This window comes from Eutrema salsugineum, unplaced genomic scaffold, assembly GCF_000478725.1.
Source record: "Eutrema salsugineum unplaced genomic scaffold, Eutsalg1_0 scaffold_6, whole genome shotgun sequence".
NCBI classification, from domain to species: domain Eukaryota; kingdom Viridiplantae; phylum Streptophyta; class Magnoliopsida; order Brassicales; family Brassicaceae; genus Eutrema; species Eutrema salsugineum.
Window position 1 is genome coordinate 6,005,123 of NW_006256547.1, and position 61,704 is coordinate 6,066,826.

At 36.9% G+C, this 61,704-nt stretch overlaps 17 protein-coding genes across 28 annotated transcripts; 8 read left to right on the plus strand and 9 right to left on the minus strand.

Moving 5' to 3' along the window:
- Positions 1 to 2,094: 2,094 nt before the first annotated feature.
- LOC18013066 (cytochrome P450 709B3) lies at positions 2,095 to 4,551 on the minus strand. The gene is made up of 5 exons (XM_006395372.2): positions 4,032 to 4,551; positions 3,717 to 3,940; positions 3,378 to 3,628; positions 2,908 to 3,274; positions 2,095 to 2,819 (listed from the first exon to the last, which is right to left on the minus strand). The coding sequence occupies exons 1-5, from the start codon at positions 4,312 to 4,314 to the stop codon at positions 2,376 to 2,378; spliced, it is 1,569 nt and encodes a 522-aa protein (XP_006395434.1). The 5' UTR covers positions 4,315 to 4,551; the 3' UTR covers positions 2,095 to 2,375.
- Positions 4,552 to 4,809: 258 nt separating this feature from the next.
- LOC18013067 lies at positions 4,810 to 6,995 on the plus strand. Its single transcript, XM_006395373.2, has one exon. The coding sequence runs from the start codon at positions 4,810 to 4,812 to the stop codon at positions 6,895 to 6,897; it is 2,088 nt and encodes a 695-aa protein (XP_006395435.1). The 3' UTR covers positions 6,898 to 6,995.
- A 678-nt stretch (positions 6,996 to 7,673) lies between these two features.
- On the minus strand, positions 7,674 to 11,183 carry LOC18013041. Of its 3 annotated transcripts, none has more exons than XM_024151215.1 (15): positions 11,052 to 11,183; positions 10,317 to 10,451; positions 10,039 to 10,150; positions 9,753 to 9,917; positions 9,573 to 9,677; positions 9,411 to 9,494; positions 9,224 to 9,339; positions 9,038 to 9,139; positions 8,853 to 8,966; positions 8,689 to 8,745; positions 8,502 to 8,571; positions 8,357 to 8,410; positions 8,171 to 8,245; positions 7,932 to 7,967; positions 7,674 to 7,797 (listed from the first exon to the last, which is right to left on the minus strand). In XM_024151215.1, the coding sequence occupies exons 3-15, from the start codon at positions 10,141 to 10,143 to the stop codon at positions 7,681 to 7,683; spliced, it is 1,200 nt and encodes a 399-aa protein (XP_024006983.1). In that variant the 5' UTR covers positions 10,144 to 10,150; positions 10,317 to 10,451; positions 11,052 to 11,183; the 3' UTR covers positions 7,674 to 7,680. The 3 variants fall into 3 exon arrangements, with proteins under 3 accessions (XP_024006983.1, XP_006395436.1, XP_024006982.1); XM_006395374.2 differs by having other exon boundaries at positions 8,502 to 8,568; positions 10,924 to 11,183; XM_024151214.1 differs by having other exon boundaries at positions 10,924 to 11,183.
- Positions 11,184 to 11,892: 709 nt separating this feature from the next.
- Positions 11,893 to 14,852, plus strand: LOC18013042. 3 transcript variants are annotated; one of them, XM_024151311.1, is made up of 9 exons: positions 11,893 to 12,213; positions 13,037 to 13,130; positions 13,309 to 13,385; positions 13,565 to 13,680; positions 13,758 to 13,843; positions 14,003 to 14,056; positions 14,141 to 14,294; positions 14,408 to 14,421; positions 14,532 to 14,852. In XM_024151311.1, exons 1-9 carry the CDS (start codon positions 12,093 to 12,095, stop codon positions 14,632 to 14,634), a joined length of 819 nt encoding a protein of 272 aa, XP_024007079.1. In that variant the 5' UTR covers positions 11,893 to 12,092; the 3' UTR covers positions 14,635 to 14,852. The 3 variants fall into 3 exon arrangements, with proteins under 3 accessions (XP_024007079.1, XP_024007080.1, XP_024007081.1); XM_024151312.1 differs by having other exon boundaries at positions 13,571 to 13,680; XM_024151313.1 differs by having other exon boundaries at positions 13,574 to 13,680.
- A 7,175-nt stretch (positions 14,853 to 22,027) lies between these two features.
- On the plus strand, positions 22,028 to 24,233 carry LOC18013166 (eukaryotic translation initiation factor 3 subunit I). The gene is made up of 9 exons (XM_006395377.2): positions 22,028 to 22,173; positions 22,267 to 22,467; positions 22,684 to 22,899; positions 22,996 to 23,129; positions 23,224 to 23,343; positions 23,442 to 23,531; positions 23,624 to 23,710; positions 23,805 to 23,884; positions 23,985 to 24,233. Exons 2-9 carry the CDS (start codon positions 22,284 to 22,286, stop codon positions 24,058 to 24,060), a joined length of 987 nt encoding a protein of 328 aa, XP_006395439.1. The 5' UTR covers positions 22,028 to 22,173; positions 22,267 to 22,283; the 3' UTR covers positions 24,061 to 24,233.
- Positions 24,234 to 25,743: 1,510 nt separating this feature from the next.
- LOC18013259 (40S ribosomal protein S21-2) lies at positions 25,744 to 26,708 on the plus strand. Its single transcript, XM_006395379.2, has 4 exons — positions 25,744 to 25,841; positions 26,062 to 26,142; positions 26,233 to 26,365; positions 26,485 to 26,708. The coding sequence occupies exons 2-4, from the start codon at positions 26,093 to 26,095 to the stop codon at positions 26,548 to 26,550; spliced, it is 249 nt and encodes an 82-aa protein (XP_006395441.1). The 5' UTR covers positions 25,744 to 25,841; positions 26,062 to 26,092; the 3' UTR covers positions 26,551 to 26,708.
- A 239-nt stretch (positions 26,709 to 26,947) lies between these two features.
- LOC18013345 (uridine kinase-like protein 5) lies at positions 26,948 to 29,443 on the minus strand. Of its 2 annotated transcripts, none has more exons than XM_006395378.2 (13): positions 29,347 to 29,443; positions 29,157 to 29,248; positions 29,002 to 29,071; positions 28,809 to 28,924; positions 28,623 to 28,719; positions 28,445 to 28,524; positions 28,080 to 28,358; positions 27,922 to 27,982; positions 27,796 to 27,856; positions 27,617 to 27,710; positions 27,469 to 27,541; positions 27,296 to 27,378; positions 26,948 to 27,197 (listed from the first exon to the last, which is right to left on the minus strand). In XM_006395378.2, the coding sequence occupies exons 1-13, from the start codon at positions 29,441 to 29,443 to the stop codon at positions 27,003 to 27,005; spliced, it is 1,398 nt and encodes a 465-aa protein (XP_006395440.1). In that variant the 3' UTR covers positions 26,948 to 27,002. The 2 variants fall into 2 exon arrangements, with proteins under 2 accessions (XP_006395440.1, XP_024007052.1); XM_024151284.1 differs by having other exon boundaries at positions 27,469 to 27,526; positions 29,347 to 29,432.
- A 363-nt stretch (positions 29,444 to 29,806) lies between these two features.
- Positions 29,807 to 32,652, minus strand: LOC18013277 (proteasome subunit beta type-7-B). 2 transcript variants are annotated; one of them, XM_006395380.2, is made up of 9 exons: positions 32,543 to 32,652; positions 32,049 to 32,210; positions 31,358 to 31,499; positions 31,132 to 31,228; positions 30,987 to 31,056; positions 30,779 to 30,883; positions 30,594 to 30,692; positions 30,360 to 30,447; positions 29,807 to 30,114 (listed from the first exon to the last, which is right to left on the minus strand). In XM_006395380.2, the coding sequence occupies exons 2-9, from the start codon at positions 32,190 to 32,192 to the stop codon at positions 30,035 to 30,037; spliced, it is 825 nt and encodes a 274-aa protein (XP_006395442.1). In that variant the 5' UTR covers positions 32,193 to 32,210; positions 32,543 to 32,652; the 3' UTR covers positions 29,807 to 30,034. The 2 variants fall into 2 exon arrangements, with proteins under 2 accessions (XP_006395442.1, XP_024007053.1); XM_024151285.1 differs by having other exon boundaries at positions 32,455 to 32,606.
- Positions 32,653 to 33,001: 349 nt separating this feature from the next.
- Positions 33,002 to 35,110, minus strand: LOC18013431. Of its 2 annotated transcripts, none has more exons than XM_006395381.2 (7): positions 34,996 to 35,110; positions 34,255 to 34,528; positions 34,050 to 34,166; positions 33,837 to 33,920; positions 33,624 to 33,682; positions 33,343 to 33,496; positions 33,002 to 33,251 (listed from the first exon to the last, which is right to left on the minus strand). In XM_006395381.2, the coding sequence occupies exons 2-7, from the start codon at positions 34,507 to 34,509 to the stop codon at positions 33,180 to 33,182; spliced, it is 741 nt and encodes a 246-aa protein (XP_006395443.1). In that variant the 5' UTR covers positions 34,510 to 34,528; positions 34,996 to 35,110; the 3' UTR covers positions 33,002 to 33,179. The 2 variants fall into 2 exon arrangements, with proteins under 2 accessions (XP_006395443.1, XP_006395444.1); XM_006395382.2 differs by having other exon boundaries at positions 33,002 to 33,254.
- Positions 35,111 to 36,071: 961 nt separating this feature from the next.
- Positions 36,072 to 36,780, minus strand: LOC18013432. The gene has a single exon (XM_006395383.2). It carries the CDS (start codon positions 36,655 to 36,657, stop codon positions 36,088 to 36,090), a length of 570 nt encoding a protein of 189 aa, XP_006395445.1. The 5' UTR covers positions 36,658 to 36,780; the 3' UTR covers positions 36,072 to 36,087.
- A 1,735-nt stretch (positions 36,781 to 38,515) lies between these two features.
- Positions 38,516 to 38,990, plus strand: LOC18013426. Its single transcript, XM_006395384.2, has one exon. The coding sequence runs from the start codon at positions 38,529 to 38,531 to the stop codon at positions 38,910 to 38,912; it is 384 nt and encodes a 127-aa protein (XP_006395446.1). The 5' UTR covers positions 38,516 to 38,528; the 3' UTR covers positions 38,913 to 38,990.
- A 1,226-nt stretch (positions 38,991 to 40,216) lies between these two features.
- On the minus strand, positions 40,217 to 43,350 carry LOC112083533 (putative pectate lyase 11). Its single transcript, XM_024151665.1, has 5 exons — positions 43,169 to 43,350; positions 41,927 to 42,369; positions 41,527 to 41,827; positions 40,831 to 40,969; positions 40,217 to 40,629 (listed from the first exon to the last, which is right to left on the minus strand). Exons 1-5 carry the CDS (start codon positions 43,300 to 43,302, stop codon positions 40,408 to 40,410), a joined length of 1,239 nt encoding a protein of 412 aa, XP_024007433.1. The 5' UTR covers positions 43,303 to 43,350; the 3' UTR covers positions 40,217 to 40,407.
- Positions 43,351 to 45,324: 1,974 nt separating this feature from the next.
- On the plus strand, positions 45,325 to 48,876 carry LOC18013416 (uncharacterized membrane protein At3g27390). 5 transcript variants are annotated; one of them, XM_024151661.1, is made up of 8 exons: positions 45,325 to 45,422; positions 45,874 to 46,087; positions 46,576 to 46,684; positions 46,765 to 47,091; positions 47,165 to 47,696; positions 47,797 to 47,992; positions 48,116 to 48,365; positions 48,462 to 48,876. In XM_024151661.1, exons 2-8 carry the CDS (start codon positions 45,994 to 45,996, stop codon positions 48,727 to 48,729), a joined length of 1,776 nt encoding a protein of 591 aa, XP_024007429.1. In that variant the 5' UTR covers positions 45,325 to 45,422; positions 45,874 to 45,993; the 3' UTR covers positions 48,730 to 48,876. The 5 variants fall into 5 exon arrangements, with proteins under 5 accessions (XP_024007429.1, XP_024007432.1, XP_024007428.1 ...); XM_024151664.1 differs by having other exon boundaries at positions 45,377 to 45,422; positions 45,919 to 46,087; XM_024151660.1 differs by having other exon boundaries at positions 45,390 to 45,543.
- A 358-nt stretch (positions 48,877 to 49,234) lies between these two features.
- On the plus strand, positions 49,235 to 50,775 carry LOC18013417 (succinate dehydrogenase [ubiquinone] iron-sulfur subunit 1, mitochondrial). Its single transcript, XM_006395386.2, has 2 exons — positions 49,235 to 50,004; positions 50,369 to 50,775. Exons 1-2 carry the CDS (start codon positions 49,331 to 49,333, stop codon positions 50,532 to 50,534), a joined length of 840 nt encoding a protein of 279 aa, XP_006395448.1. The 5' UTR covers positions 49,235 to 49,330; the 3' UTR covers positions 50,535 to 50,775.
- A 1,352-nt stretch (positions 50,776 to 52,127) lies between these two features.
- Positions 52,128 to 52,804, plus strand: LOC112083544. The gene has a single exon (XM_024151742.1). It carries the CDS (start codon positions 52,281 to 52,283, stop codon positions 52,761 to 52,763), a length of 483 nt encoding a protein of 160 aa, XP_024007510.1. The 5' UTR covers positions 52,128 to 52,280; the 3' UTR covers positions 52,764 to 52,804.
- A 121-nt stretch (positions 52,805 to 52,925) lies between these two features.
- On the minus strand, positions 52,926 to 55,114 carry LOC18013390 (DNA ligase 1). The gene is made up of 5 exons (XM_006395387.2): positions 54,720 to 55,114; positions 53,716 to 54,326; positions 53,552 to 53,629; positions 53,406 to 53,457; positions 52,926 to 53,320 (listed from the first exon to the last, which is right to left on the minus strand). The coding sequence occupies exons 1-5, from the start codon at positions 54,789 to 54,791 to the stop codon at positions 53,240 to 53,242; spliced, it is 894 nt and encodes a 297-aa protein (XP_006395449.1). The 5' UTR covers positions 54,792 to 55,114; the 3' UTR covers positions 52,926 to 53,239.
- Positions 55,115 to 58,004: 2,890 nt separating this feature from the next.
- Positions 58,005 to 59,936, minus strand: LOC18013391. The gene is made up of 4 exons (XM_024151569.1): positions 59,724 to 59,936; positions 59,421 to 59,528; positions 58,462 to 58,526; positions 58,005 to 58,337 (listed from the first exon to the last, which is right to left on the minus strand). Exons 1-4 carry the CDS (start codon positions 59,859 to 59,861, stop codon positions 58,178 to 58,180), a joined length of 471 nt encoding a protein of 156 aa, XP_024007337.1. The 5' UTR covers positions 59,862 to 59,936; the 3' UTR covers positions 58,005 to 58,177.
- Between the last annotated feature and the right edge of the window lie 1,768 nt (positions 59,937 to 61,704).

Genomic DNA, 61,704 nt, shown 5'->3' on the forward strand with positions numbered 1-61,704 from the left:
GGTGATGGAAAACTAAATATTCATGATACCATAGAAGATGAATTAGAAATTCCAGCGGATTTGCTGATAAGCGGAGAAGGTGATCCTGTTAAGAGAATAGTCTCGGAGATTTATGGTCAATCTTACACAACCACTCGTGAACCAGTTTTTTTTCAGAAAAGGGCAATACTCAGTCCACGGAATCAGGATGTCGACGTTATTAATGAATTCATGCTATCAGAACTCAAAGGTCTTCGTTATATGATTTATCACAATTCCTTTTAATACGTATTTTTATATTATAATTAAAATATATCAGTACTAACATAGTTTGAATTGTTTTTATTAGGTGAGGAACATGAATACCTTAGTGCTGATAGCATTGATACTTCAGACACAAGCAAAATAGACGAAGTCGTCTATACACAGGAGTATCTTAATAGTATAAAGGTATCAGGGCTGCCAAATCATTCTCTCAAGTTAAAGATAGGAGCTCCAATAATGTTGCTTAGAAATATTGATCCTAAGGGTGGTTTGTGTAATGGTACGATGTTGCTTATTATTCGGTTAGCTAGGCATGTAATCGAGGCAAGCCATATAACCGGAAAGAAAATAGGAAAAAAGGTTATCATACCTAGAATGTTTGTGTCACCACCAGAAGCAAGGTTTCCTTTTAGAATGCGCCGGAGGCAGTTTCCTATTACCATAGCTTTTGCTATGACTATAAACAAAAGTCAGGGTCAGACTCTACAAAAGGTGGGATTATATTTGCCAAAGCCAGTGTTCTCGCATGGTCAACTTTATGTCGCCGTGTCTAGAGTTACATCACGCCAAGGGTTGAAGATTCTTATTACATATATGAATGGCAAAGCACAAAAGAAGACAATGAATGTTGTTTACAAAGACGTGTTTGAAAACATTTATAGAAATTCGCGGTTGGTTTGAATAGATTGTTTTGTTTGCTACTAAAAGTATGTTTAGATTACATTGGATATTAGTTATATTATTTTGGTGGTCATTGGTATTTTTAAACTGTTTTATCTTTTAAATTTTATTATATTTAACTGATTTATCTTTTGGATCTTCTTATATTATGAATTAGTGTTCAATATGATAATGTTTTGAATAGTTCTGTTTGTTTGAATTAAAAAATTATTAAATGATCAGTTGTTATAATATGTTTTTTTAAGTATATATATTAAACATTATACAAATCAATTTATAAGCTTCCAATTATAGTTTGAATATTACATTTTTTACTCAACAAGCTTTCGAAATATGAATCGAATATTAAATTTAAAACACAAAAAACTATTTATGTACTACATTCAAAATTAATTACATTCAAAATTAACAAAATTTTTGAAGAGCATCAGCAGGACGTGGGCCAGCCACCTAGTTAACCTTTATTAGTTTTTTTTGTTGCCATCTAAACCACAATGAAAGGTTTAATGATAAGACACACCAGATAGCGCCTAGGAAAACAAAAATCACGTACAATATTGATCAATCTGGAAGCTGAGCTGTCATGACTTTCGCTTCTATCCTCCGTCTTCTGATTTGGTAATGACTTTTTTCAGTTATTTAATTTGAAAGAATTAAAAATGGGGAAAACTTGCCTCTCGGAGAGTTGGAACTTGGAAGAGCAAAAAGATAAGAGTAAACTCACATGCCTGCAGACAACATCTGAGCGGGACAGGATCCTCCTAATACGATACTAATTAATGTCATTTTGGTTAAAGATACTAATTAATGTTCAAATAAAACAAAGTTCTTCTAGAATCAATTTCGAACCATCTGCTAGAGGTTGTAACAATCCGAACAATCCCATAAGTCCTCAATCCACGTGTGGTGTGATCACTGGTTGATAACGTAGGGTTTTAAACCCCCCCCCCCCAAAAAAAAAAAACGTAGGGTTTCATCATGATAATTGAACTCCGTTATCTGGTTTCGATCCAAATTATTCTATATATATGAGGGATCATGGATCGATAAAGCAAAAGATTTTGCTCATCCATCGGATAAATTGGGGTTCATCATCGATGTAAATAACAAAAAAAAAGAAGAAGAACAAAAGTCCACAATTATCCAAACATTAATAATTCGCATTCTACGCACTTCTAACACACGCAACAACCATGACTACGGTGGCTTTAGAAGGGCACGAGTATCGTTTATACCACGTTATTCTCATCCAATAGCCATGAAGACTTAACTAAATAATTTTCTAGCATAGTTCTTTGTTTATCTAAAGAAAAATCATATAATTTGAATTACCCGTTTTATGTAAGTGTATATATCATCTTAACTTTTATTATTTTTGATGAAGTCTAATTATAGAACATATAATTAACTTGACCAAATCCGTTGAGAATTTTCTTAGTTTGTTCTCTTCCTCACCGTCGAGCACTAGTATCGAGAGGCTGAAGCATTACGGGTAGGCCGTATTGCGGATAGAGATTGAAGTTATCAACCGGCGTGTGCTTATACTCGGGTGAGAGGCTAACCCTAAACCGCTGAAGGATCAAAGTGAGCACAGTCTTGGTCTGGATCATGACTAAGTTTTGGGCAATGCAAGCTCTTGGTCCGATCGAGAAAGGAAGTAGAGCGTTTGGGTTGTTGGCTGCTTGAGAAACGCCGTTTTGGAACCGCAATGGATTGAATTGATGGGCGTCTTCTCCCCATATGGCCTTGTCGGTGTGCAGCTTCAGAAACGGGACGACTATGCTCGTGCCCTTGGGGATCTCCAAGTGTCCTATCTTCATATCTTGTGTTGCTTCTCTGACCATTTTAATCACGGGTCCGTACAGACGCAGCGACTCCATCAACACCATGTTCATCTGCAAGATAGTTCAAAATAGGTTTCTTCAGCCACAAGAAACCCCGTTTTCATTTCTTCAAACGCAAGAAACCGTTTTTGAAAATTACCAGTTTGAGTTTGGAGATGGTGTCTGAATCAGGGATCTTATCTTGACCACATTCAATGAAAACCTCTTCTCTGAGTTTCTCTTGCCAGTCTTGGTGCAAGCACAGCAACATCGTAGTCCATGTCAACAGAAGAGAACTATTTCCTTGCCCTGAGATGTAGAAAGTCTTGCATTCTTCTATGATCTCATCCATACTCATCTTTTTCTCAGCGTCTTCAGATCTTGTAGCTTTCAACATGATCCCAAGAAGATCGTCTCCATAGTTGTTGGAATTCGATTTTAGCCTTGCAGCTATAATTCTTTTGATTGAGTCCCTCACTTTCTTATCGAGCTTCCTTAGTTGAAGGTTGGTCGGCGTTGGAAGGTATCTTATAAGAAAAAAAAAAAAAAAAAAACCTTCAAATCTCAAGAACATATGTTATTGCAAGTTACTTTTGTCTGAAGGAAATTAACTAGACTACTACGACTTACTGTGTTCCGGGGATGAAGACGTTAGTGAGTGAAGTAACATAATATTCCCCAAGCTCAGCCTGTGCTCTAAACAATTCGATTCCTTCCGCGTAACTGCTTCCAAACGCAGTGGTCGCTATAAAATCGCCGGTTAATCTATGGAACTCTTTCTTAATCTCCATCTTCATCACAACTTCTTCTTCACCATTCCTCTGTTTTCTCCACTCCTCCAACATCCTCAAGGTACAACCCACTACCAGTTTCGTCATGACCTGACAAATGTTTTAGCAAATAAAGCGTTCTGATCAGATGGAGCTTATCACAAGTACTAAATATATAAGAATTGTAAATATAGAAGACCTTGAGCCGGTCCATGGAGTAAGCAGGGTTCAAGATTCGTCTATGGCGAATCCAGTCATCACCCTCTATAAAAGGGAGTCCTTTACCGAAAACTATGAAGACCTCGGGTCTTGTCTTTGCTATTACAGCGAAACCAAACTTGCTCGACAAGATCTGTTTCCCTAGCTCAGGATCTGAGATGAATATTGTCGCTTTTGTTCCATTCCAGTATAGAAACGTTTCTCCTGTTATATATATATTATCATCATAGATACAGCTTGTGTGTTAGGACACATAAAGAGATGAGAACAATTTCGAGATGGACAGAAACGGCACCGTATTGAGATATCCATTGGTGATAATGTGGATACACATGAGGGAAGATATTGTTGTTGTTTGGATCGAGAACTCGAAGATTAGCTTCTTTCTTCATCTTCTTCATCTCCTGGAGGTTCCCGTACAAGAATCTGTACTTTGGGCCTGTGATTCCTTGTTTCTTGAACTTTCTTGATAGCATCAATGGCCGCAAAACGATGATCCAACAAGCTTCCCATATCTTGGGAACAACAAAGGGCAGAAGAACAAGTGCTAAGAGATTTATCGTGCTCAGGAGTTCCATTCAAAGACCACAACTAGTTAGTGACTTATCTTCCCGATATGAATAATTTAGAGCACATCTATAAAAGTAACTATGGACTTGTGGTGAGAATATGTTACCAATAATATATGAGATGGACTATCAAAAGAATTAACAAGGGGGAAATCTTGTCTGTTGAGGATTAGAAGAGCAAAGAATAGAAAGTAAAGAAGTTGAAGAAAACTCACATGGCAGACAAAATCAGAGAGGATAACCTAGGTTAGCGTTTCAACTAACAATAACAAAGACTATTTTAAGAAAAATACTAAAAAAAAAATACTAATAAAGACTCAATAGTAAATACGTGCCCACTAGCTCTATTATTGGTAGATTTGTCAACGTAAATATTTAATGCGTACATATAAATATGACAAGTGACAATTGATTAAAGTATAGGTAGATGAACAGCAATCCATTATTACACGAAACTAAAAGTCCATCTACCCAAACATTGATTTGCATAAGCACAAAATAGCCATGAATAAGATGGTACCTTTGCAAGGACACGAGCATCCTTTGTCCATCCTTAGCGATCGTGACGGTTTGCAATGCGATGCTTGCGACGGGTCCTATCGCGACGGCTACTTTTGCGATGAATGCAAGTTTACTGTTCACAAGAAATGTGCCTTTGTGTTTAACACACAAGAGACATTGTTCGAGCACCCTCTTCATGTTGGACATGGTCTCAAGCTTCTCACAACAGGGGCTCCTGGTAACACCGATCCGAAATGCCATATCTGCGGTAAAAACACCAAATGCCTTCTTTTTCATTGTTCCGTATGTAATCTCAATTTGGACATTGAGTGCATGGTTGATGCCATGTGTGCACGAGCAAATGTGGAGATGGCATGGCACAATCATCCTCTGCTCTTGGTCAACCTTAATGGTTGTCTCCAATGCGATTTTTGTGGTCTTAGATTCCGCAATGGCTACTTCTGCCCTCTTTGTAGGTTGACGGTTCATGAGAGATGTGTCTCTGTATTTGAATCACCGGAGATCACTCACAATTGTCATGCCAAACACTCTCTTAAGCTTCTCACTGAAGGAGCTCCCGACTACACTGATCTAAAATGTCATCTGTGTGGAGTTAACACTGGGAACTTACTTTATCATTGTGATATTTGTAAGTTCAACTTGGATCCTGATTGTGCGATCAAAAGACCACCACCAGTTTCTCTCTCAAATCTGAAGATCCATGAGCCAACGCTTAAACTTATGCCAAGATTAGTCTCATTCGTTTGTGATGCTTGTGGGGAGAAAGGCGACCGTGCTCCTTATGTCTGTCTTGAATGCGATTTCATGATCCATGGACATTGTGCTGATTTACCACGTGTCATTCACATTAATCGCCATGAGCACCGAGTTTATTACACGTATCCTCTTGGTCCGGGAGAATGGAAATGTGGAGTTTGTTGGGAAGGCATTGATTGGTCCTGTGGGGCTTATTCTTGTTTAACCTGTCCTAATAATTATGCTGTTCATTCAAGATGTGCAATAAGAGATGACGTGTGGGATGGGGAAGAGCTTGATGGGGTACCTGAACAAGTTGAAGATATCGAGCCATTCAAGACGAATGATGACAACACGATCACTCATTTCGCTCATAGTGAACATAACCTGAGCCTCAACAAAGATGGTATAGCTTTGGAGGAAAGCATCTTGTGTGATGCATGTGTTCGTCCCATTGGCTCTAACACGTTCTACTGCTGCTCAGATTGCAGTTTCATTCTACATGAAACATGTGCTAATCTTCCGAAGAAGAAACGACATTTTCTAAGCACAAAACCTCTTACTCTCACCAACATGAACACGGTAGCGATCGAGTATAATAAGTGCTCTGCTTGTTTGCAACACTGTGGCAGAGGATTCATGTATAGAGAGCATTATTCAAAGAAATTCGACTTACTATGCAGTACGATTACGGAGCCGTTTATCCATGGAAGTCATTCTCATCCTTTACTCTTCATCAACAACGTAGAGCGTGATGATGAGATTATCAAGACATGCCGGGGTTGCGGCAAACGTATAGAAGGAATGGTCTTAGGTTGCACCAAATGCAGCTTCTACTTGGACTTTCGTTGTGCCACTCTACCATTAACGGTAAGGCTTGACAGGTATGATGATCATCCACTCACTCTTTGTTACGGTGATGAAAAGGCAAGCGGAAAGTATTGGTGCGATGTTTGCGAAAGAGAAACAGATCCAGAGACTTGGTTCTACACTTGTGAACATTGCGGGGTTACTTTGCATGTTTTCTGTGTGCTTGGGGATTTCAAGTGCGTCAAATCAGGAGTTCCGTTCAACAACGAGATTGAATTGTTGTCTAACAGTAGCTCTTCACGGCCAACTTGCAGCAACTGTCATTGCCACTGCCCAGGACCTTTCACGCTTCATGAATATTGGCATTACGACAGGTTCTACTGTTCTTTATATTGTCTCATTCGTTTCAAAGAATCATGGAAGAGTTTCAACATGAAGTTCAGGATCCCTCCGTGGATCAATGAACCAAGACATGAAGATGCGGTCAAGTTAATTTTGAACTGTTCTCCACTGCCACGATTTTGAATTGAAAGTTAATGTGAACCGATTGGTAATCATCTACCAACATTTTATATTACCTGAAAACTATAACATGCGACTGTGCGACTGTCCTTGTACCTCATGTGGCTTAGTTTGTGAGGCTTTTGGATTTCTCAAATTTCAAAGTATTGCTTTCTCTGTCTCCCTCTTTTTAAAGTTTGGGGTTTTCCAGTATTCGGACTCATTTTTTGAGCCTCCTCTCCTTCAGCTTCAAGGTACTCATTGGTATCCTTCAGCCTTTGTAATTTGTCATTCATATTAAATACGAAACAAGCTTTTAAAACTTAGTAGTAAAACATAATGAAAAATCATGTTCATGCATATACGTTAAGTGGGGTGTTTTTTTTTGGTAGTTATTAGATACGTGGAGCAAATAGACTCTCATAAATAAAGTTAAGCACGACATAAGACGCATTGAGCTAATTAGCTTCCCATTTTTTAACATCTCACTGTAACTTTGCACCACACTAAATTTATATCTAAAATTCGTACCAGAAGTTAAAATCTTTATATTTGATTAGAATTTAAAATACCTCACTGTAACATCTGATACAAGTGAATAGCGGAAAATGTTTATCTATATTCTCCTCTGTGAATCTCATAGCAATGATGTGATCTAACACAGAACCAAAAAAAACAAAGAAAAACTAAAAGAGAGAAGCAGACGAAGAGGTTAATGAATATGCTTGGGATTTTCTCGTTGGCAGATAGGAAAATGAAAGCAAAGAGAGTGTAAGTTAGAGTCAGAGGCTTTTATTTTCTTTTTTTTCACCGGTGAAGCCGTGAAGAAGCATTGTTGTGAGCAGATGCTTCAAGATAAGCTTTCTCTGCATTATCCAATCTGTCTTGAAACATCGTCCACTCTCTCCTGCACCTTTCACGCACCTACGATAGTAGATAAAATCAGATAAGAGTTTGTGTTAGTATCTTAGATGACAAAGGTGAGAGAATCTTAATGTATAACCGAAAAAAAAAAAGACTTCAGGGATTAGTTGGTTTGTTCTTGTAATGATATTTACCCCTTCCCATGGTTGTTTCCCTTGCTCTGGTTGTCCCTGTCAGATTTTAGATACACAAAAGAAAAAAAAGAGGAGACTAATTAACTATTGTGTTCAATGTAGTATAGATATAATTACTAGATACTTCTACTGAATGATGGGAATCAGTCAAACGCTAAATGGAGAGTTGTGATACATAAAATCCAAAATCTTAGCTTAGTAGCCTAGAAAATAAAGCACACAGGGATTTGAGGGCGTACTTGATTCCCGAGTGATGGAACACCCTGATGAATAATCCATTGAGCATCTACAACTCCAATTTTCTCGTGCGCGTTCTATTAGTTGCAAGATTAATTAACTTTTAATAACGTGTAGGTAAAGAACCCCTGACACAGATATCTCTAAACGTGGATCTAAGTGTGTCCAAAGGAAGTGGAGTATCAGACCTGAACACATTTTCGAACCGCAAAGTCCAGACCCCACCCATGGACTAAATCGTTCTGCAGATACAAAGGTATACAATTGAAATCTTTTTTTTTTTTTTTGAGTCCCTTAAACAAAGAGGACTCGGAATTCGGTTCTTTTGCATACCTGAATCATATGCCACACACAGCGCCATGCTTTACGGGAGAAAACAGGAGCCATAATCTCGACGAATCTGCTTGTTGTTTACATAAGCATGAATGATGAAAATAGTCACCCTCCACCCAAATCAAGAGCTAATAATTTATGAAACACAAAAGGAAGTATATACTGATAGGTAAGTAAAGTAGCATACGCTGCACAAGGGGGTAAATTTGGATCATTGCACCAGCCATTCCTCTCCTCAGCATGCCTGCAAAAAAAAAAAAAAATATGAATGGAAATATAGAGTAAGTGCAAGCTGTTGAATATGATCAGGGGGATGGTAATAAAAGAACTAAGAAACTTTATTATCCTAACTTGTGGACTTCAGTGTCGTCTCTTTTCTTTGTCATCTCCCATGTGAGCCCTTCATATGGCTCTAACCCAGGCTGTGAGATTTCCAAACCATGTTTCTTTACCACCGCCAGATATCTGTCAAAGAAATTTAAATCTTCATAACCTGAAATGGTCATTTTAAGGAAGTCAAAGCTTCAAAAACATACTTTTCCGAATTAAAATGTTCCACGCCAAGATCCTCGTCCCATATGAAGATATATTCATAGGGGGCAACTATGTCAGGATGTAGAAATCGCTTGGCGTACCACCTTCAGGGAAAATTCATAATTTTTTTTAGTAAATCTCACAAGAAAGACGATATAAGTTCCTACTAAGGAAATTAAATCTCCTACCATTTTGTTTGTTTCCGAATGCTCACATGAATGGCTCGCTTGGACCATTCAAATTCTTCCCATTCACTGGCCCGGCCATCGTAGTGAAACAGCATTATAGTGAAGTTATCTGAGAACTGAGAAATGCAAAATTTAAGCAATGATAAAAGGAGAAGGAAAGAATAAAGAAGCATGGGAGGCAGGATACCTTCTTCAACGCAGTGTCTACATTTTTCCTCTGATCATAACCAACCGTAAATGTTACTAGATAACGCTGCTTGATTGTTAAATCCTGCATGACATACCAACGAACTGTGTCATGATCTTGAAGCCATAATGATGTAAAGCCAGTAGATTCAAATTTATGAACCTCATTTGGGTCACCCCACAATCGACGGAGGTACAAATCTGATTCAGTTGTGACTATATCTGGGGGTAGCCTCTCAGCACCACGGGGGTTAGTAGGAACCCATATCTGCAATAGCTCGAAAGTTCTATCATCCATTTTTGATGAAAACATATAAAAAACTAACAAGCAGCAAATCCCAACCTTAGTGTCATTATAGTTATAGGGTGGATCAGGGATGTCTTTCTTGATTTTGAGGCCCTTTGTGGAAGACCAAGCACCAAACAGTCTCTGTCTGGATAAGTCTGTGTATTTATCCTCAATGTATGCAAGATCGATGGAAGGGAACAATGTGGATGGAAGATTCATCTAACCATTTCAAAACACGCAGATTAAAACCCATTACCGTGTAAGCAATGACATAATCTCTAAGTTTAAAATGAATGAAAAAAGTTTAGATATGCTGCACCAAGCAAAGAACTATTTTTACCTTAGTTAAGGTTAGGGTTGGAAAAGTAATACCCATAAGGAAACCGACTATAACCCCAAAAAAGGAAGTTATTAGAAGCCTCATCATTTGACTGGGTCTTCTCATTGTTCCACTGTATCTCAAAAGAGAAATGTACGTGATTTGAATATTTAATACAGATAACGATTGAAATAATAATAACTATACTACTAATTCACATAGATACTTAATTAAGTTAGTGTACTGCTTCTATATTGATTAAGACCTGTAAAAAAAAAAGCAAAAGCAAAAGCACCTACCTCAGTAATATACCTACAGGTCGTTATCTGATATCTACTTTCTGTGCAGGCTTAAAGTTGTGCTACAAAGAACTGCACATTTTCATTCCTTCACTTTCGTCCCAAACTCCCAATAGCACTCTTTGATTCCTCTAACTACAAACAATAAGACAACTTCATCAACTTAAAACCAATCCTTTAAGATCTTGAAAGAAACGAGCTTTGCAAAACACTCAATTCTGTGAGCATCACAGAGTGGAAATTCGATATACTTAACCAATCCACAATAGCATCGTCTAAGAATAGCTTTTCCCAAGCAGAATCATAAATCCATTTTTCACCATTTCAATGGATAAATATCAATTGTTCTCAATTCCTCAATAGCATGCGTCTAAATTAATAAAATCTCACCAAGTAACCTAGGATCACACCAAAACAACAATCCATTCCTAAATTAACAAAGTCTTACTTAAACAGGAAACCAAAAAAAGACATTGCTCAGTGGAAATACCAATTCTGCACTCCAAATTTTCTATCTTACGACAACAGTCTATAGCCACAACAAAACACTGCAACGTAATCACCGACAGAAAATAATCCAAAAAGCGAAGAACATGCGATCATATACCGAAAAAGAAAGGATCAAAGGAGACAAGTTTTGGTCCTGTTCTGACTATTGGAGGCAGAGAGAAGAAAACACCAAATTCAGAATCCGACAAACACAGAAGTCATAAAACGTCGATCACAATTCGTAACTGGTTCCGCTTCAACGTTTCGAGATCTTCGTCTTTGAAACCACCAGAAATGGTCCACGCTTTGTCGAAATTATTGCAGGAAACGGCAAAATCGGCAGCTCAAAACTCAAAATTCTGTAACTCCTTGACTAAAATTGTCTCTTGCGAACTTCGGGTTAAGTTAATTTTATCATTCAGACCTTTTTAACTTCGCATCGATTATTTAAGGCCCATCAAGAAGCCTGATTCAATCTAAATTGGGCCTCTCATTCAGTCCCATTTAATTAAGACATGAGATACACGTGGCAAAAGGAATGAGGGAGTTTAGAAGCGGCAAAAACCATTATTAAGCTATTCACGGGTAGCACAAATAAAATTTATCATCACACAGATTAAGACATCAATTAATAGTGATTATGAATATATTAATGTACATATTAATTTTATAAAATCACACATCAAGAGATGATCCACATATGTTCTTTTCTTCTTTTCTTTTTCATTAACAATAGTATAAAGTGTAATAAAATTTTAGTCTAAATTGATCTTAAGCTATCGTTAAATATATTTCTTAATTTCAAAGCTGAAAGTCTTACTACTAGTTTTTTTTTGGGTCTGGTTCAAATAAAACGTTAGGTCCTTTCCAAATCGGAATTTTAGATTTGATCTGACTTGTAACGGTGCATCCAGATTACACCCCTAATGCTCCATTAACTGCAAGTATATATGGAATATACTTGAAAAACTTTCCCTTTCGATAAAACGACGTCGTAACTTCTCTTGAACTGAATCAAAAATCTAACAAAACAAAATAAAATTTCGACTTGGATTTTGAATTTTAAACGAAAAAAAAAAAACTCAGATCTTTTCTTTTCTTCCATCATTTCTGAGATTTTTTTCCTCCTATGTTTCAACATTGAACTCCGGAACGTTGATTATTAATTTTTGTTTGAGTTTCCACAAGAAATTGATGATACTTTGCTGATTGCAATTTTAATCTGCCTGAATTTCTGGGGTTTCTTTTTCGGGCTCGTGTCGTCGATTTTGCAGCAGCCTGAGGACGATGTCTTCATCGCCGGACATTGCCGGAATCTTGGATAACACGAAAGAGCTTGATCGGTTAAGGAAAGAACAAGAGGAAGTGCTTGTGGAGATTAACAAGATGCATAAGAAGCTTCAAGCTAGTAAGTGTTTTCCATTTTTAACAAATTATGGTATTCATTTCCCAAATTTTTGATGATCTGAGACTGGATTCGATCTTCTTCCCTGGACCGTGATTTCAATTGGTACTGATTTTGTTCGATTAGTTCTTATTTTTGATAGTTTGAGGTTTTGGATCTTGAAGTAATTATCTAATGTAATTAATTAGTAATGTTATATGATTCCATAATTGACTACATTCATACAAATTAGATGTTGGTATATTCGAATTTATTAAATACTATTATCTGCCAAGAGACCAAATGAGAGACTTAAATCATTCACGGGACCTTTGTTGTAATGTAGAGAGATTGGTTTAACTTTATGTACATGATTTAGTGTGGAAAGGATTTAGCCAAATTTAATAGTTTTTCCTTTTGACATTTGTTCTTGTGAATCTTCTTGATTAAACCCTGATTTCGTATTTAGAAAGTATCCCCCCACAATGAACTCGATTTCTCGGAGTATCTGTTCTGGCAACAAACTAATGAGAATCTGATGCATTTTTCCCACGAAAGTGCTCTTTTTTAGTACTATCATACATTGTGAAGCTTGCTCAGCCAATTAGCTTAGAGTTATTGTGACTTAATTTTTGCTTTCGATTTGTATATTGTGTGATAAATATCCTCATTTGATGGTATCAGATATATTTAGCCGCCTAATGGTTAAGCTATTGAAGGAGTCATAAACAATCTCTTTCTGTTTATTTATAATGTTTCCATGACCAGTAGCGGTTATATACATCTTTATGGAGGCTCTAATGCTCATCTACTTACTAAATTATCTGGTGATTATGTTCAAATGCAGCGCCTGAGATAGTTGAGAAGCCTGGTGATACTTCATTGTCAAAGCTTAAAAATTTGTACATTCAAGCAAAAGAGCTTTCAGAAAGTGAAGTAACGTAAGCCTGATTCCTCCATCATTTCCTTTTGATTGTTACATCGACGAGCACAAAAGTTTTGAGTGAGATAGAGAGTGATACAACTAAAGGACACCGTTGTTGGTGTACCCAAAAAAAAAGACTGCTTAACTTATTTTGGCTTTAAAACACTAATCTCGATGTTTTGTGTTCAACGCAGTGTTTCAAACATTCTTCTTACTCAGTTGGATTCCCTGCTTCCATCTGGACCAACTGGGCAACAACGGAGAAAACTAGGTATACTTCGACTACCATTAGACCTTTGGTATTGTCCTGTAGTGTTTACTCTTTGGGCTAAATTGCTATTGTGAGAAAGCGCAGACTTGATACTCTTTTGAGTCTCAAACTTCTCCAGTGATTTGATATATATAAGAGGGATTAAGATTTTTCCGATGCTTGTAATGATATCACATAAGTGGCAGAAGGCAACGATCAGAAGAGGAAGAGAATGAAAGTAGATTCAGATGTAACAAGGGTTTCTCCTTCCATGAGAAATCAAATCGAGGCATATGCCAGTCTAAGGGGTGAACAGGTACAACAACAGCTACTTCTTTTCTTTGAGTTGAATCACTTATGGCGAAAATCATTGTGACATCTGCTTTATGTAAGGTTGCTGCAAGAGTCACAGCCGATGACGCCGAGAAGGATGAATGGTTTGTGGTGAAAGTCATTCACTTCGATAGAGAAACTAAAGAGTATGCTTGGACCCTTCTGATAATAAATTTTCTCTGGAAGAGTGATTTTGAAACCTTGCCATGCATCTGATCAAACCAGTATATGATGCAATGATGTATATGTTTCCGTCTACAATGGATTCATAAATGGGTCTAAAAAAGCTCAAACTTTTGTCACAGAGTTGAAGTACTCGATGAAGAACCAGGAGATGACGAGGAAGGAGGTGGCCAGAGGTAAATTAAGGCTCATTGTGAAAAACTCAAAACTTTTGCAATGACTTTGAGTAAATTGCTGACTATTGTCTTGTAAAATTGTAGGACATATAAACTATCAATGTCGTGTATTTTACCGTTTCCAAAACGGAATGATCCATCAAACACACAAGAGTTTTTACCAGGGAAACACGTCTTAGCTGTATATCCAGGAACCACAGCTCTTTACAAGGCGACTGTAATTAGTACCCCACGAAAGGTTAGTTTTCTTTTTTTTTCACACCATTTCAATCTCGTTTCGATAATGTAAAAAAAGAAAAACAAAACTAACCTCTAGATACTCAAACCTGCATGTTGCACATTCGGTTACAGAGGAAGTCTGACGAGTAAGTTCCTCCACACCTTTGGTCATATTTATTAGAAACTAATTAAGCATTTTTGGTCAAGATTTAGGAATCCCAAGTACTGAATTATGATAAATTTCTGATCACACCAGGTACTTGCTAGAATTCGATGACGATGAAGAAGATGGAGCATTACCACAAAGAACAGTGCCTTTCCACAAAGTGGTAGCTTTACCAGAAGGCCATCGCCAGTGATTTCAGATGGGTACATTGAAATATGAGACTCTTCATGTTTGTTTCTTTATGGCCACATCAAAAGTTAAAGGTTGTTACCTTTGGTTGTGTTCAAAGGAGATCTCTTTGAAGAATAAAAAAGTGAGTTTTTTTTTTTGCTTCTCAATATGGGGAAAAGCTACTCTAGTTTAACGTAATATTTGAATGTGTATAAATGTACGGTTATTTACATTATGTTGAGACACAATGTTAGAAACAAAAGAAACTCTGTTTTTTTTTGTTTGTATGAAATTTACATTTACAAGTTTTGGGTTATACAAGAAAAAGTTTAAGAGGGTGAAAAAAAATGAAACCTTTTAAGAAGAGTGAACATGGAGAAACTGCAAACAAGACGAGCATTGATGAATGCTACCTAGCTGTGTAAAACGGTGATAAATTGTATTTAGAGCATCTTTAACTCCACTCCTAATCCCACTACAGTTTTAACGATAGCCAAATTTATCTTTCTATTAAAGTTGGGGAAAAGCTACTCTTGATGGAGTTTAAAACAACATAGAAATGGCGACAAGGAGCTAATTCAGTACATGAAACCAAACATACCAAGTTTGATGGGTTGACGTGATACTTAGAGTAGGGTATTCACTTTGGATAAACTGATTTGCTCCAAAACAAAACCAGAATAATTGATCAGAAAACCGAACCAAAATATGGTTTACATGTTTTCTCCATATCTAGATAACCGTATCTGAATCCGAATCAAAATTTGAACCGAATCAAAAAAGAAAAATCCAATTTCAAATCTAAAGTTTCTTTGCAAAATAAACCAAATCATTCATTAAATTATAATTAGAAAAAATTACTTCATGTTATAACACATATCATATATGGACTCTTATACCGGCCCATTAGGCCCATCAGGGCATTGTACTTAACCTAGATTCCCTATGTACTCTATATATACATTCCAGTGATTAATAAAGTTTCTAAGTTTTTACAACACGTTATCAGCACGATAAGACTCTCTGAGCGAAAAACCCTAATAAATCCGGCCACCACCAAAACCCTAAAAGCAAGTCGAAACTTAAAAGACGCATATCTTCCAAACCGTGAGGAACCAGAAGACGATCTACATATCAAATCGAAGCCCTCGACGAGACGAATCTACTGGTGAAAACCGTTTGTCGATCCAACGTCGGACGCGCTCTCACGCACACTTACAGTACACGACGATCAACCGAAAAAAAAAAAAAAAACCAGATCCGAGTTTTTCCTTCTTCAACCAGCAGCTTCTCCAGTTTTGGTGATCAATCCTTGGAATTTGTAGCGGCTAACTGAGGTCTATTAGCTCCCAGTTTCATTAGCCTGTCAGAAATCCAAAGGTGGAAAAGGTATCTTCTAAAACTGAGAGCCATAGAACCTGTTGTTTAAATACTTCAAAACCCTATTAAAAAAAAAAAAAAAAAAAAAAAAAAAAAATCGATCTCTAATCGATTGAAAGTGTTTGATACTCTGATGATTGATTGATAACTTGTTGATTGATTGTTTAAATTACAAGTTTATGCATGTTCAAAGGTTTTAAACTCGTTTTATAAAACCCTAATCTACAAAAACCTAACAACCGTTTTTGGCCATGTTCATGGCATAAACCTATTCGATTTTCTTCATGTTTAATAAGCTTATTGCAGCTTATTTGATTGTTGATTCTCTTGCTTGAAACACTTGATTGAATAAACTAAGAAAATCAACCCTAAATCCTAAACTTGATTCACGATTTTGTAATCTTCAAAATCGTAAGTCATAATGCTTAAACCCTAGTCCTTTTCACGTGATTTCTTTGTTGTCCTTGTGAAATTATTAAAACCATCGACCACAGATCCTATAGATCTCGAAATCACATCCAAAATATGTTTTCCAAACCGTTAAAACCCTAGATAAAACCCTAATCATATTCGGCTCCCCTAGGGTTCCTCCTAAACCGCCTAAAACCGGTTAAACCTGGTTCTCATTAACCGAAATTATATTCGGCTTTTAACCGATTAAATCACAGCTATTAAACCGACATCATGTTCGGGGTAACTAAAACCATACCCTTTAAATTAACTTTTTCCGAGAAAGTTCCCTCTAATAGAAAGTTTCCTCATATAAAAGCTTTCCTCATATAGAAATTTTCCCGACATAGAAACTTTCCTCATTTAGAAAATTACCCAAATTAGAAACTTTCCATATTTAGAAACTTTCCTAAAATAAAAATATTCTCAAAATAGAAAGTTTCATCATCAGCATTCAAAATTTTCTCAAAACAATCCCTAACAAAATCAATCTCATGTTTCAGATGTCAAACATTCAGAAATGTGAATTCGAGGCCCTTCACGTCTCCGGGGATAACTACCTCGAGTGGGCCCTAGACATGCGCTTGTTCCTTGCATCGAAAGAACTCGATGCGTGTATTACCGACGGTAACACCGCATCCCGTAAGGGACAGTCTCAGGCGATATGTCACATACGCCATCATCTGGCCCCGAGCCTTAAGCAGCAATATCTCACTCTTGAGAATCCACTTGAATTGTGGCAAGCGCTGAAAAAGCGATATGACCATCAGAAAATGGTCCAGTTGCCTCAAGCAGATTTCGACTGGAAGAACCTTCGGTTCCAGGACTACAAATCCGTAGATGATTACAACAACGAACTCTTTCGTATTGTTGCCATCCGGAAACTCTGTGGCGAGGATGTGACAGATAATGATCTCCTCGAGAAAACATTATCCACATTCAGCACAGAGAATGTTGTGCTCCAACAACAATACCGTGCAATGAAACACACATTGTACGAAGACTTGTTGTCCTGTCTTCTCCTCGCTGAGAAGAATAACCAGCAGCTTATGAGGAACAGCGCTATGAGGCCCCCGGGATCGGCTCCTGTCCCAGCTTCTCGTCAAGAGTCCTACCATGTTCAACCCGATAGATTCTCAGATCACCGTCGTGGACGTGGTAATGGACGTGGTAATGGCCGAGGACATGGACGTGGAAGACGTGGACGCGGACATGGTCGTGGCAACCGACCTAACCTCAGTTATGGTCCTGGTCGTGGTCGAGGCATCACCAAGCCGACCCGCTACACCAACCCCGATCACTCTGCTTGTACCAGATGTGGGATGTTCAACCACCCAACAAAGCAATGTCGCACCCCCAAGATCCACTGCGATCTATACCAGAAGTACGGAAAAGCTCCTGCTGAAGCCAACATGACTCAGCCAGTCGATGCTGCTAACCTGGAAGGTGACGACCTCCTTGATGATGAGAACACCACAAACGAGCAGACCGACCCCATGGACTATGAAACAGCTGATCTCCTCGATTAATTCAATCATCTGAAACTCTGATACAATTTGATTTTGTTCTTTATTTTTTTTTCATTTTGGGATTTGTTTCATTTTTTTTTTTCCATTTGCCTTTATTCTCAGACACTGCTTTACTTTATGATTTATCACATTTTCTGAATTCCTCAATACTGAATTCTATCTTCTATTCATAATGAAGCACACCAGCAAATGGAAACCATAGTCGTAGATAGTGGATCCAGCCACACTATCTTAAGAAACAAAAGTTACTTCATAAACCTAACCTATCAAACCGCAAATATTAGCACCATCGCGGGTCCCTCAAACCTTATCGAAGGATATGGCCATGCCTATGTGTTGCTATCAAATGGCACACAACTTGAAATACCAGATGCTCTATATTCTCCTAGTTCGAAGAGAAATCTTCTGAGCTTCAAGGATATAAGACAGAATGGTTTCCACATAGAAACCCAAGGTCAAGGGAACAAAGAATCCCTCCTAGTCACTAAAACCGTAGACGGCCATAAACAAATCCTCGAAACCATACCCGCGCTCTCTACTGGACTTTACCATGCTAAAGTCAGTATGATTGAAGCTAATACCACTCTCAAAGCCCGGTTTACTGATTATACTATTTGGCACGACCGGCTCGGTCATCCCGGTGCAAATATGATGCGTAAACTAATTCAAAACTCTCAAGGGCATACCCTCAAAGAAAACCGAGCTTATCCTCAACACCTCATGTGCACAGCTTGTTCTCAAGGCAAATTGATCACTCGGCCTTCACCAGTTAAAATCTCTAAACAAACACTTCATTTCCTAGAAAGAATCCAGGGCGATATCTGTGGACCTATACATCCATCTTCCGGACCATTCCGGTACCTCATGGTCCTTATAGACGCATCGACCCGTTGGTCATATGTTTGTCTCTTGTCCTCTCGGAACCAAGCCTTCGCTAGGTTCTTGGCCCAAATCATCAAATTGCGGGCCCATTTCCCTGACTTCCCACTAAAGACTATCCGCCTTGACAATGCTGGTGAATTTACCTCACAAGCGTTTAATGACTACTGTATGGCCATGGGGGTAACCGTGGAACATCCTGTAGCACATGTCCATACTCAAAATGGATTGGCTGAATCATTCATTAAACGCATTCAATGGATAGCCCGACCATTACTCATGAGATCAAAGCTCCCGGCCTCAGCATGGGGACATGCAGTATTACATGCTGCTGAACTCATACGCATCCGGCCATCTAGTGAACACAAATATTCCCCATCCCAACTACTCTCGGGTCATGAGCCAGACATCTCCCATCTCAAAACATTTGGGTGTTCAGTATATGTACCCATTGCTCCACCACATCGAACCAAAATGGGACCTCAAAGAAGGATGGGAATATATGTTGGTTTTGACTCTCCCACCATCATAAGATATCTCGAGCCAACCACTGGAGATCTCTTCAAGGCCAGATATGCGGATTGCCAATTCGATGAATCGGTATATCCCTCTTTAGGTGGTGAGACAAACAAGCTGGTCAAAGATCTTTCATGGAATCAAACATCATTAAATTGGCAAGATCCTCGGACTCTAGAATGTGATTCAGAGATCCAAAAGATTATTCATTATCAAAAGCTAGCTAATCAATTGCCAGATTCCTTTGCTGACCCGACCAAAGTAACCAAATCGTACATCCCAGCTTGTAATGCACCAGTACGAATAGCTGTCCCAACGGGACAGACCCAAGTTGCTACAGAGTCTGCACCACGTCTCAAACGGGGCATACCTCTCGGTTCCAAAGATAAGAATCCCCGGAAATCAAAGAAAGGTGCAATAACCGAAACCGGGATTCCTGCAATATCAGACATAGCCGCGACTGAGACTCAATCTAATGAACCCTCAATGGAAGTTCGGGACGCCGAATCTCCAGGTTCAGAAGATAACAATGAGATCTCCATCAATTACAATATGTCCGGAATACAATGGAATCGAAAAGAAGTCGACTTAAATGCACTCTTTGCATACAAAGTAGCACTTGATGTTGCGCTCACGCAAGAGGATCTAGAACCCACGTCAATAACACAGTGTACACATCGAACAGATTGGCTAAAATGGAAAGAAGCCATAAACGTGGAGTTAAAGAGTCTCAAACTCAGAAACGTGTTCGGTCCGATCATCCGGACCCCATCACACATCAAGCCAGTGGGCCACAAATGGGTCTTTGTGCGCAAAAGGAACGAACTCGGTGAAGTCGTTCGATACAAAGCACGGCTTGTAGCACAAGGATTCTCATAGAGACCCGGAATCGATTATGAGGAGACTTATTCTCCAGTGGTGGATGCAACAACATTCCGATTCCTCATAAGTCTGGCCATAAGAGAAAATCTTGATCTGCGGTTAATGGATGTTGTAACCGCATATCTCTATGGGCCCCTGGACAACGAAATATATATGAGACTCCCAGATGGCATTGAACTAAAAGACAAAAATGCATCTTGAGATCAATACTGCATCAGGCTGAACAAATCCTTGTATGGACTGAAACAAAGTGGGCGTATGTGGTACAACCGCCTCAGCGATTACCTCATCAAAGAAGGCTACAAAAATGACCACATCAGTCCATGCATCTTCATCAAGAAGTACTCAAACAAAGGATTTGTAATCATAGCAGTATACGTGGATGATCTAAACATCCTCGGAACATCTGGTGAGATCTCCCAAACAGTCGACTGCTTAAAAGCAGAATTCGAAATGAAAGACCTAGGCAAAACAAAGTACTGTTTGGGATTACAACTTGAGTACATCAAAGGAGGAATCCTTGTGCATCAATCGGCTTATATCGAAAAGGTACTCAAGCGATTTAATATGGACCAAGCTCACCCATTGACCAGCCCAATGGTAGTTAGAAGCTTAAGTGATGACCCTCTTGGTCCCAAAAAGGATGATGAAGAAATCCTTGGTCCTGAAAAGCCATACCTCAGTGCTGTAGGAGCGTTAATGTACCTGGCTAGTCACACTAGACCAGACATATGTTTCGCCGTGAACCTCCTCGCTCGATATAGTTCATCTCCAACTCAGAGGCACTGGAACGGTATAAAACATCTCCTAAGATACCTTCGAGGTACTCAAGACTTAGGACTCTTCTATACTAACCAAAATAAAGATGGGTTAGTCGGCTTCGCCGATGCAGGATATCTATCAGATCCGCACACTGCCAAGTCTCAAACTGGCTACGTTTTTACGCATGGAGGAACAGCCATCTCTTGGAGATCAATGAAGCAGACACTCACTGCCACTTCATCAAACCATGCTGAAATCCTAGCCATTCATGAGGCTAGTAGGGAATGCGTCTGGCTGCGCTCCATGACTCAGCACATCCGCAGAGATTGTGGTATGGACGAAGACACACAGCCCACGGTGATGTATGAAGACAACGCGGCATGCATAGCTCAGCTCAAGGAAGGATATATCAAAGGAGATCGGACGAAGCACATTCTACCGAAGTTCTTCTCAACCTCAGACTGGCAGAAGGACGGCACTCTCAGCGTTCAGCAGGTCCGATCCAGTGAGAATTCAGCTGACCTCTTCACCAAATCATTGCCTACTTCAACACACCGGAAGCTCGTCAAACAGATAGGAATGTATAGACTTAGAGATCTGCAGTGATGCTACAATCAGGGGGAGTAATGCGTGTTGTACTCTTTTTCCTTCACCATGGTTTTGTCCCACTGGGTTTTTCCTGGTAAGGTTTTAATGAGGCAACATTCCCCAGCGCATTATCGAGATCCCGATTGAGTAGCTGGCCCGGTTCACTCGTCCAAAGGGGAGTGTTATAACACATATCATATATGGACTCTTATACCGGCCCATTAGGCCCATCAGGGCATTGTACTTAACCTAGATTCCCTATGTACTCTATATATACATTCCAGTAATTAATAAAGTTTCTAAGTTTTTACAACACTTCATTAGTACCATTCATAAAAAAATAAAACCGGAAAGCCCAAAAAAAAATTGAATCGAAGCTGAACCGAAATTCGGATTAAACTTCTTAGAGACTGGCATTGACGGCATGTCGAGTAAATGAGTAAGACAGGGGTGTATTTGTCCAATAGAGCACAAAATTCAACATTAGGGTTTTATTCCAAAATCTGGTGTATTTCTTCTTCTTCTTCTTCGCTTGCCGTCATCGTCGCCTGCAACTTCTCACCGTGGTTTAACTGGTTAAAAAGAAACTCATATTTCCCAAATCCGCTTACTCTCTTTTGAGTTTTGATAGTTTGTCGTGAATCGATTTCTTCTGTATCTGTTTTCAGATTGAGGTACTGTGAAGATGAGGCCGATATTAATGAAGGGACATGAACGTCCATTGACCTTCCTAAGGTACAATAGAGATGGTGATCTGCTATTCTCCTGCGCGAAAGATCACACTCCCACTCTCTGGTATGCCGATAACGGTGAACGCCACGGAACCTACCGTGGCCACAATGGTGCTGTTTGGTCTTGTGATGTCTCAAGTAAGTCTCGCATCGATTTGGTTGAATTTGATGAAAATATTTGTTTTTTTCATTGCTATGAGTTGATGGATAGATTCAATTTTCCTTAAGTAATTGGGGTTTTTAGGGTTTGGTTGATGTTTGCTGAATAGAAAGGTTATAACAAAACCTTGGGTTTTTGTCTTTAGTCTTACAATTCTTAGCTGAGTTTTTTTGGTGATTTGTTCATGAGTGTAGGAGACTCTTCGAGATTGATAACTGGTAGTGCTGATCAGACTGCAAAGATATGGGAGGTGAAAACTGGAAGACAGTTGTTCTCATTCAAATTTGGTTCTCCGGCTAGGTCTGTGGACTTTTCCGTAGGAGATAAGCTTGCAGTGATTACCACTGATCCATTCATGGAACGTACTTCTGCTATTCATGTGAAACGCATCGCTGAAGATCCCGAAGACCGTAAGTTATAGATTTGTAGGTGGAAAATCGACCTTTTAAGTTTTAGTATGCGTCTTGTATTTATGTAAAAGGAATCTGTTTGATGCAATGGTGCAGAGATTGATGATTCTGTGCTTATCCTTCAAAATCCTGACGGGAAAAAGAGGATAAACAGAGCTGTTTGGGGACCCTTGAACGAAACCATTGTGAGTGGTGGTGAAGATGCTGTAATCAGGGTCTGGGATACCGAGGTAGCTCCATTTTCTTGAGGTGTTTCTGGTGTGTCAATATCAAATTTAAAGTTATTAGCTTTAACGTCTATGGTGCTGCCATTGTTGTTGCTAGACCGGAAAACTGATCAAGGAATCAAATGAGGAAGAGGGTCATAAGAAGACAATTACATCGCTCTGTAAAGCAGCTGATGATTCTCACTTCATTACAGGTTCACTTGACAAAACTGCAAAGGCATGTGTTCTTTTCTTTTTCTTCTATCTGTTGTTTCAAAGTTATACGGTATAGATATACTGATAAGATTATTATTCTTTTATTGTTAATTGTTTCAGCTGTGGGACATGAGAACGTTGACTCTTATTAAGACTTACACAACAGGAGTGCCCGTGAATGCTGTCGCCATGTCTCCACTTCTCAACCATGTATGTAGTAATGCGTCAAGAAATTTGAATTTGATTCCTAAAATCAACAAGTCATGAATATTGTCTTTGTGAATGTTTCTGCTCTCTCTTAGGTTGTGCTTGGAGGTGGTCAAGATGCATCAGCTGTTACAACCACTGATCATCGTGCTGGGAAGTTCGAGGCTAAATTTTATGACAAGGTTAGTGTTGTGATAGAGGCTTTTACTTGGAAATTGTAATCAGAAACATACATGTAACTTTATAACATTGTGTTTGTTATGGATAAATATATAGATTCTGCAAGAGGAAATTGGTGGTGTTAAAGGTCATTTTGGACCTATAAATGCGTTGGCATTCAATCCTGATGGAAAGAGGTAAAGTAACATTATCTGATTGGAACAATTTTCACATGATTAGTTTTAAGTTTTTTCTTTTTGGCTTTGTTGCTGAGTTTGTGATTTTTCTCTTCTTCAGTTTCTCTAGTGGAGGTGAAGATGGATACGTTAGATTGCATCACTTTGACTCTGATTACTTCAACATCAAGATTTAGATCTTTCTGAAACAAATCTCTAGTCCGGATTTTGTTCCATCTTTTCAACATCATACTATTTTAATTTACTACCTATACTTTTATGATGTTTAGCTTTCGAATTTTGGCTCGAATCCTTTTGTTCATTTCAAACTTTATGAATTACAAAGTCATTAACCTGCGCAGCTCCTCTATTTGTGGGCATCCATTCGAATGAGTTAGTATTATCTTCTATTGAATTTTTTGGATGTGGGTATACAGCACTTATTTATTAATAAGTGCTGTATACTATTTATCCGTTATATGACCAATATTGTTAGCATTACAACGACGAGATACAGTCGACATAACCAAAAACCAACCACAGTGCGTTACACAAAAATCTGATGGCCAAATGTATTTAATTACTATTTTCTTTTAAAATCACTTTTACTCATTTATAAATTTTACATATTTAGTCAATAAATATGTAAATAAATCACACATAATATTAACATATCTAAAAATTAATATATATATATATATATATATAAATACAGTAACACTTTTTCTTCCTTATACTTTTATCAATTTATGCAAAATTTACAAGACTTAAACTCTAACTTTTGAAAAAATAGCACAGTAAAATTTATGAAATCATGTTTTCTGTAAAACTAATTATTTGTAAGTTACATGGTAACTATCAAAATAATTGAAAATGCTTTGAAAGTATTTATCATATATACAATACATTGTTTGATGAATGTAGTACTTACTAATCAAAATACAATAAATCAAAAACAAAAATTAATGTGCTTTGTTTGTACATTTTTGTTATTATTGATTTTCCAAAAAATATTTTAGAAACAAAGTGAAAAATATATAATACATTCATCAGTTTAAATACTTTTGTCTTCAATCAAAAAAAAATTTCCTTGCTTAAGATAGAATACAAAGATGCCATGACGGATGAATTATGGCACAAGGTTGAGGATGAGCTTAGATCATTACACTTTGAATAATCATTGTGTTTTCGATCTCCCGTTTTCACTCTTTTATCAGATTTAAAATATGCATAAACTCGAAAACTTGAAATTAGTCAGATGGCCAAGTTTAATAAATTCATAATTAAAAAAATGTTTGTGATTGGTCTTCTCATTTACGATCGACATCTTATGAAGTCCTTTTTGGATGTGCCAGACCTAGAAATTGAATTACAGCAACTAGTCTCGTATTTGTCTGGTTTAATAATATCGCTTATCTTAGTGAATTTTACAGACTTACAGAGTCAGCTTTTCAAGCCTGCATTGAGTGAGCATAAGGGGAAAATGATCTCAGATGGCATCCGGGGGAGAGATTGAGCTTCAAGAAATAGTCGGTTTTAGAACTGCACTCATTAGAACTGAGGATTTAGATTCGAAGATTCGAAGATTACTTGTTTTACTATATGATTTATTATATTTTTTAGAGCCCAAAGAATGCTTGTTTCATGAGGCCACACTTTGGTTGTTTTATGGGGTCACATTTTGAGATTTACAACCCAAAATTGATTCAAACTTACCCAAAAAAAACAAAAAACAAAAAACAAAAATAATCCAGTAATAGCAGTTTTGAGAGCTTGAACTAATAAGTATGAGAACGACTGACGTTATAAAACGCCGTCGTTGGGCTCTATTGGCATATCATGTAAATTAAGTAACATCACAAGGTTAATTTTGTCATAACGGAGCAAAAGTTCAAGGTTAGGGTTTTTGCTTCATATAGACGAGGTGTGGCTTTGTCCAGTCGTCGCCAATTGCTGCTTGCTGCGTCTTCTACATCTGGTAAACAAATTCGTCTTTCTCTTGGGATTCAATCTTATATATGTACAAATAGGATCAAAACGTGTTTATATCTGTTTAAATTTAGTTGGTGGTTTAACTCTGCTTGAGAAATTCTTGTATCCCCAGCCCTGACAATTAGATGCTATAGTTTGAGATCAATTTTGTGTTGTTGTCTGCTTACTGATAAAGATTTTACAATGTCCTTTTTTTTTTTTTGTAGCACTTGAAAAAGCTTTAAAAAATCTCCAAAGATGCAGAACGAAGAAGGTCAAATCACTGAGCTTTACATTCCAAGGAAATGGTAAAGATTCATATAATATCAATTCTGTTTTAAGGAAGTGATTATTATATGAATCTGATAATTTAACCTGTTCGATTTTTATTTTTGCAGTTCAGCGACGAACAGGTTGATCACTTCAAAGGATCATGCTTCCGTGCAGCTCAACATTGGTCATCTAGATGCTGATGGAATCTACACCGGCCAGTTCACTACCTTTGCTCTCTGCGGTTTTGTCCGTGCTCAGGTTTGTCGACTTTCCTGCTGTATCAAATCTTTTTTTATAAAACTCTATTAGCAATAGAATTGGCACTAAATCATTCATCTTATAATTTTCACCAAACTCTGTTTTTGGAAACGATGTAGGGTGATGCTGACAGTGGAGTCGACAGGCTCTGGCAGAAGAAGAAGGTTGAAACTAAGCAGCAGTAAGAGCAATAAAAGCTTGTTTTCTAGATTTTTCAAAACTTTGTTGTTTATCCGGATGTGAACTTATGTTTTCTTTTTCTTCTCCCGCAATGATAATATTGGTTTGAAATACTGAGATGGTTGGTTCTTATTTTCCCGGGAATTATTAGCTCTATCTTGTGTCATTTATACAATTTCAAGTCGTATCGAGCCAAAATAAATCAATGATAGTATAAGAGCATATACAACTATAAGATTTGAGATAGTGAATACCGAAAAAAGAAAGAATGTGTTTGGATATATTGTAATGTGTACTGAAACAGAGAATCTATATCATATATTATTAATAAACGAGAAGAATGAACGAAGATGGAAGAGACTCGGGATAAATCAGGTTTTGTATATGATGATTGATGAATGATGAAGGGATCGCTTGGTTTGGTTACTGAGTGATTAAGGTAGAAGACTGCATCCGGTTAGCTTACTTTGAGATTTGCAGACCAGCTTGATACTTTTGAGTTAATGTAATTGTCTGTACCAAAGTAACGGTCTGCGAATTCTCCCATGCCTGGAATCACACGCGAGTCCTCATTGAGGGAGGCATCGATTTCCGAAGTCACAATCTTTACCATCGGATATTTCTTGCAGAGCGCGTGAATACCTTGAGGTGCCTGCAGATTTTTTGCTTGTGTTAGTAAAACGTTGGTGATCACTTCATTAACCAAGACAGAAATTCAACAATGAGGTTTTGTTTGGTTGGTCTGATTACTGCTATAAGGTTGAGAAAGATGATATGTGATTCTGGAACTCCCTTGCTAATAAGCAAAGATATAGCTTTCACTGCAGAGTTCCCTGTTAACACATTTGAAAGGTCAGACATTTCTTTAACAACTGACTCGAAAGATGTAACCTTTGTTTAGCTTTTTATATCGGTTACTGAACCTGACGCTAGAACAGGGTCAAGGAGGAAGACATGTCGGCTTGAGATATCTTTCGGTAACTTCTCATATATTAACTGCAGGAAACAACATCCGAATGAGAAATCGTTGAGCTGAGATGTTGCACGTATTTACAGACAAGGGAATCAGACCTGACGACCATCGTTATTCTCTCTGTGAATTAAGATTTTACCAATCTTAATTCCGTTGCAGCAAGCTCTTAGAGCATTCTCCATGCTTTCTCCACTGTAGGTACCGAAAACGTAAAGCTACGAAGCAGAAACACACTAACCGGAAAAGAAACGAGACAGGCCAGTAATGTAATAGATACCTTCTGATCACTGAGACGCCACACAATCTCTTGCAGAAATCGACCCCGGTGTACACTGACCCTGATAAGTTTTAAGAGAACGTCGTTAAACTGTTTGGAAGAGAGAGACAGTCGCACAAACATTACCTGTTGGAGTGGTTATCTGTTTCTCTGTGAAAGGAAGATGACCAAGTCCATGTTCCACAACCTGTGACAAACATATAAAACTCCAGTTCTTAATCTTTGATCATTTTATGAAAATCATATATGGTCGGAAATTTGATGTTTTGTTAGGTGGTTTTTACCAGTCGAATCAATCGGTCAGCGTAAAAGACGAAATCGTGTTTTGTTGTGTTGACGTCACGGATAAGAGTATGCATTCCCTTGATCTGGAACGTAGAAGAAATGATGAAGATGTTTGAGTATATCTTACAGAGATTGTGTTGGCACAGCTTTGTACGGATATGCTGCACAATGAGGTCAATAGCAACATCATTGTCTCCTCCTCGTGGGATGATTATATCAGCATACTTCATCGATGGCTGGATGAATTCATCAAAGCTCGGCTTCACAAACTTGGTATACTGTAAGCATAACAAAAATCAACGTTTTGATGATGAAAATCTAGAAAACGACATCAAGACACATTCAGATTCACATTATGATTGACCTGTTCAAGAACGTTTTGGATGTTTCTTCCTCTCTCGACGGTATCACGCTGTATTCTTCTCGAGAGTCGTACGTCAGCATCTGCATATGTAAGAGAACAGTGTCTCAGAGACTCAAGAAAATAATGTGTGAATCATTTGTGGCCTTCTTAAAGATTCAACTAAGCTGAGGATAGAAACCTGTATCAACGAAGATCTTCATGTTCATGAGATTACGAACTTGAGGATCATTAAGAACAAGTATTCCCTCTAAGATGATTACATCAGCGGGATTAACCTGGATTTAGAAAGCGATTATTAGACCTGTGTAATGTTGCTTTGGTGACTGATTGATAAATTTTCTGTATCTTTTTCAAGCAAATGTACCGGACTTGCAGATTCGATGCTCTGGTGGATTTTGAAATCATAACTCGGGATGCTCACTGGTTGGCCAGATCGTAATTTCTCCATACACGAAAGCAAAACCTCAGTATTGAACGCGTCTGTGTACGTAGTTGAATCAAACGTGAGAAAACAGATTCTCGATTTGTGGATACAGAGAGAGGAATCGATATGTTACCAGGATGATCGAAATTATAATCGTGAACCTTCTTCAGTTTTTCCTCACTGAGCGAATGATAAAACGAATCCTGCAAAAATCATTTTGTTTCTTCTCCAATTTTCCCCAGTTCCGTGACCAATAATTACAGATTATTATGAGTGAATGATAATTACTTGATTCACAAGCACGACACGTTGATCGTGTAACTGAGACATTATCATATTGCAGACCGTCGTCTTCCCGGAGGCGGTTCCGCCGGCAACACCTGAATGAGAAGATCGGCGAGATAACTTACACCGAACAGATCGGCAAAATCAATATTGAGAGAGAAAGGAAGAGAGACAAAAAGGAGTTTTATCGTACCGATCACGAAAGGCTGTTTAAGAGGAGCGGGAGCTGAAGGGCAAACATTGTCACTGATCGACAAGTGATCTCTGAAGCCATTAGACAATTTCTCCATATCTTCTTCTTTGATCGTATCACCTAAAGCTTACTCATAAAATTAAGAAGAAAAAAAAAACAAATCGCTCTTTGATAACGTATTCAAATCAATGGATTAATTGAAGAAACAGCACGTATCTCTTTTTTCCTGGGGAAACGGCCTATATATATACCCGAACTATGACAAAATGTGCAAATTAGTACTTAAACTATACAAACGTTCAAAAACATACCTAAACTTATATTTTTTTAATCTTAGTATTTAAGTTTGATAATCAAGATTAAATGAGTCTTTTGTCATTTAATGAATGCTACTTTTTGTAGATTCAGTGCCAAATTTGTGAAGTTTAAGTTTTTAGATCCCTTTGAATTGCACCAACAAAAAAAAAACTGTTTATATTTGAGAATGCAAGATAAGTTTAGATCAAGGGTTTGCTATTTTTTTTGAAAAAAAGGATAATAGATCATAAGCCTTTGTTATCAAATTTTAAAACATTTAAAAAAAAAAAAAACTAAATACTGGACCCAGGCCAGTTGCCCCACTCGCCATAGGTTAGGGCCGGGACAGCTTGGTGGAGATGAACGGCAAGAGCAGAGATTTGAGATTCCTTCATTCCTCCATAGCTTCACCACCAACTTCTGTAATCTCAACTCGCTCCATCAATGGGGTGATTTTGGTGAGAAGAACCTCTGTTTCCGAATAAGCCAAGAAAATGAAGTGAGAAAAAAAAAGAGACTCAACTCATAGAAAGCAGAAGATTGAAACTGGACTCAATCGAAGGTTATGAGTGAGTAGGCAAAGGCTGAGGCTAGCGTTACTAGTTCAGATATACTTGTGCATTTCAGTATCCACAAGCTCAGAGACACAAATTTCTTGGTTTCCCTGAGCCGTTATCATGTCCTGTTTGATGAAGTAAAGAGAGAGAGTGGCTTACCAGTTTTCTTCGTGAATGAATAGCCTTTGCTGCTGACATAGGTTCTTGGGTTTGGTTCCATGTAATTCCTGAGATATTCCTTGTTCCCCTGTTAGCCAATAACATATCAATGACAAGTTCTAAGGCAACGGAAAAAAGACAGAGGTAATGTCTACGAGATGGTAAATTACGAGTAGCCAATCGGAGTTTTGTAGATTAGTTAAAGGCACTGGTCATAGCACGGCGAAGACAAACCTTTGTGATCACGCAGATGTCCACGTTGCTACCACTACCCAGGTCATTGAATATACCCGAGCATATGGCTTCAGCAACCAGCTTAATTCCTTCATCCCTCTAGAGGATTTTGTAACAAGAAATCAATCAGACGAGAAAAAAACATGCATCTTAAAATTGAAAGATGAATGTTTTCGCGTACTTACAGTTAGACCTTCTTTATACTTAGCCTCAAACACAGACATAGCAGCAAGAGAACCAGAACCCATTGTAGCGAATGGTAGAGTGTCAGTTGAACCGTGTGGATATATCTGTGTATAAGACAAAAATTCAAATGTGACAATGAATAACAACAAACAGACCAAAACACTTATCTCCTCAGAAAATAGCACCTGTCGGGAGTTTGTAACTTACAGTATGCAGATGAGGCCCAGTGATATCAACTCCACCGAGCACAAGAGCAGCTGAGACATGACCTTGATAGCTGAACGAAACTTGAGAAGTTAGGTAATCTGTGTTTCTTTATGACGAGTTTCTGGACGAGATAAAAAAGAATTACCTGAAGAGATGCTTTTTGAGAAGGGTCAAAGCAGTGATAACCCGAGAGTCTCGGCCAGTCTGGTAACGATGCAACCGCAGCTGTGAGCTGACCATATCTGGACAGTGAAAAATAAGCCAATGATAACTGAAGCATTTAGTTTTGTGGAGCGGGGCATTATGTTACATTCTAGTTTGTTTCACACAGAAAACAAATATCTGTCACACCGAGGATAAAAACGAAATACCAGTAACTGCTTCAGTGTCAGCAGCGGTTCCAGCGCCACAACAATATATGTTTGGTGCCATGTAGTGGATTTTCTCACAGTTCTTATCAGCAACAATAGGTCCCTCAGTTGCTCGGGTATCTGCGCCTAGTATCACACCGTCCTATTCAAACCCGGATATAGAAGTCAGCGTTATTATAGCTACCACAATCATTGACTAAACAGCAATATAACCAACAATGGAGAACAAGAACAAAAACATCTTCACATGTTTAATTGCTGTGGTTTAGTAAATTACACGGAGAGGCAGGGCTAATAGAAAAGCACCATTACATTGGCACTAGGCAAAACGTACTTGTAGATGAAACTTTTAAACTGATCTATAATGAGAAAAGGAAGATACTTGCGAGTAATTGCTTATACCCAAAAATGTTTGCAGGTACTACTACTAAACGATAAGTAGAGCAATCTAATCGCTATGACTGCAATACTGAAATGGCTCAGATTTAGGCCTCAACTTCTTCACTAATCAAATTCTAGGGACATTTAGGTGCTTCCACAATAAAAGAAGAAACCAATGCATAGTAACACAGTATCGGTAAGTCTCGGCTCATTCGTGCAAAGTTTAATAACAAAAAAGATTCAATGACTAGTTAGAATAAGGGTAGGACAATCCTGTGCATTCAAGAAAATGTGGGAGAACAAAACAGACCTGGAAAATCAAACCGACGATGGTAGTTCCAGTCTTCAAGAAAGAGGGAGCTTTAAGACCCTTTTGTATAAGCATATCATTTCTCTTACACATATCGAAGCTGAATCCACCCTTTGGGGGAACATCTACGGCTGATTGAGACATTTTTCAAATTGACCACTCCTACAATAACAGCGAGAAAGTAATTTAGCATCAAACGATTACTCCGACGAACTCTTTTTTTTCGAAATTGTCAGAAGCAAGTCGGCATTAGCTGGTTCATTCAATATCAGCGACACCGTAAAGACAAATTAAGAATCGACATAGTATATACCCTTAATATATTTACGAGTAAAACCCAATGTAAGTAAATCAAAATCCTCGGATCGAGAACATAGAAGACTGGAAAATCGCGTGGGAGTTTTACCGGAATCGAGAATAGAGGTTTCAAGACGAGAAAGTGTGAGAGTGATGAAGAAAAAGAAAAAAGGCTCGACTTGAGAAAAGTAATTTACCTTGACGAATTTTGCTTGAATTGGAGAAAAAAATAGAAGACGAGAAGAAAGAGCTGAAGCAAGACCAGAAAGATGGAGAGATTTCTTCTTCCCCAATTAAACCTTTAGAGACACAGACGCCACCTTAACGTCTAGGGACATTTTGGTCTTTCTAAGGTTACTAGAGATTCAACTCTAAGTTTGAATGGGCCCTTTCTTTCTTGTTGCTGAGCCCATCTTTCCATCTCTCCATAAGAATTTCTTCAGATCAAATCCATTTACATGTGATAATTTAAGGGTTTCTAAACCAATTTTGGGTTCGGTTTTAGTTCAAATCATTTAGATTTTTGTTTTTACTTTTTGTTTAGTCTAAACGCTCTAAGAATATTTAATTAACCAAAATTAGTATAGATTGTAGAAGACATTGAAGAACATGTATACCATTCATAGAGATTGTACTAGAGACCAGAAAATCTGCAGACCGGCCATTTCAATAATTTGATCAAAGTCTTGCAAAATCAGAACCGGTTGAAAACCCGTCCATGTAAGACCAACTCGGCATAGCACTGGACTGATATGAAAAGGAAAAGAAAAAAGAAAACCAGAATCTACACTAAACCGGCCATAATCCAGACCGTATTGAACAGTCCAGCCTAAGCTAGCGACCGAGCTTCCGAGCATTCTTGACTGCTCCTACATAGAAATGCAATCTCCATAGCATTATGTTGTCCTGCTGGAAACACAGTTAGTTCGAAATGCTGTTAATATTCCACTTTAACTTACCGGACCAGGTTCTATCAACTATATGTATTGTGTCTTACCGACTGTTCCAGGTTGACTATAACCTCATCAAAGAACTCTTTGCCAGATCTTATGCAATGATTTGCCACTATTTCGGCGATGCGGTGAAGATTTCCTTCAGGTAGCTCTTTGATTGATTTCTGAAGATCTCGCTTTTCACCATGAGTCATAGGTCTGTTTTACAAGAGTGTCGTCAATAAGTAACCACTAGAGAAGAATGTCTCAATTATACATGAAAGACACTTTCTTTCATTGATCATAAAACAGCACAAAAACAAAGAGCTATTAGACAACACTATACCTGCAAGTGGCCACTACATCGTCAAGAAGGTTTTCGAGTTCCTGCTGCATATTCTCCAGCTTTTCGAAGCAAACCAAAAAAAAAAAACAAAACAAATATTAGCGCTTCTATCAGTCACAGGATGTAGCTACATTAGATCTTTAGTTTTTGTGTTAGCAAGAAATGACAATGTGAAAAAGATGTTCTGTAAATTTAAAAGAGAAAGTTCATTACCTCGGAAAGAAGAGCATGTGAATCCTGGGACATTAATCTCTTGACAAGATCAAGGTCAGATACCAGATTCTGTATATCATCTTCCTAAAGGAACAAATACGAGAGAGGAAGAAGAAATACAAAAAAAAACATCCAGTTAGAAAATAAATGAAATGATAGATTCAATTACACTTGAAGAAAACAGATAACAAAACAAAAAAGTAAAAGACATACTGTTGCCCCTCCGGATTCATCAGGAACAACAATAGACTGTAAAATGCTTGGAGAAGAAGACGCACAATTGTTTGCCATCTGTGAAATTAGGTGCATGCGGCATACACGTTGCTGCATCTGCGATTCGCAAAAACTGCATCGTATTGAATACTTTATGCATCATACTAGCATAAACGTATGTTCAGAGGTAGAAATTTTGATGTACCTCATCGATTTCTGGAGTCAGGTTCTTCACGCACTGCCTCAACAAGACATTCAATTTCTCTTTATTGAGATTTGACATCCCAGCTCCTATTGCGGTGTTGGAATGCCTCACAGTGGCTTGTAAATCATGAAGCGAGATCCTCTCTTCTTGAGACAAGAACTCAGCTACTTGAGATCTGTAGCTACCAAAAGAGTCTGCATGTCTGACTCTTAAGGTTTCAGATGAAGGAGGCGCTTCTGCTAATCTTTTAGGCATAGCTTTGATAGACACTCCACTGTACGCACAGAGCTCAAATCAATGGAAAGCAGACAATTCAAGATTCAGAGCAACATAAACACTATAATATGCTGATAAGCCTTTTTTTTGGACAAAGCTGATGAGCCTTATTAAAGGCTTGTTTTATTTAAGAAGTTAAGATCTCCATGGAGCAATGAATCGAGTTCTTGGATAATAATACATAAAAACCAAGATAGAATGGGGAAAAAAAATATGTATAATTCCAACTCTAAGGGATAAGAACCCTTTGAAAGCTACTGCAGAATTAATGTGAACAGAACATATAATATAAGGCAAAGCATATAATCAAAATTCAGAGTAACATATCGAGACAGAACTAGTCAATATGGTATTCACGAAACTCTCAAGTTCCGGTTACAGAATTTTCAATCCAAAATTTCTACAAGAAAGCTAAACATTTTGGGATTCATGAATTAATTGAAACGACGGTCGACGAGAACTCACCGAGAAAAATCGAACGGCCGGAGATTATAGTCGCTGAAACAGGCGGAGATCGTTATCGAAGGGGAAGCCGAAAAGGTTGATAAAAGGTGAGGACTAAAAAAAAAAAAAACTGGATTTACTTCGAGCCGAAAAAGGACCAAACTCCAAGCTATGTTCAGATGGAACACGTGCGTGCGTCCTGGGCCACCACATAGCTTACGTCAGCGATTATACTTTACATAGACCCACGTACATATAAGCAAACTCTTCCTGGGCCTTCCAATTGAAACAATTATATGGGCCTTTTTCATAAGCCCATTTTTAAAATAAAATACTCAAACTTTTTTTTTTTTGTCGTCAATACTCAAACTTACAGTATGATTTAATTTATTTTATTTCCTCCAATTGTATGATTGATTTATTCTCAAGACATTGATACATTCTGAATACTGTTTATCTGGATTTTTTCAGTAGCAACAAATATCGAATTTTAAGTACAGTATCACTTACCGGATATCAGATTTTATTTGTCAGCTTTAAGTTATTTTTAATGATTTGGAGTTGTTTTATTATTTACCATCTACTATTGAGCTACCACCACTGAATAATAGTCCAACTTTCACTTACCGTAGACGATTTAAGTTGTTTTCATATAACATTTTGATGTTATCGTATGGACGTGTCAAGATCCTCTCTAAATTCATAGAGTCTGGACTTAATTTGAACGTCATTCCATAACGGAAGGTAGATCCATTCTGATGAAACTAAACTAACTAGACTAGAAGAAATCAAATCTCACTAGGAATCAAAAATTGAAACTAGAAATATTACAATACTCACGTGTTCTCTATTGCCTCTTGAAAGTTGAAAATTACCATCACCACATGTTCTCTCTTTTACTAACAAAAGATGAAACCAATAAAATTTTATGACAAGCTCCGATGGACCCGGTCAACCAAAAACTTCGGTCAAATCTGTAAAATTCCTATATATTTTAACTTGCTTCCTCGTTAATCTCCCCAAAAACACTCTTTTCTTCCCTTTAATTTTTTTTTTCACCGTCACCATAAAACCACTTAAGAGACACAAAACAAGACGTAATTAAATAATTAATTACAACAAAAAAGACTCGCATTCACACAAAAAAATGACGATGACCCTTAAGCTCCTATCTCTCGCCGTCGCCGCATTGGCCATAACCACCGTATTCGCCGCCGATCCACCAACACCAGCCGGCGCGCCGAAATCACACGGCGACAAAAACTCATCTCCTTCTCCCGCCGCCGCAGCATCCCCAAAATCACCCGCCTCTGCCCCAACCTCGCCGCCTATGGCTTCTGCTCCGACCACCACCAAGAAAAACACCACCGCCACACCAAGCCCTTCTCCATCATCAGGTGGAGGCGCCACCGCAAAGCCTCCGAAATCGTCGTCAGCCAAAACTCCGGCTTCAAGTCCCGACTCAAGCTCCGGCGATGACTCAGAAGGTCCCACCAGCTCATCCGAGTCGCCCTCCGCCTCGTCTCCGCCAGCTCCGACTCCAGACACGACTCCCTCGCCGGCCGCCGACGAAGGAAACGCCAGCGACGGTCCTGAAGCTTCACCTCCGACGGGAAGAGCCTCATTGCTCGAGATCTCTGTCTCCGGGACTGCTCTCGCCGCCGTTGCATGGTTCTTCTTCATATGATTGAAGGTTACTATATTTTGGATTTCATATTACATTTAAGATTTTATTATTATACGTCTGATATCTAATTTTTTTTAATACTCCGGTTCGATTTTCAACACGGTAAATTCGTGCATTGTATGGAGGTTAGGATTTGGTGTTGTAATAAATGTTTTACTTTGTGTTAATCTATTGTCTTGATCATGTAATCTTTTAGTCGTTATATCAATAACCATTTAATTCTTATGGTTAAAACGGTCTATCTGTAATATAAATCCATAGTTAATCACTGGATAGTACGTACATCTTCTAACGGACAACAATGCGGATGATCCATAATAAAGCAATTTTCATAAAAATCATCGAAATTCAATTCAAACCTAAGTGGGATAGGTACTATACTTAAACACAAAAAGGTAAAATATAAACTACAGCTTGTGAATGTTGTGTAGATTTATATTAAAAACAATATTAGAATAACCATAAGAGCACCTCCAATGGTGTATTAAGAAGAGTTCATGTATGGGGTTCAAACGATTTAAAAAAAAATAAAAAAGCCTAATTTATTGATGATCCGCCTCTTACATAAGGATTTTTAGAACCCATTTTTATGGGGTTCATCAGAAACGTGACGTTTTCTGATTGGAAGAGATTTTTTTTTCCTGCAAGAGTCTCTCTCTTTCCCGAAACAATTTCACTTCTTAAAAATTTTAGTCAACCACTTCTTCTCTTCATGCGATATTCCGACTGCGAATTCTGAGACATCAAATACGAAATCGAGACCGCCATCTCCATCTGCTTCGTTAAGCGAAGTGATTTTCCTATCGATGTGTTCGCTGTTGTTAATTTCTGGGTTTGTGTTAGCGAAATTAGAATTTTTTCAGATTTGGAGAAAAATTTTGGGATTCGATTGTTTATTCAAATTAGGGTTATAGTGTGAATCTGTATAACAATAATCTTAAATGGTTTACTCTTTCGTAAATCACTTCATCTGATTTAGGGGTTTATGAAATCTGTTATCAAGTTTTTTGGGTTTGATTTTATTGCCTATGAACTCTAAGTGAGGATCACCATTGGAAAATAAAAATTGATGGAGTTCTAAAGTTTTAATTCTTCAAAATTAAATGAATAAAATATTGGTGATGAACCACAAGTGGATATCACCATTGAGGTTGCTCTAACATCATCTCCATCGGTGGGTTCTCAACCCAGTATCTCAACATTAAAAAAATAAAAATAATGAAAAGAGGAAAGAAAAAGTCAAAACCGTTTTTCATTTAAGAAGTTTTAGATACTCACCCAGATACCCAAATAACACTTGTATACTTTCTACTGGTTTATCTTTTAATAAAAAAAAAATAAACTAAATGATTAAATATACTCACTAATATTAATATTTTAATCTTCAGAACCTCATTTTGACAAACTAACCGATGGAGATGCTCAAGGACGTTTAATGTATATGGTTTTTTTGTGTTGTTTTCACTTATAATATACATGCATCTGAAAGAAACAATTAACAAGTTACAAATACCCTAACAATATTCTAAAAATAAAATAACCATATTTTGTTATATAGAGAGAGAAAAAAGGAACATACTCAAATATGGGTAAAAAAAAAAACAGGAAAAAAACGTACCGTAAATAGCAACTCACCTAATAAACACTTAACCAAATACGTCCATCTAATTCACAACTTTAAATTCTCAATCTCCAACTCCTCTTTCACTTTAATTCTCCTTGAAGGTTTCATCGATTTGCTCGGTTAAACTCACGGAGAATCATCGTAAATATATACAAACAATTACACAAATATAACCCGAAACAAAGTTTCATTCAACAAAAGAGCCTAGGGGATCAATATCAACACATACATATATTGATTACCATGGCGAGCCATTTCTTCCTCGTCTTCCTTGTCGTAATTTTAACCGTCGTTGATGGAACTTTAGCAGAAGATAACGACAAACCTCAACCTGTAGTGGACAGGAAATCATCAACAGCAGACAACACTACAAAGAGCTTGATAGATAGTCTTGGTCCGTCTCAAGATTATCCGGATTACGAAATCCCTAAAGAACTTGCACCGGACGGTGTCGAGGTGGTGGGTGATTACGTGCCCATTAGCCCTACCGGAGGACAAGGTGATCCGCTTGCACAACCCGAAGCGGATATGAATGCCAAAACGTCGCCGTCTGGCTCTGCCTCTAGATCTTCTTCAACCGTTTTGGCTGTTGTTGTGGCGGGAGGAGCCAGCTTATTTTTATTTTGAAGCCGAGAATATGAATGATGCCATTGGATTAACCACCTTATAGAGTGTGCAATATGAGATGCATCTGTGTTTTGTGTAACGTCGAATTTGTTTGTATGTTGTGTTTTTTGCTGATGTTATAATACGATCGAGTGTGTGATATACGCTAGATTTGTAATCTATACATATTTGCCTCTAATTCTTTTAGGCATTCAGAAGGTTATATCTCGACAAAAAAAAAAAATCCTTTATTTTCTAGATTTTTGAGTTTCCTACATATTGAAGTCAAAGTTATCTATGGTATTCATAGTTATGACTATTTTAGTAACACTTTTGAAAAAACAAAGGAAAGTAATCAAGTACATATGGTAAATGTACTATACTTATTTCATGCACATAATGACATTTGAAACATTGTTTTTAGAACAGAACCTTCCAAAGAATATATATCAAATATCATTATATATATGAAGTATCATTGTAATCTATATATGAATCATTGTATCAATTATCAAGATCATGACGAAAAAAAAGGTATAAATTCATTGTTAGTAGGACAACAAGCTTAATTAGTAAAATAAAACGGTGAGAGTTTTGTATCCATATATATAAATGGTAAAGAATGGTGATTTCAATTCAATTGAGATAAAAGAACGGTAAAGCAAAAGTAGAGACAATCATATAAAAACTACGAGAAAATGGCCATATTGCAATCTATCTATCTTTCAGACCGCTTGTATTGTACCACTTGTTCTTAATTCTTTCCGTCTACTAGATTAATAACCAACTACTATGCTAGTTTAATAAAATCTATACCTATATATCACACTCACAAAAATGTTTACTGTCCTAGAAAATTGGACGTAAACAGCGTGCTCTTTCGAGTTTGGTTTCACGTGTGGGTGTGGCCGACAACTTTATGGCATTAGTGTTATATTTGTATGTCAACTCACAAAGATCAGTGACATTCCCTCTTCGTCATTGGCTGAACAAAATCTTTCTAGACAAGGCTTTACCGTTCCCTATAATACAATGATCATCTATTATATTATTGGAATTTTTTTCTCAAATCACTAAAACAAGTCCACATTCTATTCATCATACTTATTACATAGTTAATATTTTTATTAATACGTTTCGAAATTTGGTCAAAAAAGCTTCGAACACCGACAACGGAAAAGAGACTAAATTATTTAATATAATATGATCTCTGATAGGGGGAGATTTCCAAGTGAGAAATGAGAAAAAAAGAAAAATTCGAAAGTTTTTGTTTTATCGAAATTAGAATTAAAAACAAATAACGAAATGGTTTCTAGCCTGAAAAATATATTGATATAAAATTTGAAATTCATCTCTTGCAAATGTCTAGAGACATAGCAGACGCATTACACTTGTAACAGTACATTGAAAGTTTTAAAAAGAGAAAGAAAAAAACACTCTTACCATTCGTGAACACTTAACATACGAACCATTGCATACACAATGATCCTTTTCTCTCTTAATGATTTCATTATCATCAACAGCGACGACCTCGTCGACAGCTAAGAGTGCCTGCCGTTGTCGTGATGGAACCAACAAGGGACGATGGCCTCGCACTCAGGCTCGAAGCTCTTGCATAAGTTGACGAAGCTCCACCACCGGACTGCCGGAAATAAGCTCCGTTCAACAACAGATCCCCTTCCGATCTCCAGTTCCAATCTCTCCATTGACTTTCGGGTGCATCTTCATGTTTTGTAACCTATTAATTGTTTAAACATATAAATAGACACACATAAATATATATATATGCAAATGTCACATTTCATTTTATTGTCATCTATATATGACTCACACATGCACATTGTCGCAATTAAATCACGATTATGACAACACTAGTACATTACTACAAAGCGTTATTAGGCTATATATATGTGCATTAAATTAAAATATTGTAACCTACCTCTTTATTAAATCGAGTGTTAGGAGCGAGAAATCTATTGCCTTGGCTGTATATCGTCGGAGATGCACTTCCACCGATTGCATACATTTCCCAGTGAGTATAATCATTGTTCACCACATGAAAATATCCATGCCTGCACCTGTTTATCATAACAAAAACCCTCAATATTAGTGAAATTTTAAATCAATCAAATGTTAACTAACATTTTCTTTCACTTTTATATATGGTTTAACAAAAAGTATATAAATGGTCTCCTAATTAACTTTTCATCCACGCATCTCCCTAGATACAATGCACGAATCCTCAGAACGTCAATGATAACTTCTCCGTAGGATATAAATTAGATAAAAATCAATATTGTAATTAGATAAAAATCATCTGAAATTAGATAAAAATCAATATTGTATATAACGAATGGTCGACACTTGCTTTTTTGGGGTCATTTATTTCGATTCATATATGTATCATTGATTTAAAGAAAGAAATCTTATATATAGCGATGTGATCGATCGGTGGTGGTTTAAAAAGTCTCATTCCCTTTTTGTTGACTTTTGTATACTTTATAGTGTCAAGCTTTCACATGCAAGCTCTTTATGCGCGTGCGTCGCACTTCGCACGCAAAGCCTCTATATACCTATATCAATGTGACTATATATTTGTGCGCTCGGGTAGGGGTAAAAAGGTCGTTTTGCATACCGTGGCATCCTTTGAACGAGCCCTTCTCCGAAATGGTTAAACGCAATGGTGACTTGCATGTTCTTGTCCTGTGTATAACTATCGCTATGCCCTAAAAGCATGACCTTGTCATGGTGCGTCATGTGGTTGTTCGATATGGTGATAGCCGTCGAACCATGTATGGCGTCTATGAGACCATCATCACAGTTTGACAACGTACAATGGTCAATCCATACGTGTGTCCCTCCAAATATCGCCACGGCATCTCCATCCGACGGTACCCACCATCCGGTATGACGTGGACCATCTCTAATCATGCCACCTATAACACACAAAATAAAATATATTAATGAGAACATGTTTTATACAGAAGTTTTGCTTCTATGTATGTACTGAAAAATTAATCTAAATTTGTGCTCACCTGAACCTGGTTTGCAGTCATGGATGTTGATGCCATGGATGATGATGTTAGTTGCATAGTGGATCTTAATGCAAGGTCCATTGCTAATGTGAACACTTGAGCCTCTACCATCAATGGTCTTGAAAGATGTGATGATGAGTTCTTTCTTGAGCCTAATGACCATATCTCGCTTGAAAATGATCCACAATGGTTCTTCTTGTGTGACTGCATGTCTTAGTGTTCCTGGTCTAGGGTTTACTGGATCGTCGTTGACCGGATCTGTAACCACGTAAATTCGACCATCACGGCCTCCAATAGCATTTTTGCCAAAACCGATTGCACAATCAGCTAGTCTTTGGCGGTTTGTCTCCCAATGTGGGTCGCATCGCCAACAATCATCGATTGGATTTCCGGTTCTACAAGATAGGTAGGCCAGGCTCCTCCTTGACGCATTGAATACACTTCTACAAGCAGATACGTAAAATGGAAAAGTATTCCTGTTAATTTTAAAATCGGTCCAATTACATGTGAACATATCATGGTCGTTTGTGGGAAACACTAGGCACTAGCTAGCTAGGAAAACCCGTTGTAAAAAAGGCCAGCTAGCTAGTGTTAGAACTTAATATGAAAATATTTATTTCTCCTAAATTGTTTTCTTGATTTAAGATGAATCAAATAAAAATGCAATCATCAGAAAATAGTTAATATAATAAAATAATAAATTAATATAGTGAGTAGTTTACATGTTCTATGATAGGAAGCTATATTGTGAACAAAAAATAAGTCTCGTTTTTCGGTTAAAGGGATAAGGGTATTCTTAATTTTAGAGCTTGGTTTACCAAATTTCTGTTGTTTTGGGACTTGTAAATCTGTAAATGTGAGTGAGCCAGAGTAAATCATAATTACAAGTTCTTTGATAGGAAACTATAATGTGAACCAAAAATAAGTTTCGTTTTTCGGTTCAAGGGATAAGGGTATTCTTAATTTTAGAGCTTGGTGTACCAAAATCCTGTTGTTTTGGGACATGTAAATCTGTAAATGTGAGTGAGTCAGAGTACATCATAATTAAAAGTGAACGAAAAAAGAATGCGAGACGTTTCTTCACATCGAATGAAAGACGTTTATGTAATTTAGCTGCTAGCTACATTTTATATATAAACGATTGTATCACTAAACATGTAAAATATACAAAGCAACACGGCTATATTTGAATTAAACATATATGCTAATTTTTCATTTAAAGAAGTACTAATTTAAACGTACCTATTAACTTCGTCGACTACTAGATTCGGATCTTGAACATGCGGCAACGAACTCGAAGAAAATGCAATCGTATTACCGATCAATAGGAGAAGTATAAAAGTATAAACAATGGGATTATTAGAACATGAAGTCATTGTTCTAATCAAAATGAGAGAAGAATATTATAAAAGAGAGAGGTTTTCGATTCGTGTATGTGTTGTTTGAAAGTATATAAAGAGGAAGAGAGTTCCGGGAGTGGAGGCGTGATTTATTTTTAAATTGTGAGAGATATAAAATAGTTTTTTTTTTATTAAATTGCTATGGGACCTACGTTATCGTAATTTCAGGTGAGGATAAACGGTTGTCGGTTAATGTTGTGAAACCGTTAATTGGGGTTCTTACAAGTTGTAGTAGTCAAAAGTGTTTGCAGAAAGTCAATATTTTTGACATTGCGGAGTGCGAACGATACCGTTTTAGAGGTTTTTCCCCCTCACATTTGCATTCAAAGAACGATATCACAGCAACATTTCTTTCTGTGTGTTTAAAACGAAATTATTATCTTTGTAAAAAGTAAAACCTAAAATCGTTAATTGACCATGTTCGTCAAAAGTAATTTGCTTAAAGTCAACTATTTTGGCATCCAATACGATACCGTTTCGTGTTTCCCTTAAACTTTCACCGAACAATTTATTTAGGACATCATATAGGTGTTGTGATGATGATTCTTAACAGAAATATAGGATCTTGGATTTATATTTCTTCACACTCCTAATCAGATTTTTGTTTTATGTCAACCACATACTTAAACATAAATTTGGACTCCTCGAACGAGTAATCCAATAAAAAAAAAAAACAAAATTTACATAAACCATGACAAATCTAATCCTTAGCAAATGGGGTAAAACAATCTGGTCTTTAAGATTTGAGAATTTACGGAAATGAAAATTATGATATCTATATATGAGGAATTCAAACTCATCAAGGGAGTTGGAGAAGGCATTAGGCATACCACTTATCAGACATCTGCGATTAAGTTTTGTTTTGTCATTTGTATTAAACCTTCAAGATGGGCCCTAATTAAAGACTTGATAATAAGATGCATATTAGAAAGCTTCACTTTGTAGAGTCGCTGTTCTAATGCTTCTGTAAGCCCAATAAGAAGACATACTTGCAAGCTAAAAGTAATAATTCTTTTTGAGGTCAATTTGACAAAGTTGCACTTTCTTATTGCTGTAACGAATTCATTTTTTATTGAAAGGTTGAATTAATTGTTCAACTAGAAAACTGTTTACAAAACATGGAAATATTAAAGAAAACAGATGTAATAAATTTTGCCGGATACGTGACATCCAGAGTTAGATGATTTTACAAGTTGTGCTTAGATTTTATGGACACGATATTTTTCACCGCATATTAATCAGTAAACGTGAGATTTGATTGATGTAGCATGGCTTAACTTACCATCAATACATTTTTAATAAGAAAAAACAATTTTTATGATTTTGCAATTATTTTAAACATCGATATAAAGATTAAAATCGTGCATGGTGGATGCCAAAATAAGAAATTTCGCAGCGGAATTTAGCTGGAGAACCCAAGAGACTTAGCTGTAACTGTAAGTACAAAATTCTGCCATTATGCAGTCTAAAGCATTCTAAAACTACAAAATGACAAAAAGAATCATATTTGGAAAAAGAATCATATTATGGTCCCAAAAAAATAATCAACAAGTGTGCAATCATTAAACTGTCATTTAGATTAATAATAAAATGCCAGCTGTATCATCCCTAATCTAAATTGATAAATGGCCTTACTTCATTTACCAAAATTTTGATATGATATTTTTTTTGCAAAATACTTACATATAGTTGTGCGGACACTTTTTTAATTTCCATTCTATTTTTTTCTGATAACATACAAAATAACATACTGTATTTTTTAATCACATTATGACACACAATCACAATTAATAAAAAAAATCGCGCTATCATCTTGAAAAAAAACTTCGTTTAGTGACAATTTGTCACCTATTTTTCTGCAAATATTGTCGAAAATTTAATATTCGTAGAAAGAAAACCCAAAAAAATATTCATTCCGGACCTAAAAGTAGCCGCCGCCAGGCCCGCCACAGTGTTCTTTTCTTTGCTTTACTTCCGATAAAACTATACACATTTATCTGATGGTATATAATAAAGGGATAAAGTGTATTTATTAACTGCAAATTTCGGCATTTTCATGGCGTCTCCTTTGATCTTATTTCGTTTGACCTCTATCTGTAAGTTTAGTTATTCGCTAATGCGTTAAGCTCAAGCATCAACCAAAAAAAATCATTAGAGCAGATAACTAGAAATTTATCCTTCTTTGCTTCTTCTTCATAAGACTTTTCGGACAGAGAGGTCAGTTTTTTGCTGGAGAAAAGATTTTCGTCAGTTTTTGGTTCTCGTGTTTAATTTTTAATTTCTTTTATCTACTTTTGGGTCTATCGAGAAGAGAAAACAGTTTCTTAACTGCAACACTCAAATCTGTGAAACCCATGTGAGACTTAGCTGTATCAAAGAGAGAGGTTTCGTTTTGTTTGTTTAAAGTAATTTTTACGATTTGTGTTACAGAGAGCTTCAACTTTTTTGTTTAGAAGAAGAAAAAAACTCACTTTAGTGCGTTTAGTTTCTCTCCAGCTCTTGTTTACTTCGTTTTAGCTTAATTAAGTCATTTTTCTGTGCTTCCAGGACTCCAAATTCGACACCAAAATTTTGAATTTTTATATATCTCAGGAGGGTGTTGACTGATTCTTGAGATGGGTTTGTGTTAAAATTCGTGGATTAGTCGAAAGATTCAACTCATATCAGATGGAGCCTCCAGAGGGATTTCGTGCTTCTTTGTTGCAGTTCATAATATTCCTTCCTTATTTCATTGGTTTGCTGTTTCTGGGTGTCATCAAAGGTATGAATCTGAGAGTTTAATGTTAACATTGCTTTTATGTTTCGCACTTTATCTCTTGATTCTTTTATCAGGTGTCACTAAAAGTCGGAACTTTCGATGGATTTCTAATTCTTTAAGCCCAATTTTCAATTTGCTCAGACAGATTTCATGAGGGTTTCTTCTGTTAAGAACATAACTCACCAGAGGATTTGACTTCTTTACATGGATGTTGACTTTAGTTGGTTTACTTGATTGTTCTTCATAATCATGCTGGATACTATATAGCTAATTAAGTTTCTGAAAGTTTAAAGTCAAGCATTTTGATTCTGTTTAAGATAGTGTATGATTGAAGGAGTTCTGTTTTCATCTGTTGTTAGCAAATAGCAACTATGGGCTCCTCTATTCTTTCTTTTCAATCAAATTCAACACTTAATGCATAATGACCTTCTTATCATTCACTGGTTCAGTGCGCCGTTTCTGATCCGAAAGACTGTTTATTTGCTGCTTAGGTATCGTTTTGTGCCCACTCGTATGCCTCGTTGTGACTATAGGCAACTCTGCGGTCATACTATGTCTTTTGCCAATCCACATCGTTTGGACTTTCTATTCATTAGTAAGGTAAATAACTCCTCTGCTGAAATTTGTATGTCCCTCTCCAATCCCTTGTTAAAGACCTCGTTGTTTTGATTCTTTTCCAGTGCCAAACAAATAGGACCGATCTTCAAGCTCTTTCTATGCTTATGTCTTCCTGCGGCGATCATTCTCTGGCCAATTCTTGGTATTTTAGCGAGTGTTCTTGGAGGAGCTTTATATGGTTTTCTCTCCCCAATTTTCGCTACCTTTGATGCTGTTGGCGAGGGCAAGCCTTACCCGCTTTTCCATTGCTTTTATGATGGAACTTGGAGCACTCTCCAACGCAGCTTCACCGTTGTCCGCGATTTTAAAGATGTTTGCTTTCACTCCTACTTCTCTCTTATGAGTGAGCTTAAAATATGTTGCCCGGATCGCAAATATCATGAAATAAGGTATGTATTTATACAGTTCACTCATGATCACGATCTTCCCCATTGCACCTTACAATGTTTTATCTCTCCTCAGGCTACTTCAGTTACCAGGAGCTTTGGTAGCTTCAGCTCTCGGGGTTCTTGTTGATTTCCCAGTGATCTCACTCGTTGCCATATGCAAAAGCCCTTACATGTTGTTCAAAGGATGGCACCGTTTGTTTCATGATTTAATTGGCCGAGAAGGTCCATTCTTGGAGACAATGTGTGTCCCCATCGCAGGCCTAGCGATCTTGCTATGGCCTTTGGCTGTCACCGGTGCGGTTCTTGGATCAGTCGTCTCTAGTATCTTCCTCGGTGCTTATGCAGGAGTAGTCTCATATCAGGAATCATCGTTCTACTATGGACTCTGCTTTGTAGTTGCCTCTTTGTCCATTTACGACGAGTATAGTACCGATATACTTGACATGCCTGAAGGATCTTGCTTTCCAAGGCCTAAGTATCGAAGAAAAGAAGCCGAATCAACGCCTTTTTCAGGTCCTATACCAAGACTTGGCTCTGTCAAGAACACGGCTTCAATCAGAGCAGGATCAGTCAGAGTCCCTATGGTTGATATTAAGCCTCTCGACGTAAGCACAAGCTTGCTTATTTCCACTTGAACCCAATAGGAAAAAATAAAAACTTTTTGGCGTTTTTTTTTTGACTTTGATGTCTGTTGAAATCTTGCAGCTTTTGGATAGTCTCTTTGTGGAATGTAGGAAGTTTGGAGAAGTTTTGGCGAGTAAAGGGCTGATAAATTCAAAAGACATCGAAGAGGCGAGATCTAGTAAACGCAGCCAAGTGATCAGCGTTGGCTTACCAGCTTATGCACTTCTTTACGAGATTCTACGCTCCGTAAAAGCCAATTCGTCCGGCTTGTTACTCAGTAAAGTTTCAATCTTTTTTCTTCTTGTTTTCTTGACTTTCACTTTAACTATGAAGTAATAATCAAGAAACCAACAAAATCGACCCTAGGACACCATTATATTTGAATGCATTTTCTTTGTAGGTGACGGTGTAACTGAACTAACTACCAATAACCGACCTAAAGACGCCTTCTTTGATTGGTTTCTGCATCCGTTTTTGATACTCAAGGAGCAAATGAAAGCTACAAACTTGTCTGAGGAAGAAGAAGAGTATCTCGGAAGATTGGTTTTGCTGTATGGAGATTCAGAGAGGCTAAAGAACTCGTATGCTGATTCTGCTTCTCCTCCTCTCACTGAGCGTAAAAGAGCCGAAATTGATGCCTTTGCTCGCAGGTTTTAAAAACCGCCTAAAAGTTTCGATCTTTTCGATTGTGGTTTTCCAAATTTGAGGTTTTTATTAAACTATCTTTCTGTTTGTGCGTTTGTTAGGATTCAAGGGCTAACGAAAACTGTATCAAGGTATCCAACATTCCGTCGACATTTTGTGGATTTAGTGAAGAAACTATCGGAGGATTTGGACCAAAACCATGACGGTTCGGTTAAGGACGAAGAATCTATAACAGAAGCGCCTGCTCCGGTTAGGATATTTTCCCGGATATTCAGTCAGAGTCAAAGATCTTTCAGAAGAAAAGGGAGTATCAATGGATCCGATCAAGAATCGCATAAAGGTGTCTCAAAGAATGTAGATATCGTTTAAACATGTGACGTGTGGATATTTGCAATTTAAAGCTCTTTGCTCGAAAAAATGTTGTTCCTTGTAAAGATTTTTCAGACGGATTTGTTTTGATTTATAATAGAACAGTGTATGTTTTCGGTTAAGAAACTGTAATTTGTGAAAGTTCCCTAACACTAAAGAAAAACTGCATAAAGTGTTCCTCCTCTCTTTCAAAACGCGACGCAGTTCTTTTTCTTCTTTTAGGTGAAGGAAATCCAATGAAATAAATCCACGTGTTAGATAATTCGGCGCCCTCCTCGAGACGAGCACACGCCTTTGAAAATATCCAGTGGTGTGTTCGCCACGATTGACCTAAGTCGGTATCCACAATGAACGGTCACAATATCTCGAAGCTTTACTTGTTCAAATGATCTACGGCTATTCGACGTAGATGAAGCTGAGCCTCACATTTACAAATATGCACACGTAGCTAATCTCCTGTGTGTATATAAATATTTAGATACCCCAAATCGTTAATTTTAGCTAATTTCGGGTTCTTCAAATATAAATTGAATTAACTTTAACCCATTTTCATCGTCTAATTTTCGCTCCGTCTCCACTGTTGTGTGTTTCTCCCCTGAAAATGGCGTCCGGTTTAATCGGAAGATTGGTTGGAACCAAACCGTCGAGGTTAACGACGGCGGCGAGGTTGATTCCGGCGCGATGTACGGCTTCGGGATCGGAAGCGGAACCAAAGGCATCGTCTGGTGGCGGCGGAGGATCGAAATTGAAGACGTTTCAGATCTACCGTTGGAATCCTGATAATCCTGGGAAGCCTCAGCTTCAGGATTACCAGATCGATCTCAAGGATTGTGGTCCGATGGTTTTGGATGCTTTGATTAAGATCAAAAACGAGATGGATCCGTCGCTCACTTTCCGTCGCTCGTGCCGAGAAGGGATCTGTGGTTCGTGCGCGATGAACATCGACGGATGCAACGGGCTCGCTTGTTTGACGAAGATCCAAGACGGAGCGTCGGAGACAACAATCACGCCGTTGCCTCATATGTTCGTGATTAAGGATCTGGTGGTGGATATGACCAATTTTTACAACCAGTACAAAAGTATTGAGCCGTGGTTGAAGAGGAAGAATCCGCCGTCTGAGCCTGGGAAGGAGATTCTACAGAGCAAGAAGGATAGGGCTAAGCTTGATGGGATGTACGAGTGTATTCTGTGCGCTTGCTGTAGCACATCCTGTCCCAGTTACTGGTGGAATCCTGAATCTTACCTTGGCCCTGCCGCTTTGCTACACGCCAACAGGTAAAGTTATGAAATTTGATAGTATAGCTGATTGTTTGGAGAATTGCTTGTTGAAAATGGATATAGAAGTTGGCTGTTTTAGGGGAATTGGTTGCAAATTGTAGGACTAGAGTAGCCATCAATCTTGTGGAATATGTTTTGAGAATTTGCATGGATGGTTATTTTTGGGATAGGCCCTTTCCTTTGTTCCCCTTCAGAAGCTCATGTTCGGAAGATTCATAAATCTTGTTGTTAGCTGCATACTGCATAGATTCCATTTACTGTGATCATTCAAGTCTATTTTGCTGCCACATGTTCAATGTTCATCATAAAGTATTGATTTTTCAAGGTTGTTTCTAACAAAGAGAGATGTTCACATATGCAGGTGGATAAGCGACAGTCGCGATGAGTACACTAAGGAAAGACTTGAGGCTATTGACGACGAGTTCAAGCTTTACCGTTGCCATACGATCTTGAACTGTGCACGTGCATGTCCAAAGGGTTTGAACCCAGGCAAACAGATCGCACACATCAAGCAACTTCAGCGTTAAACAGCTTTTTTAAGTATGCATGCGGTACTCATCGGGAAACTCATTACCCCTTAACGTTTGAAGCTAATAATCTTCACAAAACCTCCCGGATTTTCAGTTCATTCTTGTATTTGTTGTTGCCAAATATTAGCGCCTGGAAAAAACTCTTATGCAAGCCCTCCCAAGTAGATGAGCTTTGTGGTTGTATCTTGCTGAAAAATCTCTCGTTAAGTAATAAAACTCGGGAAAACTTAAAGCATCTCATCTACTTGTCATCTACTCTTTTTGTGTTCCAACTGCATTGTCTCTTTTAAAAACATTTCATGTATTTGTGTCTCTGACTTGTTTACACATGAACACAACGTGATATATTATCCTTAGCTTATCCCATAGAAAAGATCGCATCACTAATTTGGTGGCTCAACTTCCTTACATGTGATTAACTGCATTAGTTTAACTGTATAACTGCAAGTATTGGTACAAGCAAGAAAGATGTCACCGACAACCTTAGCTCTGTTCTTTGTCTACTTGGTCATTATTGGCAAAGCAACTGATGTTGCTCCGGCAACCAAACAGTTTCAGTTATTTACGAGTATTCAGGGACATGAGAAGTCTCTGTTTTTTACTGTGGAAGGTACTTTTGGTGGAATACAAGTTCTAGAAACAAAGATAAGTCGAGCGAACTACAGAGATTGCTCTTGTACTTGTACTTTTACATGCATTTTGATGTTTTTGTGCAGGCTGCAACAACGATTGCGAAACAGCTTGCTGTGACTGCAACATAGAGAAACAGCCTCCGGTTTGTGTTCAATGTTGCCGGATTTGAGCCTTGCGTTCCACTATGTACATGTATGTATATGTGACAAAGAGAATGTAGAAGATTCAAACACAAAGTCAGGATGTAAAATTTTACTTTGATAAGTGAAACAGAGGAAACTAATGTATTCTTACCAGAAAATAACTGAGATCCCAAAAGAATAAACAAACAAAAAAAAAGAAGAAGAAAAGGAAGATCTCAAATTTTCAATCTATGGATTTATAGACTCATGTCCCGAGTACCCTAAAACGAGACAACCATCGAGTTTTTGCAGCCTGTCCATTGAATAATATTATGAACTGATTTTAGAGTTTTAGCTAGTCTAACATCATTAGATAGAACCTCTGCAGCCGGTAATCGTCGGATCCTGTACCTGTGGCAGCAAAATGATGTTGCCTTCTCAATCCATGCAGTTGTATTAACAATTTAACATATCTTGCTTTGATCCAAATCATTATCTGTGAAAGTGAGTAACAACATTTTGGATACTTGAATCTACTCATTGTAGGCTTTGGCTCATATATATCTTTAATGAAATGCGTTTCTCTGCACTGAAGTTGTCATTTTGGGTGATAAGTTAAGTTTTTTTTTTTTTTGGGTTTAAAAGTCTTAATGACTTGTGTCCAAGTATAAACTATCAATGTCAAAACCTCAAATTTTTAACCCATAACTCTGTTATTGCCTTGTCATTTCTGTGATCTGTTTTTTTTTTTTTTCCTTTGTAATTGCAAGATAAAGAAAGCCTCAAATTATTTGGTATTTGCACGTTATCTACAACAACAACTCACTAACTTGACCCACAAACTACTCTTTTGGATGTTTACGTTTAGGCTTTTGTGTATATTTCTTCTTCCTCCATTAAAGGCTCTTGGCTTATTATACATCTTTCAAGCTAACTTCCAATTCAAAACCCTTGCTCTTTCTTCTTTCTGTAAAATCTGACGGTTGAGATGAGACGAGAGGGTCGGCATCGGCAACATGGTATAGTCAGGACTTACCGGATTCTTCCACCGCCGCTTAACCCAAGGCTGGTCAACTCATCAACTTCATCCACAACCTCTGCATTCTTTACCAAATTGCCATCCAAACCAACCAAAGCTCACCGGAAAGTGTGGTCCGGCCAGGTGCATTGGCTGAGATCAAACGACATCGCTTCATCAAGCTACAAACTGCTGACGTGGCGGGTATTGACCGGACCCGGACCCGTTTTGAATGTCCCCGGTATACTGGATCTTAATGGTGATGGCGACCATTGTGAAGACAAAGGAGAAGAAGCTGAAGTTGAAACAATGAAGAGAGAGAATAGACATAATAGCGACAAAGAAGGTTGTGGGTCCCATGATGATGAAAGTATGAGTTTTTACGATGTGGGGATGATGATGATGGAACATGTGTTAGATGACGATGAAGAGGATGGTTGGTGTTTGGTCTGAAAAAGGAAAGGATTTATGATCTCTCTCTCACGTGGATCAGCTTTATCTTCTTCTTCTTTTCTTTAGCAAAGTGAATGTAATTTGATTATTTTTATACTATCTTTTATGTAAAGTTTATAGTACCTTTATCAACAAGAGCCGATTTCAAGATAGAGATTGAGATTAAAGTAAAGAAACTGGAGTTGTTCTTCATTACATAACAGAAACAAAGTATATAACAAGAAGAAGCTATTTTTCCAGTTTTTTTCCCTATGCACTCAGACTCTTTTCACAAAAAAGAGCATTATCGGTGCCATCTACGTAACGAAAGCGTTGTGTTTTTAATCACTAAAAGCTTGCTCGAACGATCTGAGTTTTCGAAAACCCGAAATCGATCTATTTATTCTCTCCCAATTGCCATTTCCAGACTTGTGTAGCGTTTTCTGTTTTCCAAAGAGTTTCTTCAAAGTTGTTTTCTTTATGCTTGTTTGGCTCACTTATGATGATTCTCTTACAGTCTTTGGCTTCAAACAAAGACACAGAAACTGCTTCTTCTGTTTCTTTTTCTCCGCCTTTCTCTGCGCAACACGCAACCGATTAATGAGAAACATCTTTTCTTTTGTTGTGCCCATGAGATTTCAATTGACAACAACAAAATCTTACCTTCTTCCTGCTCTGATTCTGATCTTGAGTGTTAGCATTACCAATGAAACAGCTGTTGGTACAAGACAAAGAAACAACATAATCAAAACCAGTAATACAAAGAAAAAAATCCAATAAAGAAGGAAAACACAAAGAGCCTGACTTACTTCAAGAAACTGAATCTCTGGCGGTGAACCAGTTTCTCTTCATTCTCCTCTGAACTCTGCAGAGTTATTGGTCTTTCGCTGCATTTACGTTATACACAAAAACAATCAGAAAAAGACTGATATTTGCAAACAAGATTTGTGTTAAATGGATGAAATTAACAAACCTTCTTTTCTCTGATAAAGCAATCTCTGTCGCTGTATCTACAGACTTTGGAGGGATTGTTTTCTCCAGAGACAATCTAAACACCGGTCTGTTCTTGGCTATCGATCTCCTCTCTTTCTTCTTTTCACCAACAGACCAATCCTCCTTCAACTCCTCCTCCTCTTGCTTCTTCTCCTTGTCATCATCATCATCATCACCAATCAACCCATTCTCCTTGTCTTTTTCTTCCAATTCATTCACAAGCAATGAATCATCCACAACAACAACGGGCTTGTTATCTGGACCAACATCATCGATCTGAATACTTTTCCTTTCGATCTCTTCGTCTTGTTGCAGATTCAGGGGAGGCTGAGTTTCCAAAGTGTGAAGCAAAACTTCAGCAGGAGTAACGGTTGGTTGTTCTTCGGTTGCTGCTTTCTTGGCTTCGGCTATTCTCTTGTAGTGAGCTTCAAAGAAGGCTTTCTTCTGCGCAACAGATCCGGGACGCGAGTATTTCTCTGCTTCTTCTACATACTTCTTGTGTGAAAAGCTTGACCATTTTCCCCATTCAAGATTCTCCGTCATGAATTTCCCAAATGAGATTGACTGGCTAAGCGCGTGGACCGTATTATCCTGCAAAAAACCAAACAACACGAGCACTTATGTATACAATCAAAACCACTCTCTGCTCATATCCAAAATTTACAAACTTTCAGATGAAATTTCTTGTTTTCTTCTGAGAGATTCCAACAAATTTTTACACTATAGCTTGGAAACTAGTTTGTTCTCGATCTGTGTTTGATGAAAACAAAAACTTTCTGTTCGATTTTCCGGGAAAATCCAGACGACCAGAGAATATTTACCAAAGAGAGATATCTTAAAGGTAAGATTTTTATTTGAGGGAGATTCACCAAAACTTATAAGCAAAAAACCCCAGTTTCCGATGAATTTCTCCCGGAAAATTTCTTGTTACAATCACAAAATTAAGAGAGCTTATGAAATCAGAGGAATCATAAAAAAACTAACCTCATGAGAGTCGTTACGGGTAATAGGAGCTGCGAACGAATACGAATGAACCAAAACAGCAGATTCACCCATTTCAGCTTCAGATTAAATTCTACGGCCAGAAAAAAAAATCCAGAAAATGGAAAATACAAAAATCTAGAAGCTCTTTTATTCAGCTCCAGAAATCTTTTCTCTGGATATAGTTTTCCTCGTCAACCAAACGTCTATCGAATTCAAAATTTTGAAAGAGAAAAACTTGTATGTCGTTGAAAGTAACTCAGATTTTCTCTGAAGCTGAAACACATGAGGTGGGGAAGATCTGAAGAATATGTTTAGATCTGGGTCCCACGAACAAGGAGAAGATAAAATCAAACATAAAATAATGTGCCGAAACAAATTCAGAGTTTAATATTTTTTTGAGGATAGGAATAAAAACGGGATTAGAATTATAAAACTTGAAGAAATGATTTTTCTGATGTGGTCGTTGAAATGAAGTGGTTGAGAATTGAAGCGAAAGGGAAAAAATGTTTTCTGGTTGACAAATATTTTTTTTTTCTTCTGGGGAAGGGAAACAATAACCCGAGAAATTCCGTAAACTCGGTCTTCGCAACCGATTTTCGAGTCTTTTAATATTTATTATGTAACGTTTTAAGCTATTTTTAGAAAGGTTTATTTAATTAAAGGATCAAGAAGAAAATCAGAGGGATAATTATTTGTTTTTCTGCGAAAGTGAGGAATAGTTAAATCCAAGATATCCTGTAAGAAATAAAAGGAACGTTACTTGTGTTACAAAAATGTACGTAACCTATATTTATATGAACTTATGTAATTACAACATGTTACCTAAGATATTTAAGACAATTTTTTTTCTTTACTGATTTGCAAGATACTGCTAATTATTATTATTATTTTAACATAAAAGTGTGTTATGATATAGTTATTAAATTAGGTTATTAGATGATCTTAAGAATAAAAATAAATTATTTTTCTCGTAGGTTGATCCTGCATAAAATAATTAATTGGTGTTATACAGTGATGGAATCAGAATTTTTTTTATTGGTATATATAAGTGTATATATGAGTGTATAAATGTATATATAAGTGTATATATGATTTTAGGAATAAGGATATTAATATCAAGTTTTAATAAATTACACCAATTTTTAAAAATTATTAGGAGCGAATGACCCTATCTTATATAGTGTGACTCGTAATGATAACTTATTACAATAAACATAAGAATCGAATAACAAAGTCTATTGTACCAAATTGTTTGAAATATAACTTATCAAATACTTTTAGGGGGGTTATTGGAAGTTAGATTTATGAAAATTTTAGTTGATTTTAAAAATCATGAGATTTGTCAAATTTTTAAGAGTTTTGTTGAATTTATAAAATTTAGAGAGAGTTCTATGAATTTAAACAATCTATTAATAATTTTTTAATATGACAGATTTTAAGAATCCAAGGGATATAGGTAACATTTTGAGAATCATGATTTATGAATTAAATTATAAAGAATCATTATGCCAATAACACTAGATTATAACAGAATCATAGAATCATTAAAATGCAGACTTTTTGAATAACAATAGATTTTGATTATATTATAAAAATCATCATATCAATAACAACTAATTTTTATAATCTCTAAATGAATAACAGAGGAATCTATTAAAAATGTAAAAATCCACAAACCAATAACTATAAAATTTTAAACTCTAAAAATCTTTATAAATCAACTCTCTAATAACATCCTCTTACTTTTTTACCTGCTTAAAATACATTTTGACCAGAAAAAATACTGTTTTGAATAACCTTTTTATTAGAATTTATAGCAAACGTTTAGTAAAAGTTTGGAACAACAGGATATTTGTATCAACCTCGTTTTCTAATAATATATGTATCATGTTTGTTTAATTTTCTCGAAATCGCTATGAATATGCTTTGGAAAAAGCAATTTAAAATTATGGTTTCCAAGAAGATGTAATTTTCAACAATTTTGTATCTCGTCGAGGTTAAAGACTTCACAAATATTGGTGGTAATTTCACATCTTATCGAAAAGGGAAAGTTCGCTGATCAAACAGTACTATTTTAACACAAAAATTGTGAGTTACATATGTTTTTGTTGTTTTAACTTAGTACTCTGCCTATAAATATTTATGAAATATTGAAATTTTATAGTATAGTTGCTATGATTATGAAATATTTAAATTTAAAATTCGATGTACCTCGCCTACAAACATTTAAAATTGTATTTTTTTGTTTTTGTTTTATCGTTGTATCGTTGGTTGTAATAAGTAGATGAAACAAGAGGTATCATCGTTGGTGTGTATAACCGTTTTGGAATATTTTGTAACACCAAAAGACCACAGCTTTAAATTGCAAGTAATCTCTGTATTAGTAGTTAGTACTTTAGTACAATACATAACACTTCAACCATCATAGAAAGCAACATTATTCCTTCCTAGTTTCTACATTTAAAAAGCTAAAAAGAAAATATAATCTTCCTGAAGATAAAAATATTAATAGGTCCGGTTTATTTTGCAGTTTGATGGCGATAACGTCCAGCAACCAACAATTAAATCTTCTTCCTTTTGTAGTTGTCAGTTTTTTTTTTTTTGTATCTATTATGAACAAATTTCACTCACTATACTAAATCTCTTCTTTTTGGATAGTAATATGACAAACTAAGGGCAGAAGTAGCGAATTAAATCCACATGATCTTATCCTATCACCTAGAAATTTTTACTACTTTTGAAGATCTAATTTATCTTTAAACAAAATGGTATACAAATACACATTATAAATTGAATATATGCGTTGACGAAAAATATAAATTATGCAAGAAATATATACTTGTAGAAAATGTCTGATAGTTCAAAATATTAAATTTATTTGGCATAAGAAAACGATTTGACATTGAAACCTTTGATATCGAAAGCAAAAAAAATTGTATTACATAGCGTTTGATGTACACTACTGATATATACAAAAATTACTGAGATATTTTTATATCTGAAAAAAAATATATGCTAGAGACTTCAAGATAGAAAGATTATTATTTTCTTTATTTTTAGTGTATTTGACGTTTTGCAGAATATTCGTGGTTTTATAATCACGTCTAATGAGAGTGGATTTTAATAATGAGCCGAATGCATAGCCACGCGACTCACGCTTAACCCGGTCCGAATGTCTCGCACGTGCAAACACCTGGAAACATGTGATGTGATGTGATGTGATGCGAAAACAAAACGCCTTTCCCTCGCAACTATGTCTATCTTGATCACAAATTTTACAAAGGCTCACAAGAAATTACAAATTCTATTTGATGATACTAACTGGGATAATATTTTCTTTACAAATATTAGTTTTGAAAACAACTGAATAAAGGCAATCAAAAACAGCAAACTCTGAAACAAAACAAGATTCCATGTTTCTGCAAAAAGAAGGATTCTATCAAAGACTTCGATCAGAATCATCTTCGTCTCTGAGGAGGAGGTGGTGGTTCACGGCTGAGATGATGCTTTTGAAGAGTCTTGATATAGTTTCGCATGAGACCAAACTTATTGCTCCCAAGCTCGTAGATATAATCCCATGGATATATCCCTGTTCTATGCAAGTCATCAAACACTAACCTGAACCATCCAAAAAGATTTAGCCCCAACAACTTATAAGTTATAAGCGAAAAAATAAAAACAAAAGTTTCCGTGTCTTTAAGATGGCTAACTTATAATATGACCTTGCGGGATTTGTAGCTACCTTACCCCGTAGTTTCCAACCGGTTCTGCAGACATGATTCCTACATACCGCCTTCCAGATATCACCTGATCGACAAAGCCAAATTGTTTAGGCCACCAAAGATAAGACCAGCAAGACTCAATGCCATAGTGTTGAAGACTTAAGAGTAAAGCTTACAGAATGAAATTTTCTTTAATCCGAACCCGTTCAGAATTTATGTTTGATTAGCCACACAATCAATGGACTAGCAAGTAGTAACCAGAAGACAAAAGAACGATAACAAGACTCATTGCTAAGATACTAGGTAGATTGAATTTTTCAATAAGAAAATCCGTACAGAGTCTAGTCAATAAGAAGTGAAAACTAATAGCCATAATGCAAAGAAACGAAATCATGACTCATTGCTGAGCCATGTCCGCATCCACTGGGAATCAAATATCATTGCAGTGGTTAGATTCATACTTAAAGACATCATCTTTGTCCAAACCCGTCAAGGATCTACGAATGATCAGTCACTAGAGCAGCAAACTAGTAACCATAAGGTAGAGAGACAACAGCACAACGTATTGGTTAACCATAGCCTCATATACATCAATAAAAGTCTCAGTCGAAAGTTCTAGTATTAACGGACTAGCTGTCAATTATTTCTCTGGATGTTTATGCAAAAGCCAAAAGAGCCACACAAACCAGACTTGATTTTTACCAAAATCCATTTGGAACCAAGTATAAGTCAGAGTAAAGAACAAGAAGCTACTGGCCATTAATTAGCTGGTCCAAAAACAATAAGCCAAAAAAACTAAAAGCAGCATCCAATGCTAATTTAGCCTCATAGGCAGCTATCAAATTATTGCAAGGAGCTATATCAAAAGTGTGTGCTAAGACAAGATATCAAAAGCCTATATCCTCACGTTTCAAGATTTTGTGAACTAAAATCATGTGGTTTAGAACAATCTTTGATGCCTAAGAAATTGACCAATTACCTTTTCACCACCGATTGATCTGACTTTTCCATCAGCAGCTGGACTATGGACTCTCAGAAACTCAGATGAGAAATTGAACTTAGTGCCGTCTGCGTACTCTACCTCAACCTTCAAAAGGGTATTCGATAAATCAGATCCTAAACCAAAAGATCGATTCCATGCGTACTAACATCACCAATCAAACAAAAAATTTCTCTCTTCAGATAGAGAAACTCAGAATTCAAATCTCGAGTTTTTTTTTCTAATCGCCGAGATTCAATTGAAACATAAGAGTTAAAGAGTAAAAACAGAATCGAACTTTACTTTTTTGGGAGATAAGATGGAGAAATCTGACAGTTTTGGAACAGTAATATCACTTGTGCCATGGATTCGCCGGCTAATGACTCTCGTAATCGCCCACCGGCGATTGCCGGAGAAGATGCTTCTCGCTCCAATCATCATTTCACTATGAATGCAAAGCCCAAACGTACTTTATTCGGCCCAATTAAAAATAGCGTTGTATCACCTTTTTTTCATTATTTTTTGGTCTACACCTTCGTCTTGAAATATTCAAAGTCCCAAATATTTTAAATCCTTACCAAACTAAGGATTAACCCGCGCGAACGCCAAGTTTTTTTTTTTACTTTCAATTAAATTAAATAATTTTGAAAATTAATTATTTTATAAAAAATAGTTGTTATAAAGTTTACAAAAGGTACAAGACGAGTAATTAGTCGTACAAAAAGTACGGTCCAAACTGGGTTTTCATTAGCCGATATGAGTTCAAAGGAAACAAAAATTTCGATGATTGCTATTGACGACATACTTTTCTGGGTCAAAGAGTACGCTCTTTCTCTTCATCTTCCTCAATCCTTCTCTAGCTTTACTCAATGTTTCTCTGTTTTTCTTTAATTTTCACAGCCGTGAACATCATATGAGTTAATTCTTTTGCATATATTTTACAACTCTATTCATCCTCCATTAAAGCAAATTGCAATTAAGCTCTGACGTCCATCGGTGTGTATTTACTGATATCTCTCTTCCAAACCCATGAAAGAAGTGGACCATGCCTCTTTCTCCACAACCCTCCACAACCGCTTCTTTATCTCGTCCAAGAAATACGAATCATGGACACCAACAAGCGTTTAGTATTCGACAAAATTTTAATAATTGTTAAATCAATGATGTTGCCAACAAGCGCTAACCCGTTAACATTAACAGTTGTTAAATCGCAGGAAGAAAACTAAAAAAATTTAATAGTTTGAGTTTTTAATTGGATCAAAAAATTAGTTCAAGTAGTTTTTAACAACACTAAATATTCATGTATTTTTCTAATAAATATTAAATAGTTAGGTATTTTTAATTTTTTCTCCAATGTTAAATATTTTTATCAGATAAAAAAACGTCAAAATCCAAGCAAAAACCTAAAAATTGTTTAGGAAAGAAGAGGATGAGCCAACAATGCCATGCCTATCTGAGTAAAATGGTAGACAACGGGCGAACTACTTTTTATTGCACAAGGCTAGCACAATTTTTTTATTTATTTATACCTATAAGTGTTTCTAAGCACGACTATGAAATTCATGTTGTTCTATTCTAATAACTGTTTTAATTATAACACAACCAGACTTTTCTTATCATCACAAAAGCCTTCAAATAACATGGATGAATTACGTATGAGTATAACATAATGGTGACATAAATCTCTGAATCTTAATTTATAGTTTTATGCTATTTTAACTCAAACACGTTCATAAATATTAAATACTGAAATAAAAAACCAAAGACTAACAATTAGTAGTTACTTACGAAAAAACACATGTCTAGCTAAAACTTTATCAGCTTGACTGAATTCAAAAGATGCCAGTCTTGAAACTTGCCGTCAACAACATTATTTTCTGAGGAATAGGGTAAACATCATTTTGATTATTGCATCTGCGGCAACTTTCTACCTGATCACAAATCTTTCTCTATTTCTTCATATTCACCTTAAACAGAGATTATAAATGTTTATAAATAATGTCGCACCAAAAAAGTTTATTTATAACTTCAAAATGTTTTTAAGAACGATTTTGAAATTCATTTTCTTTAATCTAGTATTTGTAGATTTATCAAACAAAAAATTGGTTTCAAAATGTAAAGGCAAATATTCTTATAGCATGGATGTTGACTGAAACAAAGATTTATGTTGAACCTTACGGTGAATCAGTGGGCCCAAAAAGGCTTTCGAAATTATCTGGTGTTTGGATATAACAGTTGCTGCGATTGCTGTCTCAGAAGTTGGATTTTATGTAAGTTTTGGTTG

What these genes read in the sequence shown, in the direction of transcription:
- LOC18013066 (XM_006395372.2), bottom strand. Translation starts at nt 4,314, where the DNA reads ATGGAACTCCTGAGCACGATAAATCTCTTAGCACTTGTTCTTCTGCCC. An exon ending in ACTCCATGGACCGGCTCAAG is followed by an intron (nt 3,629 to 3,716) that starts GTCTTCTATATT and finishes AACATTTGTCAG; the next exon opens with GTCATGACGAAACTGGTAGT. An exon ending in GTCTTCATCCCCGGAACACA is followed by an intron (nt 3,275 to 3,377) that starts GTAAGTCGTAGT and finishes TTTTCTTATAAG; the next exon opens with ATACCTTCCAACGCCGACCA.
- LOC18013067 (XM_006395373.2), top strand. Translation starts at nt 4,810, where the DNA reads ATGAATAAGATGGTACCTTTGCAAGGACACGAGCATCCTTTGTCCATC.
- LOC18013041 (XM_024151215.1), bottom strand. Translation starts at nt 10,143, where the DNA reads ATGAGAAGACCCAGTCAAATGATGAGGCTTCTAATAACTTCCTTTTTT. An exon ending in ATAACTATAATGACACTAAG is followed by an intron (nt 9,678 to 9,752) that starts GTTGGGATTTGC and finishes GAGCTATTGCAG; the next exon opens with ATATGGGTTCCTACTAACCC. An exon ending in CGGTTCGAAAATGTGTTCAG is followed by an intron (nt 8,246 to 8,356) that starts GTCTGATACTCC and finishes TGCAACTAATAG; the next exon opens with AACGCGCACGAGAAAATTGG.
- LOC18013042 (XM_024151311.1), top strand. Translation starts at nt 12,093, where the DNA reads ATGTCTTCATCGCCGGACATTGCCGGAATCTTGGATAACACGAAAGAG. An exon ending in CCAGTCTAAGGGGTGAACAG is followed by an intron (nt 13,681 to 13,757) that starts GTACAACAACAG and finishes GCTTTATGTAAG; the next exon opens with GTTGCTGCAAGAGTCACAGC. An exon ending in GAGGAAGGAGGTGGCCAGAG is followed by an intron (nt 14,057 to 14,140) that starts GTAAATTAAGGC and finishes GTAAAATTGTAG; the next exon opens with GACATATAAACTATCAATGT.
- LOC18013166 (XM_006395377.2), top strand. Translation starts at nt 22,284, where the DNA reads ATGAGGCCGATATTAATGAAGGGACATGAACGTCCATTGACCTTCCTA. An exon ending in CGCTGAAGATCCCGAAGACC is followed by an intron (nt 22,900 to 22,995) that starts GTAAGTTATAGA and finishes GCAATGGTGCAG; the next exon opens with AGATTGATGATTCTGTGCTT. An exon ending in TTCAATCCTGATGGAAAGAG is followed by an intron (nt 23,885 to 23,984) that starts GTAAAGTAACAT and finishes TCTCTTCTTCAG; the next exon opens with TTTCTCTAGTGGAGGTGAAG.
- LOC18013259 (XM_006395379.2), top strand. Translation starts at nt 26,093, where the DNA reads ATGCAGAACGAAGAAGGTCAAATCACTGAGCTTTACATTCCAAGGAAA. An exon ending in CTTTACATTCCAAGGAAATG is followed by an intron (nt 26,143 to 26,232) that starts GTAAAGATTCAT and finishes TTATTTTTGCAG; the next exon opens with TTCAGCGACGAACAGGTTGA. An exon ending in GCGGTTTTGTCCGTGCTCAG is followed by an intron (nt 26,366 to 26,484) that starts GTTTGTCGACTT and finishes GAAACGATGTAG; the next exon opens with GGTGATGCTGACAGTGGAGT.
- LOC18013345 (XM_006395378.2), bottom strand. Translation starts at nt 29,443, where the DNA reads ATGGAGAAATTGTCTAATGGCTTCAGAGATCACTTGTCGATCAGTGAC. An exon ending in ACAGATAACCACTCCAACAG is followed by an intron (nt 27,857 to 27,921) that starts GTAATGTTTGTG and finishes AAAACTTATCAG; the next exon opens with GGTCAGTGTACACCGGGGTC. An exon ending in GGCGTCTCAGTGATCAGAAG is followed by an intron (nt 27,711 to 27,795) that starts GTATCTATTACA and finishes CGGTACCTACAG; the next exon opens with TGGAGAAAGCATGGAGAATG.
- LOC18013277 (XM_006395380.2), bottom strand. Translation starts at nt 32,192, where the DNA reads ATGTCTCAATCAGCCGTAGATGTTCCCCCAAAGGGTGGATTCAGCTTC. An exon ending in CTCAAAAAGCATCTCTTCAG is followed by an intron (nt 31,057 to 31,131) that starts GTAATTCTTTTT and finishes AGTTTCGTTCAG; the next exon opens with CTATCAAGGTCATGTCTCAG. An exon ending in AGTATAAAGAAGGTCTAACT is followed by an intron (nt 30,693 to 30,778) that starts GTAAGTACGCGA and finishes AAAATCCTCTAG; the next exon opens with AGGGATGAAGGAATTAAGCT.
- LOC18013431 (XM_006395382.2), bottom strand. Translation starts at nt 34,509, where the DNA reads ATGCCTAAAAGATTAGCAGAAGCGCCTCCTTCATCTGAAACCTTAAGA. An exon ending in ATGAATCCGGAGGGGCAACA is followed by an intron (nt 33,921 to 34,049) that starts GTATGTCTTTTA and finishes TTGTTCCTTTAG; the next exon opens with GAAGATGATATACAGAATCT. An exon ending in CACATGCTCTTCTTTCCGAG is followed by an intron (nt 33,683 to 33,836) that starts GTAATGAACTTT and finishes TGCTTCGAAAAG; the next exon opens with CTGGAGAATATGCAGCAGGA.
- LOC18013432 (XM_006395383.2), bottom strand. Translation starts at nt 36,657, where the DNA reads ATGAAGAAGAACCATGCAACGGCGGCGAGAGCAGTCCCGGAGACAGAG.
- LOC18013426 (XM_006395384.2), top strand. Translation starts at nt 38,529, where the DNA reads ATGGCGAGCCATTTCTTCCTCGTCTTCCTTGTCGTAATTTTAACCGTC.
- LOC112083533 (XM_024151665.1), bottom strand. Translation starts at nt 43,302, where the DNA reads ATGACTTCATGTTCTAATAATCCCATTGTTTATACTTTTATACTTCTC. An exon ending in TGACTGCAAACCAGGTTCAG is followed by an intron (nt 41,828 to 41,926) that starts GTGAGCACAAAT and finishes TGTGTGTTATAG; the next exon opens with GTGGCATGATTAGAGATGGT. An exon ending in CTCGTTCAAAGGATGCCACG is followed by an intron (nt 40,970 to 41,526) that starts GTATGCAAAACG and finishes TATGATAAACAG; the next exon opens with GTGCAGGCATGGATATTTTC.
- LOC18013416 (XM_024151661.1), top strand. Translation starts at nt 45,994, where the DNA reads ATGGAGCCTCCAGAGGGATTTCGTGCTTCTTTGTTGCAGTTCATAATA. An exon ending in CGCAAATATCATGAAATAAG is followed by an intron (nt 47,092 to 47,164) that starts GTATGTATTTAT and finishes ATCTCTCCTCAG; the next exon opens with GCTACTTCAGTTACCAGGAG. An exon ending in ATTGATGCCTTTGCTCGCAG is followed by an intron (nt 48,366 to 48,461) that starts GTTTTAAAAACC and finishes TGCGTTTGTTAG; the next exon opens with GATTCAAGGGCTAACGAAAA.
- LOC18013417 (XM_006395386.2), top strand. Translation starts at nt 49,331, where the DNA reads ATGGCGTCCGGTTTAATCGGAAGATTGGTTGGAACCAAACCGTCGAGG. An exon ending in GCTTTGCTACACGCCAACAG is followed by an intron (nt 50,005 to 50,368) that starts GTAAAGTTATGA and finishes TCACATATGCAG; the next exon opens with GTGGATAAGCGACAGTCGCG.
- LOC112083544 (XM_024151742.1), top strand. Translation starts at nt 52,281, where the DNA reads ATGAGACGAGAGGGTCGGCATCGGCAACATGGTATAGTCAGGACTTAC.
- LOC18013390 (XM_006395387.2), bottom strand. Translation starts at nt 54,791, where the DNA reads ATGGGTGAATCTGCTGTTTTGGTTCATTCGTATTCGTTCGCAGCTCCT. An exon ending in CAGAGATTCAGTTTCTTGAA is followed by an intron (nt 53,458 to 53,551) that starts GTAAGTCAGGCT and finishes TTGTACCAACAG; the next exon opens with CTGTTTCATTGGTAATGCTA. An exon ending in AGAATCAGAGCAGGAAGAAG is followed by an intron (nt 53,321 to 53,405) that starts GTAAGATTTTGT and finishes CGTGTTGCGCAG; the next exon opens with AGAAAGGCGGAGAAAAAGAA.
- LOC18013391 (XM_024151569.1), bottom strand. Translation starts at nt 59,861, where the DNA reads ATGATGATTGGAGCGAGAAGCATCTTCTCCGGCAATCGCCGGTGGGCG. An exon ending in GATCAATCGGTGGTGAAAAG is followed by an intron (nt 58,527 to 59,420) that starts GTAATTGGTCAA and finishes TTTGTCGATCAG; the next exon opens with GTGATATCTGGAAGGCGGTA. An exon ending in GTTGGAAACTACGGGGTAAG is followed by an intron (nt 58,338 to 58,461) that starts GTAGCTACAAAT and finishes TGGATGGTTCAG; the next exon opens with GTTAGTGTTTGATGACTTGC.